The 72,089-nt window shown below is 34.8% G+C and overlaps 5 protein-coding genes and 1 long non-coding RNA gene across 12 annotated transcripts in view; 2 read left to right on the top strand and 4 right to left on the bottom strand.

Moving 5' to 3' along the window:
* LOC130962058 (uncharacterized) overlaps positions 1–3,689 on the bottom strand; it is a 5,470-nt gene extending 1,781 nt beyond the window's left edge. Inside the window, exons 1-5 of one of the 2 annotated variants that reach the window (XM_057888146.1) lie at positions 3,604–3,689; positions 1,499–1,653; positions 605–1,243; positions 422–541; positions 1–192 (exon numbers count right to left, since the gene is read on the bottom strand). The exon at positions 1–192 is cut by the window's left edge and continues 354 nt beyond it. In XM_057888146.1, coding sequence (XP_057744129.1) covers positions 1–192; positions 422–541; positions 605–1,154 — 862 coding nt within the window. In that variant the 5' untranslated portion in view covers positions 1,155–1,243; positions 1,499–1,653; positions 3,604–3,689. Of the gene's footprint in view, positions 193–421; positions 1,244–1,498; positions 1,654–3,603 lie in introns of both variants that reach the window. The other variant, XM_057888145.1, reaches the window with a different exon arrangement.
* An 8,980-nt stretch (positions 3,690–12,669) lies between these two features.
* LOC130962318 (uncharacterized) lies at positions 12,670–13,799 on the bottom strand. Its single transcript, XR_009079780.1, has 3 exons — positions 13,615–13,799; positions 13,428–13,536; positions 12,670–12,971 (listed from the first exon to the last, which is right to left on the bottom strand). It is a non-coding gene; the product is annotated as an uncharacterized LOC130962318 (long non-coding RNA).
* A 16,783-nt stretch (positions 13,800–30,582) lies between these two features.
* On the top strand, positions 30,583–33,210 carry LOC130963626 (uncharacterized). Its single transcript, XM_057889730.1, has one exon. It carries the CDS (start codon positions 30,583–30,585, stop codon positions 33,208–33,210), a length of 2,628 nt encoding a protein of 875 aa, XP_057745713.1.
* A 7,701-nt stretch (positions 33,211–40,911) lies between these two features.
* Positions 40,912–53,016, bottom strand: LOC130960825 (uncharacterized). Of its 6 annotated transcripts, none has more exons than XM_057886306.1 (5): positions 52,359–53,015; positions 52,161–52,258; positions 51,669–51,783; positions 48,707–49,699; positions 45,543–48,417 (listed from the first exon to the last, which is right to left on the bottom strand). In XM_057886306.1, exon 5 carries the CDS (start codon positions 47,961–47,963, stop codon positions 46,674–46,676), a length of 1,290 nt encoding a protein of 429 aa, XP_057742289.1. In that variant the 5' UTR covers positions 47,964–48,417; positions 48,707–49,699; positions 51,669–51,783; positions 52,161–52,258; positions 52,359–53,015; the 3' UTR covers positions 45,543–46,673. The 6 variants fall into 6 exon arrangements, 4 of the variants coding, with proteins under 4 accessions (XP_057742289.1, XP_057742291.1, XP_057742288.1 ...); XM_057886308.1 differs by having other exon boundaries at positions 52,359–53,011; XR_009079263.1 differs by lacking the exons at positions 45,543–48,417; positions 48,707–49,699 and adding an exon at positions 40,912–43,210 and having other exon boundaries at positions 52,359–52,983.
* A 15,195-nt stretch (positions 53,017–68,211) lies between these two features.
* Positions 68,212–70,239, bottom strand: LOC130963627 (aspartic proteinase nepenthesin-1-like). The gene is made up of 3 exons (XM_057889731.1): positions 70,038–70,239; positions 68,754–69,042; positions 68,212–68,680 (listed from the first exon to the last, which is right to left on the bottom strand). The coding sequence occupies exons 1-3, from the start codon at positions 70,237–70,239 to the stop codon at positions 68,212–68,214; spliced, it is 960 nt and encodes a 319-aa protein (XP_057745714.1).
* A 7-nt stretch (positions 70,240–70,246) lies between these two features.
* On the top strand, positions 70,247–70,849 carry LOC130963628 (aspartic proteinase nepenthesin-1-like). Its single transcript, XM_057889732.1, has one exon. It carries the CDS (start codon positions 70,247–70,249, stop codon positions 70,847–70,849), a length of 603 nt encoding a protein of 200 aa, XP_057745715.1.
* Positions 70,850–72,089: the final 1,240 nt, after the last annotated feature.

The following is a 72,089-nucleotide window of genomic DNA, read 5'->3' on the forward strand; positions in this document are numbered from 1 at the left end:
CAGGCGTTTTCTCACAATTGCAGGATATCATGCTATCTAACTCACGATAGAAGGATGGCATTCTATCTAAACAGCCGTCAAGCCTTTGAAAGATAAGGACACCCAATTCATCCACCTGGAAAGCACATATCACTTTTTTTCCTCCAATCCGTTCGCACGAAAGTGCCAGGTATTTGCCAGGATCAACCAGATCTGTAACAATACCAATAATAGAATGGATAATGCTATGTGAAGAGCGATGCTGAGTGAAGAGTGAAGATTGCACATTTTACAATAAGAAAAAAAAAATCATATGCAATGCATACTTTAATAAAAATTAACTACAGTCTTTCTTCTTCATCAAAGAAATTCCCCAGGAGTAGTTGAAACGAAAATATATTATGGAGAGAGTAATTATCAATTAGTGCACCCGAACAAATACCTGGAATATGCACAGTAGGATGAAAGAAGTGACGCTGGCCATCGGAACCCACTGGAACACAAAAAGAACCCGTAAAACTGTTGTCACCCTCACTCTTTGTCCAGCCCTTGTGTGGGTTATCTGTGTCATAATAGTGGATAAAAACTCTTCCATCATTCAAACAGAGTCGGAGGTATAGCTTACCATAGAAGTCGAACCATGAATTGTTAACTACCCAGGAACCCGACCACATGTCAGGATGACCAGGAGCATCAGGCAAGCATTCCCAAACCTTGGTTCCGGAGCGTAGAACCGAAAATAAATGAGGAGGATGCTCCACGGGTGCGAAACCACCCGTCGCTATGAAATAATAATCACTTCTAACTTTGTAACAAGTTATGAACTGGGTATCAAAATTCCTTGGAGCATCATCGATTGATTTCGACTCCTCCACCTCCTTCTTGTCAAGGTCTAGTTCGAAGACTTTTTTGGAAGATTGAAAAGCACCACGATGACATGGATGATATTTGAAGTAATATTGGCAACCTCCAACGAGATGAATCTTGGAATCCAACTCCAAAGCGTACTTGCAGATCCGTGGAAGATCCACGCTGAAATCAAAGGGAAACGGAGGTAGATTTTCCCAATTCACAGTCTCCTCCTCCTCGGGTGTTATCAATTTCATGGTGTCGATGCCGCAGATCCTTTCAGGCGTTAGCACCAAAAGGTATCGTTGATTCTTATCCGCCATCATCCCTTCCTTCTCACGGCACAAGTCAAGCAATGCAATTAACTGCGCCAGGAAAGGGGACAAACCCTAGCTGTAACTCAATTAACACGGTCCTACAATAAAACAATTAAAATTGAGAAACGAGAACTCATAACTATGTGCAAATTCTTCTTCGTAGTATATATATACTCGTAAACTTAAAAACTAGTTTTTAACGTAATGAGTAAAAGAGGGCATTATAAATTGTAACCCTAATTTAGCAGTTACAAGTAGATCATTATGCTCTGAAATTACAATCTCTTTCTCAAAATAGATTAGATAAAAACTGGCAGAAAATTCCAGTACAAAAACATCAGATATGTACCCACCAAAGAACAGAATGGCGGAGCAGATTCACAGACGCGAGCGACGATGATGCCGGAGAATAAACGAAGCAACCGTGGCACAGAGAAGACGACGACGCGAAGAAACGCAGGCAGAGCAGAGCGAGGTGATCACGGCAGGTGAGGTTTTGGGTTTTAGGCTTCAGAAGAAGAGAGAGTAACGTGGATAATTATTCACATAGCAGGTTAAAAAATGAATTCCGTTACAGAGTTAATAGAGAATCCGTACAATATGAAAAAAAAAAAAATCTTTTTATATAATCATAAAAACTTTTAAGTGTCATTCATTTTTTTATACCTTTTTTAACACTACTACTGATCTAAAAAGAAATGAATGAAAAAAAACAGTATGTGGTATCAAATAGCAAATTCTAAAAAGATCTCATTTTTATTGGATTGGATTGTTTTTTTTTCTTTTAAATTCGTACAAAAAAATAATAGATTCAATTAGATTTAAATGAGAGGAGTGCTAGAAGCCAGTAAATTTTATGAGTTGTAACCATCAATTAGTTATCAATAGTGTATTTAATAGTGTTAGATTTTATCTAATGATGGAGAATCACTCATTTTTATTTTGCTTTGCTGACAAAGTGCTGGTTTTAACAAATTTGAAGACGTCCTAGACTTTTCTTTTAAATAACGAAAGAGGTAGAACTTGACAACTCTAACTATAGAAAAATAGAAATCAACGAACTTTTAATTTTTTTAATCAAATAATTATCTCACCTAATTGGATGTTAAAAATATATTAGTGTTTGATGCAAGAAAAGCTTTTTCGTAAATAGATTATTTATTTTTGTTATAAGTCCTAATTATTAACTATTTTCCATTATGGAATGAGGATCAATGTGTAGAGAAGAGAGTATATTAATAAAGATATTTTTTTTTAAATAAAAAAAGTAATTAGGCTGATAAAATAAAAGATTTTTAATTAATTTGTTATCCTAAAACAATTTGGTAAAAAAAGCAAGTGAAGAGAATAGGGAAGGTATAGTAAATTAGTAATACTATGAATAATTCAGTATCAAATACTGGTAATAATATCAACAAAAGAATTCATATGTTATTGTATAGTCAAAGGGGATCGATTCCATAAAAGATAAGAGCCGTAGGTAGAAATTTACTGAAATTCATCCTTGTTAGATCGTCAATATAATATTCAAGGTGTCTTTTGAATATACCAAATCAGTATAGTTATCTTTCTTCGAACACAGCAACAAAATTAAAAACAAAATTAAAAGATTCATACTGAAATCAAGTACTAAATTCTGTCTAACTTGTTTGTTGTATCAATATAATGCACTCAATTCAAAATTCCGCCAAGTTTAAATGTCTAAGGAATCTTTATAGAATAAAATAAAAGTTCTCTACATATTAAATAAATTAAATAGAAGTATTTGAATATAATTTGTAAAACAAGTATTTTATTAAAAAGTAATTATTCATATCAACATAGTTAATGTGATATTGAGAAAATCTTTAGAATTAGTTTCTCAAAAGAAAATCTTCCTTTTAAACAAATTATCATTTTTTAATTGAGTGATCTTTTCTATTTATATAATAAAATAAAACACATTAATGGCTTCTTAAAATTAATTAAAGATAGCCTTTTAATCCATTTACATCCCAAAAACCATGATCCATAATTCGATATAGCTAAAACAATAAAAAACCCAAGGTAGAAACACAATTCAGAAACAGACTAATTGGATAGAGTTCAGAATTAAAATCATAGAAAATCCAAAACATAAAAGAAATCATCATCAAAAAAGTAGTGCTCTTCCCATTGGATTGGAACAAGAAAGGCAGAAGTTTACTATATTGACATCATAATCTATACATAAGATAAATTAGAGATTTTAAGAAAACCAGCATAGTTGTCCTTGACATGAATCTATACAATATTCGAAACTAACAATCAAATCACCAGGAAGAACCTTCATCTATTCATGAATTGAAACAAGAATGTCATGCATGGACAAACTTACTCACATCAATATGGGACAACAACAAAATGAACAAATAACAAAGCTACTTTACTTCAAGGTAGATAAGACAATGATGACAAAAAACAGAGAGGCAAACATTACCTTTGAAGCAAGCAAGCATCTTTGGAACTCAAATTTGGTTGCATTTTCTTTTTCCTCTCCTTGGGACCTCGTATGCAATGGCTTTGTTGCAGGGGAGGCCCGGAAAAGAGAGACACTAAACCAATCATCGAAGCCACGTTTTATGCTGTATATGTTCATGATAAGGACCTTCCAATCTAAGAAATCACACTCCATTGGGGACCTCACAGATCTATGCGGGATCCGGGAGGGATGGGATACAACCTTCTTTAAAATTGAGAATTCATAAGCATGTGCAAATTCTAGGAGAGGATTCGGAATTGGCAAATCTTCTTCACAGGATATATACTTGTAAGACTTAAGAGTATTTGAAAACTTTAATAACGAGATGGTGAAAGAGGGCATAATGTCTACTATATTTCTTTTAAAAAAAAAAATCAAATCTAACCTTTTTATTAATTTTTTTTATAATATATTGTCTAATAATTATATTCTACTATCAATTACATAGTTCTGAATATTTTATACATTTAAAAAAGCAAAAACAATTTTAAAATTATTAGTAAGAACATTACAATAAAAGGAAAAAAAAAAAAAGCACACTAGAGACCAAATCTATCATAACTGGTCCATATCTATCACACAAATTGTTACCTGCTGCTAACTTACAATTGAATTTGTATTTATAAATCAAAAAGAATAATCAAAAGCATGGCTTAAGTATTTGGCGGAGCTTCTAGCGAAAGTTCTATTTTGATGGAGCTGTCTAAATATTTACATATTTGTTCTAATTTATCTTTAAGTACTTATCCATTAGACAAAATTTTATATGTTCTTTAAAGTTAAACAACCCACATATAAAAAATAAAAATGAGCAACACTCCAAGCTAAGAACAATAAGAACAGAGACAAACCATCAACTCCATCCAAAGATGACCAGTTAGCCCTCAACGGCAAGACCATGCCGGTGGATGGAACCCGAAAATCCCTTTGGAATGACTTCATGTGATATCCACTCTTCCCTCATCCCCTCTATTGATCTCTGTGAGCTGAACAAAGTTTCTGTTTTTAAGCTATTTCTAGCTTTGTTTTTTTATCATTTGTAGCACTTTAGATTACATGATTCGATTAATTAATTTTTTAATTTGAGAGAAGGTAAAATTCAAGAAATGAAATTTGGAACCAAAAAGTGAAGAATTAACATTACAAGTAAATATTAATTCGAGAACTCTACCACATGAGGATACAGGAGTGGTTTGGGAAACTTCTGTTGGTTATCCAAAAAAAATGTAGAACCAGAACCCGGAGAGCTATATCTAAATCTCTTGGAGGAACGAACAACATATATGCAAAAAAATAAATACACACACTCCTATTTTTATCTTTAAACAAACTATTAGCAAATAAAACAATCATACAATAACAAATATAAAAGAATAGATGGACGACTTTTGATGAGGACAAAGCATATCATCTAATGATAATTCACTAATGATAATTCACTAATTCTAGTGTGGTTTAATCAGTCAATAATGAGTGGCATTTATAATATAACACCAAAAATTGTTGTGTGTAAGTAAATAAAATATAATGAGAGAAATTTTCCGTAAATATTTAGAACATTTTCATTAAATGGAATTCTAGTAAAACGTTCTAACAAATATTTTATCAAATATGAAATGTTTTGATATAACTGTAAGAGTAAAAACGTAAAATTGCAAACAAATAGAATCAAATCATCCCCTATGACCTACAATTATAGTAAATTGTTAAGATATTTAACAACTTCGACTAGAATCTACGTCGATCTTTCTTGAAAAAAAATAAATTTATTTAAAAAAATAAGAATAACAATGAAATTACAATAACAATTTTCCAAAATTAATAAGACATGCAAAGGATAGAAAGGAACAGTATGACGAAACAATAGTTTATGAAACTTTTGAAAAAATTTTAGCATACATATTTTTCAATTCTTTAACTAGTGTCTCGCTAATATCTAAGACAGTACTCTTTCTGTTCAGTGGTTACTGTTTACAAGAATAAAATAATTATAATTACAGACAAATTACAAACATAAATCAAAATCCAATAAAAAAATAACTCACTAATAACATTTACTTTATTAGTATCAGCGATATGATTCAACCAACTCTTTCCAAATAGTAAAAACTTACAAGATAGAGAATTTTTATGCTAGAGTGTAGTTAGATCACAGTCTGGGTCTTTAAAAATTCAACACGCTGTTTAAAAAAAAGATTTACCATCGATTTTGCATGCCAACGTACACAAAGATTTACAATATCGCTATATATTGTCTACTCTTTTAGAATTAAATTTTCATTAACTGCTATGAATGTGATATATTGTCAAACTTTTATTTTATATTCTTCATTACCAATGTTCTTATATTTTATATTTTTATATATAGATTGCTTACTGAAATTGTTATTTTGCATAAAAAGATGAGTTTCATGTAGAACTTTTGTAATATAGTTTAACATTAGACATCTGTCTTAAATTCCAAATTATTACGAAAAAAGCTAATTTACAAAAGTGACCCAAATTATCAAAACATGATAAAATCATATCAACAAGTTTTATTTTGAAAAACAAAAATATAATGAAAACAAAGACAAGATAAGAGATAAATGTTTTGGCTGAATTTGTTTATGATAATTTCATTTTTTTTTACGGATGTAGTAAAGAAACAAATCATATAAATCTCTGTTTATTGATTTGTTTTTACTTCGCCCGTAAAAAGATAAACTCATGATAAACAAATCTACCCAAAACTTTTGTCTCCTAACGTCCTTTTCCTTTCATTATATTTTCGATTTAAAAAGTATAAGTTGTTGATATGATTCTATCATATTTTGATAGTTTGGGTCAACTTTGTAAATCAGTTTCTCCTTCATGATAATTTGACATTTAAGATATATGTCTAATGTTAAATTATATAATAAAAGCCTCACACGAAACTCAATTCTCTTTCTTATGAAAAACAACAATTTATACAAATAATTTATATATAAAAATATAAAAACATTAGTAATAAAAAAATATAAAATAAAAATTTGACAATATACTACTTTCATAGCGGCTAATAAAATATCAATCTTAAAAAAATAGACAATATAAACAATGGTAAAAATCTTGATGTATGTTAGCATACAAAAGCCATAGTAATTTTTTTTTAAACTGCGTGTTAATTTTCTAAAAAACTATGCTCTAATCCAGCTACATCCAAGTATAAGAATACTTTATCTTTAAAGCTTTTACTGTTTAAAAGAAATTGTTGAAAGTCTCTTTATATTCAGATCCATATTTTGACCTATCACTTAAAAAAGATGAAGATAAATATGAATACCTATGATATTTAACTAAAAATTATTTTTTTGTAAATAACTAACATATATCTTAATTTATATATACTCTTCTTGAATAAGGATAATGTTATTATCATTATTTTTTAAACTATATTTTTTCTAATAATATATATACCTCTCTATTGTGAATTTTTATAATTTAACATTTTAAAATTTTTATGGGACAACAACAAATAACAAAGCTACTTTAATTTAAGGTATATAAGACAATGATGACAAAAAACAGAGAGGCAAGCATTACCTTTGAAGCAAGCAAGCATGTTTGGAACTCAATTTTGGCTGCATTTTCTTTTTCCTCTACTTGGAACCTCGTATGCAATGGCTTCGTTGCAGGGGATGCCAAGGAAAAGAGAGGACCGACATGCAGAGGACTGGGTCCCGTCCTCGTTGCTTTGCAAAGCCAGGTAACAACAAGAAACGTGCCTTTGCCATCAAGACCAACAAGCATAGACCTTTCTTCATGAATGAAGGATGGCATTCTATCTAAGCAGCCTTTGGAAGATAAGCACACCCAATTCATCCACCTGGAAAGCACACATCAAGTATTTTTCTCCAATGCATTCGCATGAAAGTGCAGGTATTTGCCAGGATCAAACAAATATGTAGCAATAACAATACCAATACGAATAACAATACTCAGGAGTAAACAACATGAAAATGCAGGAAATTAGCTGATACCTGGAATATGATTGTCACCCTCACTGGTTGTCCATTGTGAGTTACGGGTGTTTTAAGCATGTGCAAATTCCTGTTAAAAGAGGGCATATGTCTATTATATTTCTTTTTTTTTGTAAAAAAATCAAATCTAACCTTTTTATTAATTTTTTTTATAATATATTGTATAATAATTATATTCCTGTTATCAATTACATGGTTCTGAATATTTTAGACATTTAAAATAGCAAAAACAATTTTAAAATTATTAGTACGAACATTACAATAAAAGAAAAAAAGAGCACACCAGGGACCAAAATATAAAGACTAAATAATCTTTATATCATGACTGGTCCATATCTATGACCCACATTGTTACCTGTGGCTAACTTACAATTGAATGTGTATTTATAAATAAAAAAGAAAAAGCAAATGCATGGCTTAAGTATTTGACGGAGAAAGTTCTATTTTGATGGAACTGTCTAAATATTTACATATTTGTTCTAATTTATCTTTTAGTATATATCCATTAGACAAAACTTTATATATTCTTTAAAGTTAAACAACCTCACATAAAAAAAAAATAAAAATGAGCAACACTCCAAGCTAAGAACAATAAGAACAGAGACAACAGGTGGATGGAACCGAAAATCCCTTCGATCCCTGTGGGCCGAACAAAATTTCCGTTTTTAAGCTATTTCTAGCTTTGTTTTTTTATCATTTGTAGCACTTTAGATTACATGATTCGATTAATTAATTTTTTAATTTGACAGAAGGTAAAATTCAAGAAATGAAATTTGGAACCAAAAAGTGAAGAATTAACATTACAAGGAAATATTAATTCGAGAACTCTACCACATGAGGATACAGGAGTGGTTTGGGAGACTTCTGTTGGTTATCCAAAAATAGTGTAGAACCAAATCCCGGAGAGCTATATCTAAATCCCTTGGAGGAACGAACAACATATGCCAAAAATAAATACACACTCTCCTATTTTAGTAAATAAAACAATGATACAATAACAAATATAAAAGAATAGATGGCCGACCTTTGATGAGAACAAAGAATATCATAATGAGAATTCACTAATTCTACTGTGGTTATAGTGAGTGAAATTTAAAATAAAATACCAAAAATTGTTGCGTGTAATAAAATATAGTGAATAAGAAATTTTCTGTAAATATTTAGAACATTTTCATTAAATGAAATTCTAGTAAAAAGTTCTAACAAACACTTCATCAAATATTAAATCTTTTAATATTGCAAACAATTAGGATCAAGTCATCCCCTATGACATACAATTATAATAAATTGTTGAAATATTCAAATAACAACTCAAACAAAAATCTACCTCAATCTTTTTTGAAAAAATAAATTTACCAAATAAAATAACAATAATAATGAAATTACAATAACAATTCTTCAATATTAATAAGACATACAAAGGATAAAAAGAATAGATCGACTAACAATAGTAAACTATTAGATTTTTCAATTTTTCAACCAGTGTCTCGCTAATATCTAAACAATACTCTTTTTGATTATTTGTTACTGTTACAGAAATAAAATAATTATATTTACAGACAAATATAAAAAATAAATCAAAAACCAATAAAAGAATAATTCACTAATCACATTTACTTTATTAATATCAATGATATGACTCCAACAATTTGTTCCAAACAGTAAAAACTTAGAAAATAGAAAATTTTTATACTAGAGTATAGTTAGACTACAGCCTAATTCTTTAAAAAAAATCAACACGTAGATTAAAAAAAATATTTACCATAGTTCTTAGCATGCCAACGTATACCAAAATTTACAAATTGTTGTATATTGTCTATTCTTTCAGAATTGATTTTTCATTAGCTGCTATGCTGCTATGAAAGTGATATATTGTTATACTTTATTTTATATTTTTTCATTAACAATATTCTTATATTTTTATATATAAATTGCTTACCGAAAATGTTATTTTGCAAAAAAAAAAAGTTAAGTTTAGTGTAGAACTATTGTTATATAATTTAATATTAAACATGGGCTTTAAATTCCAAATTATCATAAAAGAAAAACTGATTTATAAGACCATAAATATCAAGATATAATAGAACCATATTAACAAGTTTTACTTTTTAAATAGAAAATATAATGAAAGAAAAAAAAACAAGATGGGAGACAAATATTTTGGATAAATTTGCTTATCACAATTTCACTTTTTTTTTACTGATGTAGTTAAGAAACAAATCATATAAATCTCTATTTATTGATTTGTTTTACTTAATCGATAAAAAAAATCATAAACAAATCTACCCAAAACTTTTGCATTCCAACGTCCCTTTCCTTTCATTATATTTTCATTTTTAAAAGTAAAAGTTGTTGAAATAATTCTTTCAAATCTTAATATTTAGAATTAACTTTGTAAATCAATTTTTTCTTGAAAATAATTTGAAATTCGAAACTCATGTCTAATATTAAATTATAGAATAAAAGCTCCACACGAAACTCAACTCTATTATTTATGCAAAACAACAATTCATACAAATAATCTATATATAAAAATATAAGAACATTGGTAATGAAAAAACATAAAATAAAAGTTTGACAACATATTACTTTCACAACGATCAATAAAAAATCAATCCTAAAAAAAAAAACAATATACAGCAATAATAAAAATCTTAATGTTTGTTGGCATGCAAAAACCTTAACAAATCTTTCTTAAACTGCGTATTAAATTTTTCTAAAAAACTAGGCTTTGATCCAACCAAAACCAAATATAAGAATGCTTTATTTTTCATGTTTTTACGATTTGGAAAAAATTGTTGGAGTCATGTCGCTAATACTAAAAAAATAAATTTGATTAGTTAGTCTTTCTATTATTGAATTTTGATTTATTTTTATAATTCATCTGTGTTTACAAGTATTTTATTTTTGTAAACAATAACAACTAAGAAAAAGAGTGCTGTATTAGACATCAGCGAAACACGAGTTTAAGAATTAAAAAAATCTCTGACAAGATTTCTTTGAAAAACCTCATGAACTATTGTTTCGTCATTTTATCCCTCTTTATTACTCTCTATCATTTATATATCTTATTAATATTTAAAATTTGTTATTGAAATTTTATTATTATTATTTTATTTAGTAAAAGATTGACGCAGATTCTATTAGAAATTACTATCTGGTAGGGGTGTGCATGGCCCGGCCCGGTCCGAAGACCCGGCCCGGTTCTGAACACTTTAGGGGCTAATTTGGTGTGATTTCATCGGGTCTAGGGCCGGGTTAGGATCTCAAAAATAGACCCGGTCATTATTTCGGGTCGGGTCCGGGCCATAGCTCGGGTCGCCCGAAATCGGCCCGGTGGCCCGGTCACCATACACAATAAATATTTTGTATTATTAGTGATGGATGATGACTATTATTATGTGGAATTTAAGTATTGTAAACCTTAATATTTTGTGTTATTAGTCATTATATATAAGACTATAAGTTAATGTTTTATATTTAAAATGCATAAGACTTTAGACTAATGCATAATATTGTGTTATTTATATTGATTTAAATATTTGGTGTTATTAGGCAATATTAGTATTGATTATGGTTATGCTTTAATTTTAGAGAAGAGTTGGTTCTTGTTATATTTTTCTAAGTGAATTTTACCATGTCAAATAATGGTTGGAGTCTTGGAAATTTGGATATTTTTACATGCTAACTTACAAGAAGGTATCAAGGTAATATAATGTTAACGGCCCGGTTTTCACCCGGTATAGTTGTGGCCCGAAATGGTATAGGTTTCATCGGGTCTAGGGTCGGGTTCGGGTCTCATAAATGGACCCGGTACATATTTCGGGCCGGATCTGAGTCACATCAAACCCGGTTTCACCCGACCCATGCACACCCCTACTATCTGATATCTCAACAATTCACCATATTTATTTAACATAAGGACTATCTTGAACCTATTTATTTCTAATTCCATGTTTTTACTCTTATAACTAAACCAGGACATTACATATTTGTTAAGATATTTGAGAGTTTCATTAAATATAACTGTTCTATATATTTACTGAAATCTTCTAACTCCGCTATATTTTATTCAACCGAAACAAAATTTCTAATATTCTATTTAAACCCGACACACTCTTAATTGCTTAACCACACTGAAATTAGTGAAAGAGAATGTTAAGTAAACAATGACTATCTTGAACAACATAAACCACCAATCAAATAAAAATACACTACACTCTAATTTAATGCTATTGATTAAATTTACTCTTTTAACCTTATTAATTCACATTATACACACATTGTTCAAAAAAATTGTTAGTTATCTATTCTTTTCCGTTAGTCATTATATTATTTTATTTGCTAATATCTTATTTAAACATGAAAAAGAAAATAGTGTATTTATTTTTCATATATGTTAGTCATTCTTCTAACAGGTTGCAGTATCTTCTTTCTTTCTTCTGTTGAAATGTCAGCTTCTAGAGACTTTACAACACCACCCAACAACAAACAGCTGCGATTATCACATATATAACAAAATTGCCACATTTAAATTTTTTAACATATATATTTGTATTACGAATGTCTTCAACAGCAATCATATAACCTAATACATAACATCCCAATTTATTTTCATCTAAATTTTTAACATTAAATTCTAATTTTAAATAATTATAATCTTCATGAAGAAAAATGGCAATGCTTTGACTAATGAAGATAAAAAACATAATAATTTAACCTGTAAAAACATAATAATCTTCATCTATGATTTATATATTTAATAAAAACTCGTCCAATTTCCCACGCACTAAGTTGTAGATTAAAAAATTTGAAATAAGATGTAACTACCATAAAATTGTGAACAAAATACACTAAAAATTCAGCACAATACAACGAAAAATAGAAAGATAAGGAAAAAAGAAACGTCGAGGGTGAGCTACTATTTGTTAAATGAGAGAGAGAATAAAATGTTCATGATACATGTAAAATCAACATAGATCTCAAATTCTTACAAATTTTATACAAATGAAATCTGGTTACTAACAACAAATAATTTTAATATGAAAAAATAAAAATAAAAAAAGGCACAAAGCTAAATTTGACTCTCAAATCTTTTCTATCCAAAGATCCAGAGCAACCGAAAATAAAAAAAAAAAATATATTTATGATACCTATAAAAACAACATGGACATCATGTAGAAACCACAACACCATTATTTACCCTAACAGACACAGAAAAGAAAAAAAATAAAAGAATCAAGAGATAAAGAATTAAACAAAAGAGAGTAAGGCTCACAATATGATCCCTTTTCTTAGGCCTACCTTCTACCACTCCTGCCTCTGTGACAAGTTACATTGCAAGTAAAACGTTATTAAATTGAATATATATTCCAAAACAACATGTTTAAGACCCGATACCGTAAAGACCAATAAAAACATAACTCTAAAGGGAAAGACTTTGCCTCTTTGATAATATAAACACAATAAATTTTTATTTTGTAAAATTACAAAAATATCAATATTGAAATACAAATATCATGCTTTTCTAAAATTTTTATTTTGTAAAATTCTTAATATAAACCTACGATTTTTCTCATCTTTTGTTTTCTTCACAGCAGGAATGGAAAATCAGAATGGACATATATAACCATGCTGAAATATCAACAGAATTCAAACAATTTATTCAAAGTATTATTTACATGTAACCAACTAATCAAGACACCAAAAACATTATGAAGACACAAATGAATCAGAATACAACAGAATATATTATAAAAATAGCTATAAGGGCTTCACCATTGCTCTGAGAATCCCCAGCTTGATCTGGTTTCGGCCCTTGCGATCCGGTTCCGTTTGCGAGTACCTCCATTTTTGTGCTTCCATGAACGAAAAAACTGGCCAAGATCTACGAGAAATACGAATCAGAAGCTGGGAAACAGGGTTGAAGAGATAGGGTTTGGGAGTATGAGAGAGAGAGACTTACCTGAGGGATTGAAGTTCTCTGAATATATTTTGCGAGTGAGAGAGTGAGAGGGATGCTCTGCCGCTGGAGTGAGCTTCAAAGGTCAGAGAGAGTGAGGGGCGATGGGATTGGCCTTTGAGCCACCATTAGGGTTTTTTTTTAGTTACTTGAGAATAATGAAGCAGATATTTATGGACAAAAGGGAACATGCGTGAAGATGGGAAGCAATTAAATGCACTGGCGCTGGTTCCCAGTTCTTTCACCCTCTCATGACATGTCTATTTCACACCGTACAAAGTTTTTTTGTAATGTAACCACTTTTGAGTTTTGTCCGTTTGTTATATATTTTTCTGTACATAGCATTTTTTAAGTTTAAATAACTAATTTGTAATTTCTAATTCTTCATTTAAAAAAAATTAAATATATAAATCTTATTAAATAATTATGTAAAACTTCTATATAATGTAAATGTATAAAAATGAAACTCTTTTTCAAAATATTTGTGATTAAATAAGATTTACATCTATAATCACATGTTAATAATAGTTTATGGTCATTAATCTTATAGTGTTTAGGTAACATTATTTATATTCTTTTTTAGTTTAGTTTTTGTGTATTAAAAATTTTATATATATATATATGATAAATATTTTTTATTAATATGACAATATATTATTATTAAATCTTTATGTAAAATTCTTAATAAAGATTCTTATATTAATTCTTATACTTACTATTGAATTAGTTCATTAGTTGATAACATCCATTATTTATATACATAAAAATTGAACTTCATATTCATGAAATTGAATTTGGATGAAAGAGGAAAAATAATTAAAATATATTAATAGATAGATGTGCCTTCATTTCCCAATTGAAAAGATATATGTAGAAAAAGAGAGAGAGTTGAGATAAGATCTGTCCAATTAGAGAAGACACATAAACGTTTCTGGGCAATCGTGTTTCAATCCCCTCCTCACACTTTGCATCCCTCACACACCCATCCTTTCTATTTTATTTCAACAATATAAATAAATAAAAATTATATTAAGTTTTAATTATTCCATTTCATTTATCTTGATTTTTATTTTATTTTAGATTTCTGTTTTAGTTAAATTGTGTCTTTTCCATGACCTAAAGACAAAGCTCACCTCTATTTCCAGGTAGAGTCAGACACCCTTTTCTGCTCTCCAAAAGGTTAAATTGTATTTTGTTCTAGTTTTGGTACTTTAGCTTGCTGGAGTGAGCTGGAGTCACTACCATAATTAATTAATTATAGTGCACTTTGTTTGGCGTTTTCTTATCCTATTTCTCTATTCTTCTCTTAGTACCAACAACTCTCCTCATACGTTAATATGTTATTTCACTCCAGGTATATACTTTAATAATATTCACTCTTAAAATATATTTAATATATTAATTATAAATATTAACAACCAATTATTTTTATTTTAATATTATAAATTAAACAAAACAATTTAATGTGAATACTAATTTTTAATAAAATACATGTCAAATATATGTTTTTAAAAAATCTACTAGAGAACTAATTTTTTAATTAATATCATTCAATTTTTAAATTAATTTTTATCTTAAATAACAAATTTTATATTTTAATTCTGAATTTTAAATCTTAAATCTTTTAAACATGAAAGTTAAAAAAACTTTAAAATAAAAAATAATTAATATTTACTAATTAAAAATTAATTTTCTATATTTATTTTTTAAAAAATATTTTTCCTTTCAATACGGTGAGCAGCGTAGAAATGAGTAATAGAATTGAAATGCATATACATTTTCTCTCACCATCCATCACCATAATTTAGAGACTAATATGTACGCATGCAACTTAATGCTTACGATGCATTTCAATGAGAGGAGGTTGAGAATTTAATTCGAAGTTTCATAAATATAGTATTACAATTTATGGTTTCAATCTGCTTGGTCTATGTACAAAATATGGGCCAATTTTATGGTATCTATGTAATCAACTTTTGTCCAAATCCTGCAAAATAACAAAGTGAATATTATGGTGTTTAAAAGATCGTATTTATTTACTAAAAATAATTAAAAATTATTGTTTAATTTAAAGATATAAAAATAAATAATTTTAAAAAAATTAAAATTTACTATAAAAATAAATTAAACAACAATTTATAAATACTGTAAAATTGACCAAATAATAAACACTGTGCACAAAGACCTGACATATTATTTCAGAATCTTTGTACTTTTGTAAGTACATCATTATTATCTTTTACCAGTCACACACAATCCTCTCTCCCCTTCTCTTGCATGTACATATTTGAGACAAAGACAAACAAAACTCTTGAAAAAATTATTTTATTTTATACATGTTTAGGATAAAATGATTTATTTAACATTTAATTATGCATTGTATGTCAATTTTCCATTATATATCTAAATTATTTTTATTTGCATAAATAATAACACTTAATTACATATCATCGGTGCAAAAGACTCTTGTACTAAATAATACATATAATAAAATGAAACCTTAAAAAAACATAATGAACAAGCAAGGGTTAATTATAAAGTGGGCCAAATAATTAGTTATTAGAGTAGATCTCCCTTAGAAACTAATTAATTATTAATCATTATTGGTAAATATAGTATTAAAAAATTTTCACATGTACTAGCTACTCTAATGATACAGCAGTCTATCATGTACGGATCGGTGGCAAATAAAATTGTTGTCGTTTTGCATGGTGCGTAAAGACAAAAAAGCCCATAAAAAGATAGGAAAAAGACGCAAAGGAGTTTATAGTAGAATGGAATATCAGAATATGTGGCTCATGAATCATGATAACTTGTGTTCATACCCCGGCCCAATGTTAAGGGCCCAGATCCAATCGAAAGGCCTGATCCAATAGATTAAGCCTAGCAAAGCACCCACCTCCATTCTAGAGGTCGGTGTCAACCCCGACTAGGTACGAAGAAGTCGGTTGTGAGATTAGCTGGCAGATAAATACTCATTCAAATGGGTAACCGCCCCTGAAATCTCTCTAACCACTTCATAAAGCCATATCTTAACCTCCCTAAGATAATGGGACGGTTATTATCCTAAAGATACGGCACTACTCCAACGGTGGTTATTGGCTCACCACTATAAGTACACTGACACACCTCAGGTATTCCTAAGTCCAATACTCTCTAAGACCTGCTTACACCCTTGCTAACTTAGGCATCGGAGTGTCTTTGCAGGTACCACCCCCCATTCACACGCGAGCAGAAGTCGGACGGAGCCTCCCGAGTTGCGGACCTACCTGGAGTCCTCCTCCATCACTCACTTGGGCCGCCGAACGCCATCCATTGGACTAATCTCCGGTTACCCACCGTAACATTGGCGCCGTTGCCGGGGACCCGAGAGATCATCCCTCGATGGCAGAAAGATCCCATGAAGAAGGCCATGTCGAAACAGATTCTGAGCAAGAGAATCTAGGCATGGGCAATGACAATGAAGACACAGCCCAACATCAAGATAACGACCAACACAGAGAGGGTACCTCTGGAATGAAGAATCCAAAGGTAAACTCCTCAGATGGTCGTGAATCAGAAAAGGGTGGACCATCCCACGTAACTGAATTGATGGGACTAGTCCATAGCCGCCTGGAGCAATTGGAACAAGAGTGGGAGAGGCAAAAGGAAACCGAAAGGTACCTTAAGGAAGAGATGGAACGGCGAAAAGAGTTAGAAAGAAAACTCTTGCAGCTAGAATCCTCTCTCAAGAACTCCCGCGACGAAGGAGAAGATCAACTCCCAGGCGGAGAAGATCCTTTCAGCGAGGACATAATGAGGGCAAAAGTTCCAACGAACTTCAAAAGCCCTGATATGGACCTCTATGATGGAACTACGGATCCAAAGCATCATCTTAGCAACTTCAAAAGCCGGATGTATCTAGCTGATGCCTCCGACGCTACGAGATGCAAGGCTTTCCCGACCACTTTATCGAAAGCAGCGATGAAGTGGTTCGATAGCCTCCCCCCGAGATCCATTACTAGTTTTGAAGACCTCTCCAGGAAATTCTTGATGAGGTTCTCAATTCAGAAGGATAAAGTAAAACATGCACCGAGCCTCCTGGGAGTAAAACAGGAGGTCGGAGAGTCTCTACGAGCCTACATGGAAAGGTTCAATAAGGCATGTTTAGAGATCCAAGACCTGCCCACAGAGACAGTAATAATGGGGTTAGTCAACGGACTTAAAGAAGGCCCCTTCTCACAGTCCATATCTAAAAGGCACCCCGTTTCTCTAAGTGATGTACAAGAAAGGGCCGAAAAGTACATCAACATGGAAGAGAATGCCAAATTAAGAGACCTGAGTTCACGACCTACTTCCTCCTCTAGGGAAAGGGAAAGGGAAGTCAGGAAGAAGGAAGAACCCGGTCTCGAAAGGCCCAGAAAGTATCACTCTTATACTCCTCTAAGGACTTCTATAGTGGACGTATACAGAGAAATTTGCAACACTGAAAGACTGCCGCCCCCAAGACCCATTAAAAATAAAAAAGGGGGAAGTCGCAGCGAGTATTACGAGTACCATAAAATATATGGTCACTCCACCAACGACTGTTACGACCTCAAAAATGTGATAGAAAAGCTGGCTAGAGAAGGTCGGCTTAACAGATATCTCATGGAGAGGTCGGACACCCATGGAAAGAGGAAGCGAGATGATATGGACAGGAAAGACCCTCCACCACAGACCCCTGAGAGACACATTCACATGATCTCAGGAGGCTTTGCGGGAGGTGGAATCACCAAATCTTCTCGCAAAAGACATCTCAAAAGAGTCTATCAGGTCGGGGATGAGACGCCCGACCTCCCCATTATCTCATTCACCAAAGAAGATGGGCAAGGAATAATCCCCGGGCATGATGATCCCGTGGTAATAACCATGATTCTAGCTAACGCCCATCTCCACAGAACCCTAGTAGACCAGGGAAGCTCGGCGGACATCCTTTTCAAGCCCGCCTTCGACAACTAGGGTTAGATGAAAAAGAGTTGAGAGCTTACCCCGACTCTATATGGGTTAGGGGATACGCCAATAAAGCCACTGGGATTTTTACCCCTTCATACCACCTTCGGAAAAGGGGAAAAATCAAGGACTCTGAGTATAGACTTTATAGTCATCGATGAAGGGTCAGCCTACAATGCCTTAATTGGCAGAACTACCCTTAATCGACTTGGAGCAGTAGTGTCAACCCCTCACCTCTGCATGAAATTCCCGACTCCAGGAGGAATAGCAACGGTGAGGGGAGACCAAAAATTGGCAAGGAAGTCCTACAACGAAAGCCTGAATCTGAGAGGAAAGGGCAAAGAAGTCCACACCATAGAGTTGGGTGGAGCAAGAACCAGAGAAGAGCTACGACCCCATCCGGGTGGAAAAACCGAGGAGATACAAGTCGGCGAGGAGGAAGGAAAAAACACTTACATAGGAGCCAACCTAGGGGAAGCCCTGAAACAAAGGTTGGGTGAACTCCTAAGAGATAATTCCGACCTCTTCGCCTGGAAGGCTTCCGACATGCCCGGGATTGATCCCGAGCTCATGTCTCACAGGCTCTCGGTTTACACAGGGTCCCGACCTGTACAGCAAAGAAGACGCAAGCTCGGCCCAGAGAGGACCTCCATAGTAGAAGAGCAAGTACAGGCGCTCCTGGAAGCCGGCTTTATCAGAGAGGTCAGATATCCAATATGGCTAGCCAATGTAGTGCTAGTCAAAAAACAAAATGGTAAATGGAGGATGTGCGTCGACTATACCGACCTAAATAAGGCCTGTCCTAAGGACCCTTATCCCTTACCAAGTATTGATACCCTGGTGGACTCCAGCTCAAGGTACCAATACCTATCATTCATGGACGCCTACTCGGGATATAACCAAATCCCGATGCATGAACCCGACCAAGAGAAAACATCGTTCATCACACCAAAAGCCAACTATTGCTACGTGGTCATGCCTTCGGACTGAAGAATGCAGGAGCCACGTACCAAAGGCTGATGAACAAAGTGTTTTCTCCCCATTTAGGGAGCTTAATGGAGGTATACGTCGACGACATGTTAGTAAAAACCAAGCAAGAAGTCGACTTCTTAACCGACCTCTCACAAGTCTTCAACACTATAAGGTTGCATGGGATGAGATTAAATCCCGCAAAATGCGCCTTCGCGGTAGAAGCAGGGAAATTTCTAGGCTTCATGCTAACACAAAGAGGGATCGAGGCCAATCCCGACAAGTGCAGAGCCATCCTAGAAATGAAGAGCCCGACTTGTTTAAGAGAGGTTCAACAGCTCAATGGCCGACTTGCAGCCCTCTCTAGATTTATGGCAGGATCGGCACTAAAATCCCTTCCATTATTCTCTCTGTTAAGAAAGGGATGCCAGTTTGAATGGACTCTGGAATGTGAGGAGGCGTTCCAAGAGTTCAAAAAATTCTTAAGCCAACCTCCTATCTTAACCCGACCAGTACCGGGAAAAAACCTCGTCCTATACCTATCCGTCGCAAACAGGGCTGTCTCATCAGCCCTGATCAGAGAAGACGAGGTCGGGCAACACCCGGTCTATTTTACCAGCAAGGTTCTACAAGGTCCTGAACTAAGGTACCACAAACTAGAGAAGTTTGCTTACTCCTTAGTAATAGCCTCAAGAAGGCTAAGACCTTACTTCCAGGCTCACACGATAAGAGTCCGTACGAACCAGCCCATGAAGCAAATCCTTCAAAAGACGGATGTTGCAGGGAGAATGGTTCAATGGGCGATAGAGCTCTCCGAGTTCGATTTGAGATACGAAGCTCGGACTGCAATTAAAGCCCAGTGCCTCGCCGACTTCATCGCAGAATACGCAGGTGAACAAGAGAAAAAACCAACTACATGGGAACTCTATGTAGACGGGTCCTCCAACAAAACAGGGAGCGGCGCAGGCATAATATTGGTAGATGGAAAAGGAACCCAGTTAGAGATCTCCTTAAAATTTGAATTTCCAGCTTCAAACAATCAGGCAGAATATGAAGCCTTGATTGCAGGTTTAAAGCTAGCAGAAGAGGTTGGCGCCACAAAGGTGACAATCTATAGCGACTCACAAGTGGTGACTTCCCAAATAAGTGGGGAATATCAGGCAAAGGACCCCAATATGAAGAAATACTTGGAAAAAACCTTGGAACACCTTGGGCACTTTGCGGAAATCGAGATCAAACACATAACTCGGGATCTAAATAGCAGAGCTGACGCCCTGTCCAAGTTAGCAAGTACCAAACCCGGAGGGAACAACAGAAGCCTGATTCAAGAGACCCTCCAAGAGCCCTCGGTATCAAAAACAGAGGATCAACAAAAGGTACTTGAGGTAGTCGGCCTAAACCTCGGATGGATGAACCCCCTCGTCGAATACCTGAAGTTCGACATCCTCCCCAAAGAGGAGAAAGAGGCTAAAAAGATCCGAAGGGAAGCACAACATTATACTTTGGTGAGAAATGTCCTTTACAGAAGAGGGATATCAACGCCATTACTAAAGTGCGTACCGACCTCAAGAACCACCGAGGTGTTGGAGGAAGTACATAGTGGGATCTGCAGAAACCATCTCGGAGCGAGGTCATTGACCAGAAAAGTGATCCGAGCAGGATTCTATTGGCCGACCTTGCAGAAAGATGCAACAGACTTTGTGAAAAAATGCCAGCCATGTCAGATGCATGCAAATTTCCACGTGGCTCCACCAGAAGAGCTCATCAGTATAACTTCCCCCTGGCCTTTTGCAAAATGGGGAATGGATCTGTTAGGTCCTTTTCCCCAAGCACCAGGGCAAGTCAAATACCTGATCGTGGGAATAGATTACTTCACAAAGTGGATAGAAGCAGAACCACTAGCTACTATCACCGCTCAAAGAAGTCGCAGGTTCCTCTACAAAAACATTATCACAAGGTATGGAATACCTTATTCCATCACCACAGATAATGGGACTCAGTTCACCGACGCCTCCTTCAGAAGTTTGGTAGCCAGTATGAAAATCAAACACCAGTTCACCTCGGTAGAACACCCACAAGCTAATGGGCAAGCCGAGGCAGCTAACAAAGTCATACTGGCAGGACTGAAGAAGAGATTACAGGAAGCAAAGGGAGCTTGGGCTGACGAGCTCCCCCAAGTGCTATGGGCTTATAGGACGACCCCCCAATCCGCCACAGGAGAAACACCCTTCCGACTAGTCTACGGCGTAGAAGCCATGATTCCTATAGAAATCAGTGAGCAAAGCCCAAGGGTAATTCTCCATGATGAGGTCGGAAATGTACAGGGGCACAAAGAGGAGCTCGACTTGCTTCCCGAAGTCCGAGAGAACGCCCAGATAAGAGAAGCGGCATTAAAGCAAAGGATGACTACCAGATACAACAAGAAAGTCATTCGAAGAACATTCGCCGTAGATGACCTGGTCCTAATTAGAAACGACATTGGGGTCAACAAATCAGGAGAAGGAAAGCTCGCCGCCAATTGGAAAGGGCCATACAAAATCAAAGAAGTGTTAGGGAAAGGTTATTATAAAGTAACCGACCTGGATGGCACTGAGTTACCAAGGTCGTGGCATGCTTGTAATATGAAAAGGTACTACAGCTAGAAGCGAACTCTACTCCCTGATGTACTCTTTTCCCAGCTTCATGATTTTTTCCCAAAAAAGGGTTTTTTTCTGGAGAGGGGTTTTTAACGAGGCATCATAGTAGAGGCTAAGGGAAAATATATTGTCAAGACCCTTAGTAGCAAAAAGGTACCTTCACGATTAATAAAGATCTTTTTTCATTCATAATATCTCTCAATATCCTCCTTTATTTTTCTAAGTCTTTCTACGAAACGCGCCGACTTAAGCTCGACAAAGCGTGAAAATCCCATGAACCGACCTAGATGGTCGTCAGGATAAAACGACGAGGTACAAGTCGGCGTAAAGAGGTTATACAAGTCGGTCGTAAAAACCCGGGAACCAACCCGACTCATAAGTCGGAAAGAGATCCCGAGTAGGAAAACTTGGAAAACTTTGATCCACAGATCGGAGTATAACACCGAGTAGAAGAAAAACGCATCGCAAAAATAACCTAAGTCATAAAAACTCACTAAAGCAAAGTCGAGTATAAAGGATAACAAAAGAGATATGACAACCTGAAAAGTTTAAAGCTTGCATACAAGCCTTTCCACGAAAAAGGCTCGAGAAAATAATGCAGGCTAGCAGAAGGTTTTTCGAAAAAGATCAAACATATTTCAAAAAGCATGTGCACGCGCAAAGTAACTTAAACCCTTATCCAAAAAAGGGCACCTACTTCGATTAGAAAACCCTTATCCAAAAAAGGCATTTATTTTGTTTAAAACCCTTATCCAAAAAAGGGCAACAAACAGAATATTTTGTTTACGGCCTTGAAAGGCCAGAAGCAAATTGTTCACAACCACCAGCAAATAAATAGAAGTTTAAAAAATGGGGGACCCACAGGCCGGGCCCCCATATAGCCACAAAAATAAAAAAGTCATTTCTTGGACGGAGTAGAGGAATCACCAGGAGGAACACTACCAGGACCGGGAGGAGGAGCTAAAGAGGAAGTCGGAGTGAGGATTGAAGAACTCGGAGCATCTTGGGGACGAGGAGGAGACTCTATAATCCTCTGCCCCCGAGTCTTTAGGTCTGACTCTGAAAGGACCTCGGGAACAGGAGGATCAACAATGGCGCCATCAATCACCACTTTGTCAGGATGTAATGGAGAAAGATCCAAGTCGGGGGCTATAACCCTGACCTGCTCTAGGAAAATTCTCCAAGACTCCTCGGCGCCATCGGCGATAGAGTCCTCCAAGTCAGCATAAGCAGTCCGAGAGTTCAGCAAATCCTTCTTCACCTCCACCATATCTTTAAATAGGCTTTGGTAACTCTCCTGGGCTGCCTTCCTTAAATTTACCTCCATAGTACATTGGGCTCGCAGCTCGCTCTCCTTTTTCCGGAGGTCGTCTCTCTCCTTCCTTAACTTATCCCTCTCCTCCTTTAACTCCTTCTGATGTTTTTCAAACATAAGAAGCCTCTCCTCCAGCTCCTCGACCTTTGGGGAAGTACCCAAGGAGCTGAGGGGAGTCTTCTCAAACATGTCCAGAAGTTTGCCACAAACTCCCGCCGCCCTAAAACTTTCTTCGGCCAGAGTGGCAAGGTGCTTCCGAACAGAAACATCATCCATATTAATAAGTGGATAGATGTTCTTTCGGACGAAGGCAAGAGCCTCCGCCCTAACACCACCTTCCCAAGAAGGGCCAGACTCTGAAGTCTTGCGCTTCTTACTCTCTGGCTCGGAGAACGGTTGGGCAGAAGGGAGTGGTCGAGCCAAATTTGAGGAGGAGGAAATAACAATAGGCTGAGAGGGAGTACCCACATTTCTAGGAGGAGGAGGAAGAGGAGGAGGAGAGACGACCGCCTTGGAACCCCCGGACCTGGCCCGAGACTTTGCCTTGGCTTCCTGCACCCTCTGGTAGGACTCTTGAGCATTTTTCTTTGCCATATCTACAAAAGAAACAACCAAGTTACAAGTCGGCAAAATACAAGTCGGTAAAATACAAGTCGGTGAAATACAACTCGGAAATAGGAAATGCATGCGCTACCTATGCAAGATTGAACAAATACCGACGTCCCCTGGAGGATTTTTCTCGTATCCAAGTATGGGGCCTTCCCCCATGCTTCTCGGAAAAACCCTACAATGGCCGCCTCCACCTCGTCTAGGTCATCTAGACCAATTTTTTCACAAGGGGTGGCCGGCAGCCAATAAAGGGGAAAGCGGGGGGAGGAATGCTCGTCCAGAAAAAAGGGGTGGTGACCCTCTACAGCTTGAACCTTGAAGAAGAAGTTTTTGAAGTCGTGGAAGGATTCATCAAAAAGGGTGAAAATCCTCCGACCTTGAATGGCTCGGAAGGATACCCATTGTTGCTTATTATTTAGCCCACTAAAGGGCTTAGTCATATGGAAAAGATAAAAGAAGATTCTCAAGGAAGTCGGGAAGTCCAGAGCGTGGCTTATAAACTGGTAGATCTTCAAGAAACCCCAGGAATTGGGATGGAATTGAGTAGGGGCAACCTTACAGTGGTGCAGAACGGATATCTCAAAATCCGAGAAAGGAAGAAAAACACCCAAACGGGTGATCATGCATTCATACATAAAGAAAAAGTGAGGGGTCGCCTCATCAACTCTCCCAAAGCAGACCCGGTCTTCAGGACCCGGGATTATCAATTCATATTTGGGCTCGTCCTCGTCCGAAGTACAGAGCCTATGGTGAGTACGAAGGTGGGTGACGAACTCAGAGTCGACCAACGGTTCCTCCCCAAGGACCGTATCGTCAACCCACTGAGAAAGAATGTCTACAGAAGCCATTTTTTATGTAAAGAAAAGTGGCAGAAAACCTACAAAAGGGAAAAAGGAAAAAAGAAAATCAAAAACAAGGCCACTAAAGAAGAAAGATTCGAAACTAGAATCTACGGGTCAACCTATCTACTCGCCAAACAAAACATACGAACAAAAATGACATGGGAAAAACAGAACTAACCTTTAGCCGAAAATGAAGGTTGGGGAGAACTGAAGTCTTCAAACACAAGAATGCAACACAACAGGATAAGGAGAAGTTTGAAAGATTGCAGAAACGGAAAATGGAAAGAGAGGGAAAGTATTTATAAATAGGCTAAGGGGCATAATGGTAAAAACGAGGCAGTCATTAATGCGACTGCACCGTTACCAAAGCCCTCAATTCCTAAATGATCCCTCAACGGACACGACGCTTGAATTGACGTAACTGTCAGAAACCAAAAGTCGCGAAAATCACGTCGGTTCTCACCATCCGTATTCTTTCAAACAAGTCGACTACGAACCCGAGTTGAATACTTGAACCCAAACTTTAAAGAAAATTTGGGCTCAAGTAGGGGCACTGTTCATACCCCGGCCCAATGTTAAGGGCCCAGGTCCAATCGAAAGGCCTGATCCAATAGATTAAGCCTAGCAAAGCACCCACCTCCATTCTAGAGGTCGGTGTCAACCCCGACTAGGTACGAAGAAGTCGGTTGTGAGATTAGCTGGCAGATAAATACTCATTCAAATGGGTAACCGCCCCTGAAATCTCTCTAACCACTTCATAAAGCCATATCTTAACCTCCCTAAGATAATGGGATGGTTATTATCCTAAAGATACGGCACTACTCCAACGGTGGTTATTGGCTCACCACTATAAGTACACTGACACACCTCAGGTATTCCTAAGTCCAATACTCTCGAAGACCTGCTTACACCCTTGCTAACTTAGGCATCGGAGTGTCTTTGCAGGTACCACCCCCCATTCACACGCGAGCACAAGTCGGACGGAGCCTCCCGAGTTGCGGACCTACCTGGAGTCCTCCTCCATCACTCACTTGGGCCGCCGAACGCCATCCATTGGACTAATCTCCGGTTACCCACCGTAACAACTTGTATTGGTGAGCTTGTCACGAATTGGAAAACTTTGATGAACTATTAATGATGAACTATTGTTTCAATAGTATATATTAACAATTTTTTATTTGTTTTGAATTGATATTTTTTTTTAAATTATACATGAATATTTGATTATTTATTAAAATTACAAAATAAATATTATCACTTCTATTTCGATATTGTCACTTTTTAATGAATTTATGGACACATACAATATAAATCATAAATAGTTTGACATTATTAAAAAATAAAAATATTAATATTATTTCCTTTAAAATTATGGTTAATGGCTGACTTAATTCAACATTACATGCTTAACTTGCTGAAGGGGTTCAAATGAAAATTTTTATTAAAATATCAATTTTAAATTTAAATAAAAGATTTTAATAATTTTTTATAATAGAGATATTGTAGTTATTTTTTATAAAAAAATATTAACTCATACAAATTTAAAATTTAGTTCATGGATTTTTTAACCAAACCAATTTGTTCGATCTAATTTTGACAAAAAAAAAATACGATTTTTAGTTGATTGTATATATTAAATTTTAATTAATGAAAAATATTTTAAAAAATGATATTTGAAATGTTTTTATATGAATAATTCCGTTAGCTAAACCCTGAACATAATCGGAATAGGAAATGGTGGGTGGTGCATGGTTAATTAATGTAGTTGGATGAGAAGGACAAGTGAGTGAGCGAGGGAATCATATATGAATGATCATTTTCAAGCTATGTTTGTTTTGGTGGGTAAGAGGGGAATGCTACTGTGAGGAAAATTATTTTTTTCTACACATGAGGAACTTAGTTGGCATTTTCTATTAAGTGCCATTTGTCCAACTGAAGGAGAGTAGCTTTTAGTCGTTTACAGACCACAATGCAAGCATTTAATGTGGTGTCAGTAAATTCTAAATTGCAGTTAATTAAAAAATGTAATTAAGCCTTTTTTAACTCTTTAATATTTGATAATTTGTCTTTTTTTACATATATTCACCTTTTTTTTGTTCTTTTTTTTATCTAAATGATTTGTAATTTTTACTTGTTTTTTATTTTGAATATTAAAGTAAATAATTTTGTATTGGCTTATTAATATTAAATGTGATTATATTCAATGTGAAATGATTTAAGGTCTAAAGATCTTTTTTAAGAGTTAAAATTTGATCTGATGCTAAAAATAAGTTTGGTATAAAAATTGTTAAAATATTTTATTATTGGTAACACTTAGTGTGTTTTGCATAATAAATACAGAGTTGATAAAAGACAAATTTTTTTTACTAACAAATCTCAATATATTTATTGTCATCTATTGTATTCCAAGAAAAAAAGATAAATTTTATATATTAAAAATGACATATAATAATAACAATAATGAGTATTAATAATGTAAGTAAAAACAAATAATCAATGTAAAATTAGTTAAATTATCAAATATTTAGATTTTTTATTAAAGATTATAAATTTAAGCTAAAAAGGTTTTAAAAATATATATTTAACGAGAAGAAATTAATCTTCTATAAAATTTTTAAATTATATATAAATATGTTTATTATGTACAAATTCAATTTTATCGCTGTTACGGTGGGTAACCGGAGATTGATGGGTTGGATGGAGTTGGTTGGCCCAAATGTGTGAAGGAGGAGGATTCCGAATAGATCTGCAACTCGGGAGGCTCCGTCCGACTTGTTTGTGCGAGGAGGTGAGGGTGGTACCTGCAAAGACACTTCGATGCCTGAGTTAGCAAGAGTGTGAGCAGGTCTAGAGAGTATTGGACTTAGAGATACCAGAGGGGTGTCAGTATATTTATAGTGGTGAACCAATAACCACCGTTGGAATAGTGCCATATTTTTAGGGTGTTAACCTTCCCATTATCTTAGGGAGGTTAAGATATGGCCCGTGGAAGTGGTTAGAGAGATTCTAGGGGTAGTTACTCATTTAAATGAGTGTTTATCCGCCAGCTAATCTCGTGCCCGACTTCTTTAGAACAGGTCGTGGTGAGTACCGACTTCATAGGATGAAGTTTGGTACTGGTGAGGCCCAACCCTTTGGATTAGGTCCTTTGCTTGATCCTAGGCCTTTATTATTGGGACAGGGTACGAACAATCGCTATTGTCAAATGATCAGCTGGACTATATATCTTTTGGGAAGTAAACTAACTTGTGTCAAAAGATATAAGATATATAGTCCAATTGATCATTTGACAATAGCAATAAAATTGAATTTGTACATAACAAGTATATTTATATATCATTTGAAAATTTTATAGAAGATTAATTTCTTCTCATTAAATATATATTTTTAAAATTTTTTGAGCGTAAATTTATAATCTTTAATAAAAAATTATAAATATTTGATAATTTGACTAATTTTATATTAATTATTTATTTTTGCTTATATTATTAACACTCTCTATTGTTATTATTATATGTCATTTTTAATATATAAAATTTATCTTTTTTCTTAGAATACAATAGATGACAATAAATATATTGAGATTATTTGTTAATAAGAAAAATTATCTTTTATTAATTATGTATTTATTATGCAGAACACACTAAGTTTTACTAACAATAAAATATTTTAACATTTTTTATACCAAACTTATGAGCATCAGATCAAATTTTAATTCTTCAAATAAAATCTTTAGACCTTAAATCATTTCACATTGAATATAACACCATTTTTGAATTTTAATTCCTTAAATAAAAATTTTTTTGTTTAAAGCAAGTTTGTCGCAACCTCGACAAACTCTATAAAAATAATAGAGTTCGCTTTATTCTCGACAAATTTCCTTCAACTTTTTTGAATTTTACGTTTTTAATTCATTTTAATCCATTATCATCATCTTTAAATAGTATATAGATCTACAAATAGTATATAGGAGTACACAAAAATACACAGACAACAAACATAACTTTTTTAAAGATTTTTTTAATTATAAATAAAGTTTAAAAATGGTGTTTGAAAAAATATAAATTTTTTTATTTTATTTCTGAAAAAAATTCTAATTAATAGGGCTTTATGTTTGTGCCTAGTATCAATCTTATATCATAAAAAAAAATGAGTGCAATTAATTATTCTTCCAAAGTCTAAACATAAACCAGTTAAAAAAAGGCCCACAACTTAAATAATAATTTAAAGTATTAAAGAGTTAAAAAAGACTTAATTACATTTTCTAATTAATGTGTAATGTACTGACGCTACATTAAATGCTCAGATTTTGCATTGTAGTCTGTGAACGGCTAAAAACTGCTCTTCTTCAGTTGGACAGATGGCACTTAATAGAAAATGCCAACTAAGTTCCTCATGTGTAAAAAAAAATAATGTTCCTCACCGTGGCATTCTCCTAAGATTGTCTACCTTTCGTTTTAGGAACAAGAAGACATTTGCGTGTGACTCTATGGGACCCACCTTTCCCTATGACGAAGCCACGCCTGCCGCCTGTATCCTGCTGACGGCTGATTACCGGCGGATATGGTGCCGGCAGAATCCCCCCCTTCTCTCTCTTGTGCATATATGCGGCTCAATTTTTTTGTTATGGAACTAAGCAGCGTGATGTATTTCGATATGGAACTAGAGCGTGTTAGACCAAAGGATGGAACAGCTTTATGTCACTGGCAGGGGTAGAAATCGCATGGTCCGAGTTATTTGCTTTGGAAAAATATGTAAAGAATTCGGAGGGTCCGATTTTGCAATTGCTGGAATTTGAATTTCTCAACTTGCAAATCGGACCATGAGTATTGTATATATATGAATTTTTATATAAGGAATAAAATGAAGTCGGACCATGGGTATTATAAATATATAAATTTTATATAAAAAATAAAATGAAGTTGGACCATGGGTATTGTAAGTATATGAATTTTTATATAAAGAATAAAATGAATTCGCATGGTCCGATTTGTGTACTCCAAATTTTTTTTAATTTTTTCAACATAAATCGGAAGGTCCGATTTCTATAATTCTTAGAAATCGGACGGTCCGATTTGTACTCCGTACATTAAATCATTTCACATAAAAAAAATAACACAATAGATCACAATTTAAAAAAACACCATTGTTAATCCAATATTAAAAATAAAAGAGTGTAATAATATTCTAAGTTCTCACAACAATAATAAAAATAAGGGTAAAAAACTGAAATGAGCCAAGTGGAGCTCAAATTTACCTAAATCAGCCAAATGAAAAATCAATACATGAATCAACCAGGACGTATTATTATATAATTCGAATCAATATGATTCGAATTTGATTTGAACGTAATTCGAATCGATTTGATTCGAATTAGTATGAACGGCCAAAATCAATGAAGTTCGAAACAAGTTGTTTCGAATTACAACTATAGAATTCGAATTAAGTTAATTCGAATTACTAGGAGGGCAGATTGTTTAGTAATTCGAATCAAGTTGATTCGAATTACTAGGTTAGGTTGTGACATTAGATAATTCGAAACATATAGATTCGAATTATATATATATAGTGCGAGCCAGGGCTATATATATAAGGTGTGAACTCATGTTGCTCTCAACAAAGAGGGGAGATGGCTAGTGAGGAGAGTTTCCTAGTTCTGGTACATTACAGAGGGTCCATTAAGAGAAAAACTCGGTCCGGCGTTAAGTTCACTGATAAGGATCCCCTATGTATTATCGTGACGCCGACAACCACCTACGATGCACTTGTTAGCTCTGTGCTGGAGAAGCTGGGTCTTGCAGGCGTTAAAAGGGTGAAGAAGTTTTTCTACCGCATTCCTACAGCGGTGCTCCATGACACCGTGAAGTTTGATTGTTTCACAATCGGTAGTGACGAGGACTTGCAGGTTATGTTTCTTTCTCGTAGGCAGTTTCCCGAGGTAAGGACACCGGAGTTGTTGGCTAAGTTGGTTGATGTGGTATCTAGCTCGGGTGGTTCGAACCGGAATGCCACTACTATAGCCGCGGTTGCCGGCTCGAGCTCGAGACCTGCTGTTGCTTCATCCTCTGCTCCTGTGTATGAGCCACCGATGCAGCCTGTTGCGTCCCCTTCGTTTGCCGTTGATCTGAGCGGCAATGTTGGAGACGAGGTTCGGCACGGGGAACATATTCCCACCGAGGTACATTGTCCCACACCGGCTGGTGTTGGTGATGGTTTGTTTGATGATCCAGATGACGATGACGCGGAGCCGGATTTCATCGCTGATGAAAGCGGCGATGATGTTGGGACTACTGTTCCGACAAGGGCTATAGGTGGATCTAGTTCTGGCACACAGCAGTATCCACCCCATTTTTCCTCATTGGACCTTGATGCCATGCGGCAAGACGATGATGTTCTGCAGGCCTCAGGATTTGGTGCTAGAGATACCGAGGGGTCTGCCGGTATGAACGAGTTCCAGGTTGGCCAACAATTTCAAGATAAAGATGAGGCGCTGTTGAGTGTGAAGACGTACAGTATCCGTCGAGGGGTCCAGTACAAGGTCGTTGAGTCTGATTATCGCAGGTACGTGGGAAAGTGTTCTGAGTTTGGGAATGGGTGCACATGGCTAATTCGGTTGAGTCTCCGACAGCGGAAAGGTATCTGGGAAGTGAAGCGATACAACGGACCGCATACATGTCTTGCCAGCTCCATCTCCAGCGACCATAGGAGTCTGGACTACCATGTCATATCCATCTTCGTTATGCCGATGGTTAGGGCTGATGCAGGTGTGAACATCAAGGTGCTCCAAAATGCCACGGCCGCACACTTTGGGTTCAGGCCTACGTACCGGAGGGTATGGATGGCGAAGCAGAAGGCCGTTGCCGTGATATATGGGGACTGGGAGGAGTCGTACAATGAGCTCCCTAGGTGGGTTTTAGGAGTGCAGCTGACGATGCCTGGCACTGTAGCCGTCCTCAGGACTTGCCCTGTTCGAGTTGGGGGACAGGTTGACGATTCTCAGGTTTATTTTCATAGGCTGTTCTGGACTTTCCCCCCTTGTATCCAGGCATTCCGTCATTGCAAGCCTTTGGTGAGTATTGACGGCACCCATTTATATGGAAAGTATGGGGGAACACTGCTAATCGCCATTGCACAAGACGGAAACTCGAACATCCTACCCGTGGCATTTGCACTAGTTGAGGGTGAGAATGCTGAGTCATGGTCTTTCTTTCTTTCCCACCTCCGTGAGCACGTGACACCTCAGCCCGGTCTGTTAGTTATTTCAGATAGGCACAACGGTATAAAGGCAGCCCTGGAGGCTCCGGATGGGGGATGGCTACCGCCTGCTGCGTACCGGGCTTTCTGCATTCGACACGTTGCAGCGAATTTTGCGTTGACGTTCAAGGGAAAAGATGCACGGAGGCTTCTTGTTAACGCCGCATATGCCAAGACCGAGGTGGAGTTCGACTACTGGTTTGACATTCTGCGCTCTGAGAATCCGGCAATGTGTGACTGGGCGAACCGAATCGAGTATTCGTTGTGGACACAGCACTGTGATGAGGGTCGGAGATTCGGGCACATGACGACCAATATTTCGGAGTGTGTCAACTCAATCCTGAAGGGGGTTAGAAACCTCCCAGTATGCTCCCTGGTGAAGGCCACATACGGAAGGCTTGCTGAGCTATTTGTCCGTAAGGGGAGGGAGGCCGAGGCTCAGATGGGTACTGGACAACAATTCAGTCAATACATAGTAAAGTGTATCGAGGCCAACCTAAGAACAGCCCGGCATTTCACGGTTACTCTTTACGACAGGGACAACTCGGAGTACACCGTTGCTGAGACGACTCCGACAGGCTCATTCTCTCTTGGTACGTACAGGGTCTCATTAGGGTCTAAGACTTGTGATTGTGGATACTTCCAAGCACTTCATTTTCCCTGTTCGCATGCACTTGCATGCTGTGCTTATTCACGGCTTACATGGCAGCCTTACGTGCACGAGGTATACCGGCTTAGCTCCGTTTTCGGCGTCTATCAGATGGTATTTGCCCCTCCCATACCGGAGGGTTTCTGGCCACCTTATGCCGGGCCTACAGTTATACCGGATCCGAGTATGAGGCGTGCGAGGGAGGGTCGTCCTAGATCCACAAGAATTCGAACCAACATGGATGAAGCAGATCCGAACCGGCCAAAGAGATGTGGCCTCTGCAGGCAGCCAGGACACACCAGGCGTAGTTGTCCACAAGCCGCAGGCCCAAGCGGTACTGCTAGAAATGAGTAGGCGATTTGCTATGTATGTGTTTCTTTGTTATTGTATTAGCACTTGTCCTGTATTTCTCTATAACTTTTAATGTATTACAACTTGTATGGAACAACGTTGCTTCGTTTGTGTAATGAAAGTTGATAATGGTACCAAATATTTCTGTTTAAAGTCTTTTACATCATTGAAATTTATAACTAGAACAAACAACATTATATAAGGGTAAAAGGATAACGAATAACATAACATGAAACTATAAATCATAACATAAAAGTACAATACATCGACGTAAATGACACTACATAACATCAATTCAAATAACATAATAAGAAAGTACATATGATAACAACTATAACAAACCAACGATGTACAAAATATAAAAAAGACAACAAGATGTGAACCAATATCCATGAATCATCTAAACAGGTGCGATCCAGTGCCGCAACGGCGTGGCACCCGTGTCCGGTAGCCCCTACGAATAAGTGGCTCCTCATCCTCAATCGACTCGTCGCTGTCATCAGGTACTGGCTGTCTCGGGGTCGTAGGCGGTACATGGACGGGTCTGGATGAGGACGGGCCGGCAACCGAGTGTGATCCAATAGTCTGTGCCGATGCTGGGGTCCCACCCATGGCAAAAGGATGCGCAGGAACTACCGTGGCAGGCTCATTCAGATCAACGTCTAGTGGTGCCTGTGTCCCTATCGTATGAACCCGTCCGGAAGCAGCCTCATCCTCCTGCATGATGGTCCGGATATCCTCAAGGAAATGTGGTCCACCAAACTCGTGCACAATGCCATCACTAGCAAGTAAGTCTCCAAACATCGAGCCAGGACTCACCCATGGAGTACTATCCTGAAGGGTATGATCATCACCGGGAACACCTACGAAGTAATCTCCAAGACCTCCACCACCAAGCCCAGCATCAATGTGACTCGTGGGATCTCCCATACCTGCTCCAGGGAACCCACCATCATGCCCGCCCTGATGTGCCCTAGGAACTCCCGCAACATCACCTCCCCCAGGCATCTGCGCACCATGTCTAGCAGCACCCACCCTCCTCCTGCCTCCTCGACCACGACCTCTACCCACACCCCTAACTGGGTCGTCTCCGGCATCCATAGCCTGATCTACCCAGTTCCACTCACGCATGTCGATCTGCATGCGAGCCATCTGTACCCGAGGTCCCTTGTTGCTAATTCCAGGGTTGTAACCAGACCATCTGCGTAGAAGAAAACAGAAGAATATAGGGCATAGTTACAAAATAATAACTACAAGAGTATCTACTACAAAACAATAACGGTACCTCGATGCAAGGGGCCAGCTGATCTCATCATACCCAGATGGTCTAAGTGTAGGAAACCGCCAGAAAATCCACGACTGTAATAACTGTAACGGGCCAGCTAACTTAACCACATGTCTGTTCGCGACTCGGCACATGCACCTGTACAGCCATGCTAGTGCCGCCGACGCCCAACTATAGCGACCCATCTCCTCAAGCCGAGCAACATATGGTAGCCATCTGATGTGTATACGATTGCCGGACTTGTCGGCAAACAGCTGCGTACCCAGTAACATCATGATGTACGCCCGGGCAAATCGCCTTACCGTCTCCTCATCTGCCCCATCTGGACACTCCCCGAATGTCTCCTGAAACCAGGTGCAGTTGACTGCGAACTTCTGCACCTGGTTCTCCGGCGGTAAAACACCGAGCAACTCCTGGAACCACTGCCAAGGAGGTCTCCCACCCTCAATGTAAATGTGGAAGTCTGTAAGGCAACCACTAACATAATCTCCGTCGACTGGCAGCCCCAGCTGGTATGCGACGTCCTGAAGCGTGATAGTGCACTCTCCGAACGGCATGTGGAAGGTGTGCGTCTCAGGCCGCCACCTCTCGACGAATGCGCTGACTAGGGGCTCGTCTAGTCGGAACCATCTGTCGTTGAGTCTCGCAAGATGGTAAAGTCCCGCCATCTGCAAGTACGGGACATACCTCTCATCAAGACGCATCCCCTGTTGCCGCCTAACACTGGATATGCAACGACGGGGCTGGCCATTACATAAAACGCATAATTAGAACAGATGCACAAACCACTAACATAAGAAAAACCATTAACAAAAACCGTTAACAATAAACCGCTAAAACAAAACCATTAACACAAAACAATAAACAAAAAACATCAACAATAAACTGTTAAGAAAAACCATTAACAAAAACCATTAACAACAAACCGCTAAACCAAAACCATTCACAAAAACCATTAGCAGAAACCATCAACAATAAACCATTAACAAAAACTATTAACAAAACCATTAACAAAAACCATCAACTAAAACCATTAACAATAAACCGCTAAAACAAAACCATTCACAAAAACCATTAACAAAAACCATCAACAATAAACCATTACCAAATACCATTAACAAAAACCATCAACAATAACCCGCTAAAACAAAGTCATTAACAAAAACCATCAACAAATACCACTACCCTACACTAATTTGCTAAACCACTATCCAAAAACCATTTACAATAAACCGCTAAAACAAAACCATTAACAAAAACCATCAACACAAACCACTACCCTACACTACTTTCCTAAACCACTATCCTAAACCACTAACAGTAACATAAACCATTCTAAAAAACCATTAACAAATACCATTATCATAAACCGCTGTGATAAACCACTAACCTCGTCGTTGATAACACCGGCGATATGAGCTACTCCATCCAGACGATAAAGCCTTCCCGGATCGTCCCCCATCGACAGAAACAGCCGCTCTGGTCAAGCTCGTACTGAACGTTGGTCTTTTTCTCTGGGATTTAGTGGGGTTGGAGAATGAGAAAGTGATTCGAATGAACTTGGCACGAACTCCTTTTATAGCCGATTCCCTTGTAATTCGAATCAACTTGATTCGAATTACTATGCAAGCCCCTTTTCACCTAATTCGAATCCAATTGATTCGAACTCCCCTAACTTGCGCTTCTCCTAGTAATTCGAATTAACTTAATTCGAATTCTATAGTTGTAATTCGAAACAACTTGTTTCGAACTTCATTGATTTTGGCCGTTCATACTAATTCGAATCAAATCGATTCGAATTACGTTCAAATCAATTTCGAATTATATTGATTCGAATTATATAATAATACGTCCTGGTTGATTCATGTATTGAATTTTCATTTGGCTGATTTAGGTAAATTTGAGCTCCACTTGGCTCATTTCAGTTTTTTACCCTAAAAATAATTAACTTCCTAATAATAATAATAATAATAATTTTAATTATAAAATATTATAATAATTTTTAAAAAAATTACATATTGAGATAATGTATAATATGAAATTCAGGACGATCTACATCTCTACATTTTTTTTTCTTTGGCATTTTGAAGTTATTTTCACCATGCAAAGTAAGATCCGAAGGAGTAACGAAGAAGAAGAAGCAGCCGTGGCCCTTCTTTAGGGGAATGGAGTGAATGTGAAAACGGATATTGAATATGGGTTAACATTGAAAAAAAAGTGCACCGTTGGAGGAGTCACCTGCGGGCGACACGTGGACAGAGAGGCACTAATCGCACGGTCCGTTTTCCATACACAATTCGGACCGTTCGAGAAAGCACACCAAATACGCAGGGTCCGATTTCTACCTCTCCTGACACCACACACAGGTAAAACTCTTCCCTCTTCCATAACCGAGTCTAACTTAAATGTGTCCTCCATATAGAAATTAAAAAACGCATATATGCATTAATTCATTTACATATATGCATGCCTATGATAGACCCTATTCGCTCACCCTTCATTTTCTATTTTGTTTTATTCCCTATTTTTTCTAAGGGTAAAGTAAACCATGAGATGTTGCTTTTTGAAGATTTTTAGTTCCAAATTCTAAATGGAAGCGGGATAGATAGTTATGATTTTTAAAAATTATAAAGCTTTGACAATTTGTATGGTAACATTTATTATTTTTTGGACTTTTCAGAAAACTAATTTTGATTAGATTTGTTGATTTTTAGATTTTTTTGGAAGTAGCATTACTTTTATTACGTGAGTTTGCAAGTATAGCATCTAATATAAGTGTTTTGGTGAAAGATTTTGAAGTGATTACTTAATTCATGTTAGAAGAATATAATGCATGATTGGAACAAATAATCTTCAACATAAATGAATGATTAACTGAATATAATATCAGTGATGGTAATAGTTATTAGAGGTTGAATTTTGAAAAAAAAAAGATTTAATAACTTTATACAATAATATGACAGACTGATAATTCAATACACTTCTCTAAAGGAGTTTATATACATCATAATTAAAAAAATATAATTAATAGTAAATATTGTAATTCTATTATTTGGGTATAATGTTAGTGAATTAATAATAATGTAATAAGTGTATGTGCCTAAAATAATGACAATGTTAAAGGAGAGTGACGGATTTAAATGTATTCTAATATTTAAATGTAATAATAATATTGATTAAATTATATAATATAATTAGTCTGAATTTATCTTTTACTATTTTAATAGTCGAGAGTACTAATAATAATCGAAATATATATATATATATATATATATATATATATATATCCTATTAGAACATATTATTGTGAAAGCAAAGGTCGACCCGGCATTCTTTTTTAATTTATTAGTTAGGCATATGGAGCGTAAAAAAAACACACAGGATATGATCAATTGCAGATGAAGTCATCTTTGATTTTGACTTTAATAATTTTAGTATCCATTACTGAATTTTTTTTTCTAAAATAAAATAAAAAATAATTAATGCTCTAAATAAGATTTTTGAACTTTAATTTTTAGAATACAATCATTTTTTTTTTTGCATTAAGGAAAACTCGTCACACTCCCATTTGTGTCATGACCTTATAAAACGTATGTTCTCATGGTTATGTAACCGATACCTAATTTAAAACAACAGAAATATTTCTTACAACTATAGTCTAATAAACATACTATAAATAGAGCCAAATTATATACCTTTTATAAAACAATCTGTCATCTATTTCAGTTCGATATCTGTAGTAAATTTTTTCATTCTTTTTGTCTGTTATTGTAATACTGTCCAACAGAATGCAATATCAAATTCTTCAACACAGTTAGACTGTTGACCTTCAGTATCATATAGGTAATTATTGGTTGTCCAAATCTAAAACAATAAAACCTTCTTCATCATACTATTTCACCATCATAATAAATGCATGACAATAGATTCATTGACATTGTAGAGAACAAATGTCAAGCATGAGAACGAAGGTAGAGAATGAAATTGTGATTTTGAATTCTATTCTCCGTCAAGAATGATTTTATTTTGGAAACTCAACATAAAATTCATCGGATGCAACGAACTTGCCCTTAATGAAAAAAAAAATCATATTCTTGAAATTAAAGTTTAAAAATTTTGTTTGGAGAAATTTTTTTATTTTATTTTAGAAAAAAATCCAAACTTTGATGAACTATTAATGAATAATGAAGAACTATTGTTTCAATAATATGTTAACAATTGTTTATTTGTTTCGAATTGATATATTTTTTAAATAATATATGAATATTTTATAAACCAAATTGAGTTAGTCTAGTGTTTGCTCACTAGTCCGCTTAAGTAATTGTTGCAGGTTCGAATCCCGCCTTGTACATGCAATAACTCATTGGCCAGCAACAAACTTTTAAATGAAGCTCAATACCACCTTTAACCTATCGAATTGGAAAAACCGTGAAATACAAAAAAAATATGAATATTTGTTATTATTAAAATTAAAAAATTAATATTATCACTATTATTTTGATGTTGCCACTTTTTCTTTATGAATTTATGCACACATACAGTATAAACCATATATAGTTTGACATTATTAAAATATAAAAATTAATATTATTTCTTTTAAAATTATATTAATGACTGAATTACTTCAACATTACATGCATAACATGCTGAATGAGTTCAAATAAAAATCTTTACTAAAATAATAATTTTAAATTTAAATAATGTTATTTTAATTCATAACTATGTTATTAGAATTAATATTTTTAAGTTTTAATAAATTAATAAAATAGAACAACATATATTATATATGTGTTTTATATTTTTTTTTCTTACATTTCAGAAGTTTTAATTCATATAATTGAAAAAATCAAAATTAAAAAATTATAAATTTTTAATTCATCTATGCATAACATGAATTATTAAACTTATAAAGATTTAAAACCTAATGTTACAAACATGACAATATTACATTATTATAATTTACTTTTCCAACTTAAATAAAATTATTTAATTTGATTTATTATTTATTATTTTTTCTTTCCTAAAAATTAACATGACATGATTATTTATAATTTTGATTGTATCAACAAATACTATTTCACTTATTTCTTTAGATTTTTTTTCGGAATTCTGTAATGTGTCATGAGTTCATTTAAAAAAATAAAATGACTAAATGTTATAAAGTATGAATTTTTTATTTAACAATAACTTTTATAAAAAAATCATATGAATGAAAAATTATTGTTCGCAGTTATAGTAGCAGTGTCACTTGATGATCATGTCGATTCAAATCTTAAGAATCAAAAAAATCTTTTTATATTACTTTTAAATAAGGTCAATACATTTTTATTGGATCGGACTTTTTTTTATTATTGAAGATAAAGATTCAGTTAGATTTAAATAATTAAGGGAAAGAAGTAGACAACTCTAATTACAGAAAAACAAAAACAACAATTTTTTATTGGTGTAACAAATTTTTATTGTTTTAATTGAATAACTATCTCATCTAATTAGATGTTAAAAATATATTAATATAATAATGTTTGAAGCGAGAAAAGCTTTTCCGTAAATAGATTATTTATTCTTGTTATGAGGCTTAATTATTAGCTATTTTTTTATTACGGAGTGACGATCATAGAAAAGAAGTATATTAATAAAGAATTTTTTCCATAATCAAAGGAGCAATTAGGCTAATAAAATAAAAGATTTTTAACTAATTCGTTATCCTAAAACAATTTGATGGGAAAAGCAAGTGAACAGAATAGGGAATAGGGAGAGTATAATAATGCTATCAATAATTCAATATCAAATACTGGTAATAATATCAACAAAACAATGTTTTTCATTGCTTCTAAACATGTTGAGCGTTATATATTATTGTATAGTCAAAGGGGCATCATTTCATAAAAGATAAGAGACGTCAATAGGAATTTACTGAAGATCATCTTATTAGATCGTTAATATTATACTAAGGTGTCTTCCGAGTATAATAAAATTAGGACAAAATTCTTTTTAACTTCCTTGTTTGTTGTATTAATATTAACGTACTCGATACGAAATTTCGCTGAATTTTAAAAAAAAAAGTTCCCCACAGATTATTAATAGAAATAAATTTAATTGCGACTCCGGTTTTTAATAATTTGACATAAATTGTCCTATTTTATTTTTCCAATTCAATTAAATGCCAAACCAATTGCCATCAGGATTCAGGAGCATTAGTTTCATACTTTCATTTCATGTGTCCAGCCATCCACTTGTTCTTTTGATAAACCTTTTTTTTTCTTTTATTAAAAAATACTTTTATATAATTAATTAATTATAGATGTATTTGAATATAATTTGTAAAACAAAAATTTTATTAAAAAGTAATTATTCATAACAACATAATTAATGTGATGCCGAGAAAATCTTTAGAATTAGTTTCTCAGGAAAATCTTACTTTTAAACAAATTATCATTTTTTAATTAAGGGATCTTTTCTATTTATATAATAAAATAGAACATATTAATGGCTTCTAACAACCATGATCGATAATTCGATATAGCTAAAACAATAAAAAAGCTAAGGTAGATTAGAGATTTTAAGATAACTAGCATAGTTGTCCTTGACATGAATCTATACATTATTCGAAACTAGCAAACAATCATCAGGAAGAACCTTCGTCTATTCATGAATTGAAACAAGAATGTCATGCATGGACAAACTTTCTCGCATCAATATGGGACAACAACAAAATGAACAAATAACAAAGCTACTTTACTTCAAGGTAAATAAGACAATGATGACAAAAAACAGAGGCGCAAACATTACCTTTGAAACAAGCAAGTGTTTAAAGCAAGCAAGCAAGTTTATAAACAACAGGAGTGGCTTGGGGAGACTTCTGTTGGTTATCCAAAAGTAGCGTCGAGTGTAGAACCAGAAACCCGAGAGCTATATCTAAATTTCTTGTACGAACGAACAACGTATGCCAAAAATAAATACACCATCTCCTATTTTACTTTTAAAAAGCTATTAGCAAATAAAACAATTATACAATGACAAACATATAATAATAATTGATGGACAACTTTTAATGACGACAAAGGATGTAATCTGATTTACTGATTATAATTCACTAACTCTAGCGTGGTTAATCAATTAATAGGGAGTGGAGTTTAAAATATAATACCAAAAATTTTATTGCATGTAAATGAATAGAATATAGTGAGTAATTTCTGTAAGTATTTAAAACATTTCCAATTAAATGGAATCTTCATACAAGGTTCTAACTAATATTCCATTGAATAGGTATCATATTGATATAACTATAAAGGTAAAAACATAAAATTACAAAAAAAAATTGAATCAGGTCAAGCCCTCCTATGCTATACAATTATGGTAAATAGTTGAAATATTCAAATAGCAACTTCAACTAAAATTTACGTCGATCTTTCTTGAGAAAAATAAATTTGCTAAAGATAAAAATAATAATGAAATTACAATAACAATTTTTTAATATTAATAAAGCATGCAGAGGATAGGGATGAAGAAAGTGACGAAACAATAATTTATGAAACCTTTCGAGAAAATTTAGCCAAAGATCTTCCAATTATACAATTAGTATCTCATTAATGTCTAAGACAGTACTCATCTTCCTTAATTCTAATTGTTCACAAAAAAAAATAAAATAGTTATAATTAACTTACTAATCAATAATCATACTAAATTTATTAGTATGTGAGCAGCATGATTCCAACAATTTCTTTCAAATAGTAACAAATTAAAAGATAGAAAAATTTTATACTTGAGTATACTTATAACAGAGACTAACTCTTTAGAATACAAGCAGTTTAAAAAATGATATGCCATAACTTTTGCATGCAACGTACACCAAAATTTATAAATCGCTATATATTGTGTACTATTTTAGGATTAATTTTTCATTAAGTACTATGAAAATGATATATTATCAAAAAAATTTGATATTTTTTCATTACCAAAACTCTTATATTTTAATGTATAAATTGTTTGCAGAAATTGGTGTATTCAATAAAATTTAAAAAGAAAGTTGAATATTGTGTGGTGCTATTATTATATAAATTAATATTAAACATAGGTTCGAAATTCCAAATTACCATGAAGAAACAAATAAACAAAGTTGACGTTAAATATCAAGATATGATAGAATCATATCAACAAGTTTTTCTTTTAATAGCCAAAACATAAAGAAATGAGAGGGACGTTGAGAGACAAAAGTTTTGGATACATTTATTTATGATAATTTCAAATTTTTGGCTGATGACATATAAAATTTACAGAAATTATTTTTCATATGGAGAATTAGTTGGTGTTTTCGGAGATTATGGGCAAGTGGGGTGATTTACCGTGGGGTGGGGGTAGCAGGCACCACGCAGGGGGCGTGCTGCCCAAGCAGCGAAGATGCGTGTCACCACCGGAGCACCACGCAGGGGGCGTGCTGAGGCCGCGTGTCGTTCTCCCAAGCACCACGCAGGGGGCGTGGTGAGGCCGCGTGTCATCGCCCAAGCACCACGCAGGAGGCGTGGTGACTTGGCAGCCATGCAGAAGGCTGACACCACGGGGGGGGCGTGGTGGAGGTGGCAGCGCAGATTTCCAAAGCGGTCTTCCATGCAGGAGGCAATGTCACTCGGGAAGCAGCAAACAGCAGCTGGGGCTCTATATATAAGGAGGCTCCTCAGCATGCAGATTGAACATATTGTTTGAGAGTTGAAGAGAGGGTCTCTGGAAAAATAGAAGAGAGATTCGAGATCAAGAAGGAGGAGAAGGAAGGGTGCAGAGGAAAAAATAAGAACGAAAAATAGGAGGAAAAAAATTTTTGTCTTTATTTTAAAAGATGGTTCGTAATTACTGTGCTCCGGAAGAACATATTATAAATTATTTAGATCATCCAATTTATGTAAGTTGGTACATTATATTTTTATTGTATTTTAATTTTCTTATTTTTTTTATTTAATATAGTAACGTATATATATATATTTTTTTATTTTAAGATTAATTATATATTATAAAAAAACTATAATATAATAAACTGTATATTATGTAATGTAATAAAAAATTTATAATAAAATATATATTTTTTACAATAAAATATTAAAATGCTATAGTAAAATAAGTACATGTTCTGTAAATAAACAAAGAAATCTGTGTTGCAAAAAAAGTAGAAAAATTTTCATGCACGAGTAAAAAAAAAATCGCTCGTTTATTTTATATCAATTTAAAATAATAATAATAATAATAATAATAATAATAATAATAATAATAATAATAATAATAATAATATACAAATAGTAACAGTATAATATGATATAATATATACATATATATTTACGGTTTGCATACTAGTAAATGTATGCATAAATTTTTTAGGTAGTAAAAATTTTGAATTTTTTAACATAAATATGTGTATGTTAAGTAATAAATAATATTATGAAAAATTAAAACATAAATATTATAATAAATAAGGAATTAAAATTTTTAAAAAATAAATAAATAAATAGATAAACTATGTTAAATATTTTAATAAATAAGATATTAAAATAAATATGTTAATGTTTATTAATATATTTATAATGATTATTATTTAAATAATGTAACAGATATCTTTGTTGATGCAGCCTAATCGGAATTTGTTGGTGCGTAAACTGGATCCGCCACAGACGTGGAATCCGATAGTGGAGAACTACTTACGCGTCACGGGATTCTACCATGTGTCTAGAATTGGAGTCATAAGAGGATTTCACCCCATGTTAGCGGCTCTGGTTGAAAGGTGGAGGCCTGAAACTCACACCTTCGTATTGCCGATCGGTGAGGTTACAGTGACAGAGGATGTGGCTCATATATTCGGACTACCCATTGATGGAGAGGCTGTCAGTGGATGGACAGATAGTAGTGGCGAGTTCGTTCAAAGTCATGGCATAGAGATATTCGGTCGTGAGCCATCAGTCAGTGGTAATGCGAAGTCTTATATAAAGCTTGGATGGGTTCGACGTATTAGAGACGCAGAGCAGTTGGACACTGACGAGTCTATCAGGAGATACGTCAGATGTCATATCTTCTGTTTGTTAGGGTCGACCTTATTCACAGACAAGTCGACTGCATATGCTCATGCAAAATATCTACCGTTGCTTCGTGATTTCGAGCGGATCCATACTTATAGTTGGGGGTCAGCTTGTCTCGCACATCTTTATAGAGCACTATGCCGTGCATCACGATATGATACAAAGGAGATGGATGGCCCTCTAAATCTCTTGTTTGTTTGGGCATGGGAGCGAATGCCGTGTCTTGCTCCCGTACCGAGACAAACGCTTCCACCGGCCGAGATACCAGTTGCCATGAGGTAATTAGATTTATTTTAGTTATGTGTTATTTTCATGATGCATATATGACATATGATGAGTTAGTTAATTTTTTTCAGTTAACAATGTTTCAGGTGGAGTCATTCGGAACGGACCACAGCGTGGTCATCGAAGACCGTAGAGACATTCAGGCATGATATAGATTACATGCAGGAGGTAAGTAGTTATGGCTCTTCTAATCCGTTTTTTGAACCATTATTATTATTGTTCTAATATACCAATAATACTGTGGCAGTTTGAGTGGCGGCCGTATCACGGGTTGATCGTCCCCGACGACTTGCATCCCCATCTTGAGGTGTGTGACAGCGTTGCTCCGTTGTTGTCGTTCGAGTGTGTTGAGTGGCACCCTGCGGACAGAGTGATGCGTCAGTTTGGATATGTACAACCTCCTCCGGGTTTACCAAGGGATATTCCAGTTGACCATCATTGCATCGTTCTACGCGGAGTGCAGCTTCATGACTGGACAGTTTTGCGTGGGCCATGGATAGTGAAGTGGGCAAACAGGCGATACAGCCGACTGCGAGACCTGCACCCCATACCGACCTGGGATTTTTTTCCGACGGTTGAGTACCGGGATTGGTACATGCGTTCCTACGGGCATCTGTTGAGATTGACAGGGTACGTTCCTCATCATCCACAGCCACCTGCCCCACAGCCACCTGCCCCACAGCCACCTCCCCCTCAGCCACCTCAGCATGCAGTGTTTGAGCCGTTTCCTTATTATATACCACAGCCACCGGCCTACAGTCATGGTAGCCACCACTCTCAGCAGTCCCAGCACAGCCCCCACTCTCAGCAGTCCCAGCACAGCCACCACTCTCAGCAGTCCCAGCACAGCCACCACTCTCAGCATCATGATCCCGTACTTACCATTCTTTCCGGTCATGATTGGTTTGACTTCTCCAGCGACGGACCCGGAGATCAGCTACAACAGGATTGGATTGACGCTGGTTTAGGAGGCTGGTCAGATTTTAGTAGTATCCCTTCACCGTCGGTGCCGGCTGATCCACGTAGGGCATCAGTAGATATGGGACATGCTTTGCGGGGTCGTACTTCTCACCACACGTCAGAGAGTGCGTCATGTGATAGTGGTTTTAGTCAGCGTCAGCGGGGATACGCAGTTGTTGACACCTTCATCCCTGGTCCATCTACTCCAGCTGAGGCAGGCGGGTCAGCCGCTCCGACAGAGGCAGGCGGGTCGGCCGCTCCGACCGATGCAGGAGGGTCAGTTCGAGGTCACCCATATGACCTTCGGACGGAGCGAAATCCACCTGATAGGTATACTCCATCGTCGGGCATTATGCGTAAGGGACTACACTGGTTCGTTGGAAAGAAGTGAGCTTTGGTCGTTAAGTTAATGTAATCAGTTGATGTTTGTTTGTTTAACATATGTAATCAGTTAATGTTTGTTTTGTTAACATATGTAGATCGTGTTTAACGTATGTTTAATTAACTTATGTAATCAGTTGATGTTTGTTTCTTTAACATATGTAATCAGTTGATGTTTGTTTCTTTAACATATGATGAGTCAGTTAATGTTTGTTTTGTTAACATATGTAGATCGTGTTTAATGTTTGTTTAATTAACTTATGTAATCAGATGATGTTTGTTTGTTAAACATATGTAAATCGGGTTTAATGTGTGTTTAATTAAATTGCGTAATTAGTTGATGTTTGTTTTGTTAACTTATGTAATCAGTTAATGACATTGTTAAGCGACGATTTCTATATCAATGGATAGACTTCAATTGAAAAAATACAAACACATCTAATTTCAAAATCATCAACTAACAAAATACAAATAAAAAATACAACCATGACAATATTAAACTATGAAGCAGCACCACTCGGTCCAGCACGCTGAGGACACCTACTCCGACTATGACCCTGAGCACCACAGAGACGGCATATCCGAGGTCCACGCATGTCGCGTGAGTCCATTTCATTCAAGTATCGGGTCAGTTTGGGCCTGCCTTTAGACGTTCGTCTCTGCGCGGGATTAGCGACCAATGTGGGTCCCTCATAAGGGGGCCATGTATCGGGATCACCTAATGGTGTGAACTCAAACTTATATACTTTACGAACCTCTGTCATCTTGTACACGTCATGCACATACAACTGCCAATCGAGACGCTGATTAGCACAGCAAGCAATAACATGGCGACATGGTATTCGTTCAACCTGAAAGTGCCCACAATCACACGTCCGTCGTGCAAGATCAACAACTAGCACCTTTCCAGTAGTCATTTCGCGCACTAAAAACACCTCATTTCGTCTATCAAAGCGGTGCACAACTATATTCCCGGCCTGTTGCATACTTGCTTCTATCCGCTGTTGCGCAAATGCAGAGTACGTATATCCAGCACGCTTGCGTTCGTGAGTCTCGGCACTCTTCCGCGTAAAAAGTTCATTTAACCTATAATATGTTGCTCGGACCAGCGCCAACACAGGTAGATTACGGGCACCCTTCAAGACTGAGTTAATGCACTCGACAAGATTCGTTGTCATATGGCCCCATCGATGTCTGAGTCCAATGGAATCGCACCACCTGGCATATGCCTCGCCTCGCTCTTCCAACCTCTTATAGTTGATATTGTACTCCTCCACCGTTCTTGAATAACCTATGTTGACAACAAGCTTTTGCAAGTGAGGGACTTTGAATGCCCTTAAGAAGTTACTGCCGATGTGTCTTATACAAAACATCCACCATGCTCTTAGAGGTTGCCAGTCGCCACCGAAACGATTTACTGCTGCCCGTATTGACTCGTGTCGGTCTGAGATCATACCCACCCCATCTTTTCTAACAACATACATTCGCAGATTTCTTAGAAAGAAGTGCCACGCATCAGCTGTCTCCCCTTCCACCAAGGCAAAGGCGATAGGCACAATATTATGGTTCCCATCTTGTGCAACAGCTACTAGAAGTGTACCTTTGTATTTTCCGTATAGGTGTGTGCCATCAACCTGAACCAGCGGCTTGCAATGTCTGAATGCCCTAATGCATGGATTGAAACTCCAAAATACACGATGAAGTATTTTTACACCTTGCGCCTCCTCATTCCCGTTGTACAGTGGTCGTGTTTCTATTTGGACAACTGAACCAGGCATCTTCTGCACCATGACCGATAGCCACCATGGCAAGGCTTGGTAAGATTCCTCCCAACCACCGAAAACGTTGGCTATGGACTTCTGCTTTGCCAACCAAGCCTTTCGGTAACTAATGGTATAGTTGAACCTTGACTGGACTTCCGCAATTATAGATTTCACCTTGATGGACGGGTCCGTCTCGACCAATGGCCTTATAGCATCAGCAACTGTATCTGAGTCCAACTTCGAATGATCTTGTGAAATTGTTCCGATCGTGCACGTGTGGCTACCGTTGTATCTTCGGATCTCCCAACAACCTTTTTTCCGTATCAAGCAACCTTTGTTCCGAACGTCTGTGGCTCAGACTCATACACCTCATAGTCAACTCCTTTACCAATAGTGAAACTTCTAATTGCTGCGACGACCGACTTTCTAGAACTGTATTCCATTCCAATCCGGAACTCCCCGTCCTCACCATCGGCAACGCCTATGTCAACAAAATTAAAAAATAGTAAAAACAATTCAAGTTAAAATGTAAATTACATATCTTTACTAACATCTTAAGAATATTCAAGTTAAAATATAAATTACATATCTTTACTGGTTCGTTTTCTTATTCGGTTTAATTAACGGACCGGACCGGTTTAATATTTGCTTCACCAATTTTCTGGTCGAACCGACCGGTTCAGTCCAGTCCGGTCCGGTCCATCCAACACTGTTTTTTACTCAATCGAACGTATAAACTAACGAAAAATTATTATTTAGTGACCACGTACCTATGTTTGTATATTCCGGAAACTCGTGTGCATGCATGGCCTCGAGATCCAACTCACGCATAAAAGGTGGAACGTCCATCGGTTGACTGCTCGACGGAGCCATCACTACATTCTCTGCTGCTGCCTCAACTCCCACATTACCATCTTCATCTTCGTCGCCGGCCTCATAAGTGGCTTCGAAATCATCTTCGCTGTCACTATTCATTCCTTGGTACACTGCATCTCTATCATCATGTATATCTACATCATTCTCAACCGCCACTGCCTCTATAATTTCAAAATCAACGTACACCTCAATCTGTGGGTGTCGCATCTGAGTCTGCTGGTGAATTTGAAACATCTTCTGCATACTCGCTTCATCAGTGATCGGCATGGCATCAAACTGTATTAGACCACCAAAAACCACAACCGGATTTCGGTACAGAATTCTGCTCACTCTCATTAACGTACCATTCTCCATGCTTTGACAGAGGCCGTTCTGCAGCTCCATTAATGTCATCGTGCAGGGAACCACAAACGAAAACGGATTCTGGCACACAAACCTCACTCCCTCATGAGTATTACGTATTATCTCCCCGTTGCGATACACCACCAAATTTGCAGTACCCTCCATTACACCACCTCAAAGAATCCTCACAACACACTCAAATCTCACTCACTATGGAAAACACTCTCAAGCTCTTCTTTATATAGAGAAGTGCTGCCTGTCTCAACCAATCACGCTTTGACACGTGTCAGAACGCCCCCCACGTGCTGCACTTCCAGGCCAATCACGCTTTGACACGTCATCACGCCCCCCACGTGCTGATTCACCACGCCCCTTGCGTGCTGCCACGTGTTGCAGGAACATTCAGCCACGTCAACACGCCCCCTGCGTGCTGACTCAGCACGCCCCCTGCGTGCTACTTGCGTGGCTCAATCAGAGCGTGCCACGTAGCCTCCACGCCCCCTGCGTGTTGAATGTACCACGCCCCCTTCGTGTTACCCCTTCATCTGACACGTCCACATATTTGTAATACACACTATAAGTCCATTTTCTCATAATACACCAAAATATTTTCCATATTCTAATTAATGAGCCTAAAATTTATCATATAAACATATTTTTTTTTCACCCAAAAGATTGCTTTCTCAAAGTTACTTTCGGGTTTCATTATGTTTTCGCTTTTAAAAATAAAACACTGTTCCTTTAGGATAGTTTTAAATTCGAAATCGATATCTAATATTAAATTATATAACAAAAATTTTACACAAAATTCAACTCTCCTTTTTATACAAAATAACAATTTATACAAACAATCAATATATAAAAATGTAAAAACATTGATAATTAAAAAATATAAAATAAAAATTCAATATATACTACTTTCATAGCAACCAAAGAAAAATCAATCCTAAAAAAATAGAAAATATACAGCGATAGTAAAAGTCTTGAAATACATTGACATAAAAAAATTATGATAAATCTTTTTTTTTAACTACATGCTAAATTTTTAGAAAAAGACATTATAATTCAACTACACCCAAATATTAAAATTTTTATCTTCCAAATTTTTACAATTTGAATGAAATTAACAAGGTTACGGCACTAATGCTAATAAAGTAAATATAATTTTTAAATCATTGTATTATTACATTTTAATTTATTTTTATAATTTATCAATATTTACAATTCTTTTATTTTAGTAAATAACAGACAAGCAAAAAAGTACTGTCTTAGTCTTAGATATCAACAAGACACTAGTACAAAAAAATTGGAAAATCTCTTAGGCTTAGATATGTACAAAAAAATTGGAAAATCTCTGACCAAATTTTCTTAAAAAACTTCTTTAACTCTTGTTTCGTCATTCTATTTCACTATTCCTCTATATCCTCAATATATCATATTAATATTGAAAAAATATAACTGTAACTTTAATGTTATTTCTCTTTTATTGAGCAAAATTATTTTTTCCTAAAAAAAAACGCAAATTCTAATAAAAGTTGCTATTTGAATAACTGAACAATTCACCAAAATTGTATGGCATAGGGGCTGATTTGATTCTATTTGTTTGCAATTCTATATTTTTACTTTTATAACTACACTAGGACATTACATATTTGTTAGGGCATTCGATTGACCTTTCTATTAGAGTTCCATTAAATAAAACGGTTCAAAATATTAACTAAAATTTGCTAACTCATTATATTTTATTCACCTAAAAAAAATTTCTAATACTCTACTTACCATCGAAAATATCCTTTGTTTTCATTAAATATCGTTCATCTATCATTTTATGTTTGTCATTGTACTATTATTTTTTTTCATAAAAGCTTACTTAAACATGAAGTAAAAAAATAATGTATTTATTTTTCACATATGTTAGTCATTCTTATAACAGGCTACATTATCTTTCTTTCTTCTGTTGTAATTTGACTTTACAACACCACCCAACAAACAGCTGCATTATCACATATAACAATTGTCACATTTAAAAATTTTAACATACATATTTGTATTATGAATGCCTTCCACTATGAAAATTTAGAATATTTACCTGCGGGACTGAAGTTCTCTGAATATATTTAAAAAAAAAAAGAAAAAAAAATGTAAAACATACATTGACTTAATAGTTGTTGAAAACCAAACTGGTAATCAAACTAATCAGACTATTACATCATTAGGTAGTTGATTCAATCAATTGACTTGGTCCCGCATAAAAAAAAATATATAAAATAATTAAAAACTTAAAATTTTAAAAATACATATTTTCATTTTAAAAACAATAATCTCGATTTCTAAAATAAAACACAAGAACAAAACGACAACCATTGGACAATGTGGAACAACAACAATATAGAACTGTCACAATATAGAACATTGGATAAAAATGGATCACATATAGAACACATATCAATAAATTAATTCATTGGGATAGAAATTTGAATAAAGAAATGAAGGAAATAGGTAAGGAAGGGTTACTTCGCGACTTTTCGAAGGCGGGTGTAGGCTTCGACCACATTGGATTGACGGTAGCTCTGGGGGTAGCAGAAAAGTTGAGGATTATAGAGTGCGTGACTCACAGGATTCTGGGTCTCTGTGAAACACATAAAAAAAGGGAAGGAATATCACTGCCACTTGCAATAATCCGGGCGCAAATCAAGACACACAATTTTTTGCATTTCCACGAAGGAAGCAAAAATAGATCGAAAAAACACGAAAGATTCACATCAAATAGACAAGATAAAATATTCACACAACTGCAAACACGGCATAATATATATATAGTAACATATTTTGTGATATATAAATTCAAACAGAATCAACAGATCCAAACACTAAAACATCCAAGCAATTTATTCCCAGTATTATTTACATATAACCAACTAATCAAGACACCAAAAAATTATGAAAACACAAATGAATCAGAGAATACAACAGAATATATTATAAAAATAGCTATAAGGGCTTCACCACTGCTATGAGAATCCTCAACTTGATCTGGTTTCAGCCCTTTCGATCAGGTTCCGGTGGCGAATACCTCCGTTTTTGTGCTTCCATGAGCGAAGAAACTGGCCAAGACCGAAGAGAAATACGAATCAGAAGCTGGAAAACAGGGTTGAAGAGATGGGGTTTCGGAGTATGAGAGAGAGAGAGAGAGCGCCTCTTCACCAGTTAGGGTTTCAAGTAGAGAGAGGGATTGCTACAGAGAGTTACAGCTGAACACTTCTTGGGTAGAGACGCCGCTGCCGCCATGGCGATTTGCTGTGAGGGGTCCTCGGTGTCGTCACCTCACAAATGGAAAGGGTTCGCCGTCGCCATTTCTAGAAAGCCGGCGCAACATGAAGTTCGACGAAGCAAACCAGAGAGAAGTGTCGATAAAAGATTTCACCGGTGAAATAACCAGCGTCGTCGCCGTCGCTATGCTCTCAGATGGCGATTTCGAATAGCTGTTAGGATTTCGAATGGGGTCTTAGCGATTGGTTATCTCAGAATAATGAAGACAGAAATTGGCGAAGATTGAAGAGACGTATGAACTGGAAGGAGGAAAACCGGATCGAAGAGGTAGGGTTTGGATTAGGGGAGAAAGAGAGACGAACGGAGGCAGTGCGTGTCTAAGGTATAAGGCAGAGAGAGAGAACCTCTTCCTCTTCTTCATTCATTTTCCCTTTCCCTTTCCCTTTCCGTTTCGAATAAGGAAAAAAATTAAAAACGAGGGCAAGCACTGTTGGCGATCCCCTCCTTTGAGAATCAACCAATCAGAAGTGTTTACATGGATTCTCAAGGAGCCACTTCGCCAGTCTCCCACTCCCTAACCACTGAAGCAGTGAAGCTACATCTTGTTTCTTTTTTTTTTTTTTGTTAAAGCTACATCTTGTTTCTTGGAAACATTCTTTTAAATATTGGGCCCGGAGCGGTATACTCCCAAAAATCGAGCTTTACACTATAATAGAGAAGCATCTTTATATTCAATTTGGTTGTTTTCTTGGGCTTTCGGCTTCTTTGTACTCCAAAAATATTATTTAATTTGGTTCTAGAAATTAAAGTCAACAATCAAAGAATTTAAAGTCAGATTTAAATTGATCTTTAAAATTATAACTGACTCAATTTAACTCCTAAATTTATAATAGTAACTCATATTAATCTTTTAGCTAATTTTTGTAAACGGCGTATTAATTTTGTACATTAACTTGCTAAAATTTTGATTCTTTGTCTAGATTTTATTTGATTAAAATTGACTTGACCTCCTTAAGATTTGATGGGCTCTCTAACGTCTTCACAAAAATGACAATAACAAGTTTAAAAATTATGCGACTCTCAGACAACAATCAACTCTACTAAATTTTGATCATATGAAAATTAGGCAAGGAATTCATATCGCAATATGTTAATGTACCAAATTAACACGTCGTTAACAAAGATTAGTTTAAGAGTTAATATGAATTACTATTATAAATTTTGAAATTTAATTTAAGTCTATATCTGCCCAAAAATCTGTCCTGCTAAAAATACACCTCAATGCGGAACGGATAATTACCCGCCCCGAACGAGTAGATATGGATGGATAATCACGAGTTCAGGTGGTGCTGCCATCTCTAAATATGAGGAAAAAGAGGTTGGGGGATGACAATCAAATCAAATTACCAAGAAAGAACCTTCATCTATTCATGAATTGAAATAGAATAGCATGCATTGACAAACTTACTCGCGTCAATCCAACAACAAATAACAAACCTACTTTAAGTAAGGTACATGAGAAAATGATGGTAAAAAATATAAAGATTATGAATATATATAGTATTTGATTGATGCGAATTGAAAATTTTAAAAATATGTATTCGTTAATTGAATTAATTATATAATTCAAGAATATAATGATTATTTGTTTTGGAATTTCGACGCACAATAAATTATTGATGAATTTCTTATTCAAAACAATAAATTATTGAATATTTGTAATTTATAATAAAATTTGTTTGACATGAATAAGATAAATTAAGAAAATAAATATACATAAAATCACAATATATATTAAATAATATATTATGTGAAAATAAGAGAGTTAAAAATAAAAAATATATATATTAAAAATTAATAACTACAGAAAAGAAAAATTATGAATGTCATACCTACCAAATTAATTTATATTTTTTTTATTTAAATCAACGTATATTTAATTTTATTTGTTCATTTTGAACTTGGATTTGTAAAACCTCCATCAACTTGACAATAAAGTGATAAATAACTAGTTACTTAATGATATAATAAGTGTTGTTTAGCCGTTACAATTTATGGTACAATGAGGCATATTTTTTGTGCAATAAAAATAAATTTATATATTTGCACTTATTTTTTTATTTCATTTTCTACCTTAAATAGATTCTTAGTAACATAAAATTTAATGAAATAATTGCTGCAACAAATATATAGTCTCTCCTTTTTTTAGAGATTTTAAATTCGAATTTCATTCTTAGTTCATATAATCAATTAAATGATATATAACTATTATTCACGGGTCAGAATTTTTTAGCTCGGATCATTTATGCTCAGTCCGATGGGTTAAACGGCCACCCTGTTTATCATTTAAAATTTTTTTTGAAAATATTTTGACAAAAAATATTACTTTTGTGTTAAAAACCTTTAAAATATATATATTTTTTTTTTAGTTGATGGGTCGGATTTTTTGGTTGGATCATAAGAAATGTCAACTAAAAGTACTACTTTTTTGAAAAAAAATATAAAAAAAAAACGCGCCACCCGTTTAATCCGTGGGCTAGCCTGTTTAACCTGTTATTTTTTTTTTTGCTTAATGGAACTCAGCCCATTTAACCCAAAATTTAAACGGACTTAATTTTAGAGGCAAAATCCGCCCATTTATATGGGTAGACGGACTGGCCCGATGAATTTAACCCATTTTAAGTGTCCTACTAGAAAGAACCTTCATCTATTCATGAATTGAAAAAGAATAGCATGCATCGACAAACTTACTAACAAAGCTACTTTAAGGTACATGAGAAAATGATGACAAAAAACATAAAGAATATGGATACATATAGTATTTGATTGATGCGAACTGAAAAATTCTAAAATATGTATTCGTTAATTGAATTAATTATATGATTTAAGAATATAATGATTAATTGTTTTAGAATTTTTTGACGCACGATAATTTATTGATAAATTTTTTGTTCAAAACAATAAATTAAATTTATAATAAAATTTGTTTGACATAAATAAAATAAATTAGGAAAATAAATATGCATAAAGTCACAACATATATTAAATAATATATCATGTGAAAATAAGAGAGTTAAAAATAAAAAAATATATATTAAAAATTAATAACTGCAGAAAAAAAATTATGAATGTCATACCTACCAAATTAATTTATATTTTGTTTTGGTGACTTAAATCAATGTATATTTAATTTTATTTGTTCATTTTAAACTTTGATTTGTAAAACCTCCATCAACTTGATAATAAAGTGATAAATAATTAGTTACTTAATGATATAATAACTAATAAGTGTTTTTTAGCCGTTACAATTTATGATACAATGAGGCATATTTTTTGTGCAATAATAATAAATTTGTATATTTGCACTTATTTTTTATTTTATTTTTTACATTAAATAGATCCTTAGTAACATAAAATTTAATGAAATGATTGGTGCAAGAAATATATAATCTCTCCTTTTTTTCTAGAGATTTTAGATTCGGATTTTACTTTTAACTTAAAAAAAAGAAAAAACAAAACAAAACAAATATATATTACTAGAGAATAAAAAATGTACAATTAATATAATCAATTAAATGATATATAACTATTATGAATTTTTGAACAATTCAAATTTAAACTCAAGTTCATATAAAAATACATTTAAATTTATTAAATATTTTAGAAAAAAAGAACGGAATATTAATGATGAAATAAATAATAGAGCTTGAATTAATATAGTATTATTGAGTAATTTTATTATGAGTTTTGAAGGAATTATTAGCTTTCAATAATTGATAATAACAAATGTAAGGGTCGATTAAAAATGAAAGTTACAGATTGCAAAAACATAAAAATAAAATAGATAATAGCAAAGGTTGTTTTTTTTTATATATATCATGTTTATTTTTACACTAATTAAGTTATTTGTAAAGACATTATAATTGGTTTAAATTTAATAAAGATAAATTTATCAAATATTGTGATGTTATACTAAGTAAGACATGAACATGAACAAATAAAGTTGAGTAACAAATTATTTTTTATGGGGCATATATACATACATGCATATATATACTACTTATATATTACCGATGCATTTTTTTAAAATTTCAATCGAGGCATAACGCCCTCGAAAGCTAATATATGGATAATGGATCAGAACTATTTTCTCAAACTAGTAAGAGGTTTGAATTCTGATCATGGTCTTTGTGCCGTTTTGAGGGTTATTTTATCGTTTATTTATCATTTGGAGTTTAGATTGTTAAAACACTTGAAAACGTTTTTTAATAGAGATAAATTTTTATTTAGTTAAATTGTTAGTTCCATTAAGTGTGTTTTAAACTTTTGATTATATTTATATAATTAGAAATATGATTTTATGATTAAGGGAATGTCATTTTTTTAAGGTAAGGTAGATTAAGATTGGTGCAATAGCCATGAGAATGAGATTAATTGTTACTTCATTTTTATTTTTTTTTATTTTTTTAAAAAACTAGAATACAATAAGTATTTTTTTATGAATCACGGAGACTTTGCTGAGTTGTCGTGTCTGCCTATCGGACACATTTCGGACACGACACTCACTGATACTCATCCGACACGCGTGTCTGTTGTGTCCAAAACGTGTCTTAATAAAAAAATAAAAATTCTTCTCCGGACACACTTGGACAAACCTAAATACCATCACGTGTCAGCGTGTCCGATCTTATTCTTAAGATATATTAAAACAAAAAAATATTTTAAATACTTGATATAATTAAAATAAGACATTAAAAATAATAAAAAATATTAATTTATAATTTAATATTAATTAAAATATTAAAATATCATTACGATTTATCTAAAAAATACTTTATATTTTATATGTATACGTGTCCACGTATCTTGTAAGATTTTAAAATGCTTGTGTTGGCGTGTCCCATATCGTGTCGTGTTTCGTGTCTATGTCAGTGTCCGTGAGCAACTATACACTATAGAGTATAAAGAGTATAGCCTATACAGTAATATCTTTTTTTTTTTTTTTGGGACATTGTATACTAAAATACCTGAAATATCCCCCTTTTTTCTTGACGAAAATTCTCTCCAAGGGTGAAATTGGGCTTTGATGGGATTGAACCATTGGGGCCCAACGGCATCCTAAACCTCCATTTTCCAGTTCAATTTTTATATATTTTCTTTCTCTTTTTGTTTTTTGTATTTTGTTTTGGATGAAATTTAGATTCTCTAAATTTAAAATATTATTTTAGAAGATAAAGTATAATTTTTTTATCATTTTTGGGAAACAAATAGTTGTAGAAGATTTTTATATGATATGATAGATATCTCATCTTAGGTTATCTTTCAGTTTTAGAGTGCATCCACGAAACAGATATGTATGTTAAGAAAAAATTTAAATATTTAAATCTTATTGTTCGCAATAAGCGAAGTTGCTTGTTTGTGGATTAAACATGACAGCAAATAACTAGTAAGAACAATTAGTTAAATAAAAAATGTTTGCTTCTCAAATTGGCAAACCAGCTTCTCAAGGTGTGCAGGTTCCAGGTACCAGTTGACATGGCTCTCCCTCTGGGGCCAAATAGGGTTCCAACAGACAACATTCTTCGTGCACTCAACAAAAGCATTCCACTAGTCCAAAGCCACATATTCTCCTCAGGGAATAAATCATTCTTGCAATAGGAAACATATAAGAAGAGATAAATAAATTTTACGTTCAATGATGTTATTGTTTGCAGTTCAAATAATTAACCATGAGCACTGAAGTTCCCTCTCAGACATGATGAGCCGGTTGGAAAGCAGCAGTTCATTCAAGCTTGTATTTTTTGTATTTCTTTAGTTCTGGGAGGAAATATTTTCCTCCACTCCTTTATATAGTTCTCTCAATACCTTAATTAAACTCTTTCCTTTGTTATTAATTAAAAAAAAAAACAATAAAACAAAATAAAATATTTATGAGCACTGAAGTGAGAAGTGTTACACGGAAGATGTAAAGAAAAGAAACACTTTGAATGGAATGAACATACCAAAAGATAGAGCAAACTACATGTTTCCTTTGGACCAAGAGTCAACACTGAACTAGCTTGGACGCTCGTGACAGACATCTCCATAACCAATAGCATAATCAGGATATGGAGATGATAAGTCTGCCGCACAAGCAGCTAGCTTGGGGCTGCAACCAGAAGAATTTGATCAACTTAAAGATAGCATGACCCTACAACAGATGCCAATAGAAAGGAAGCTGACAATTCCTGATTTCTCTTTGTAATCGTAAAAGAGCATTCATTAGTTTTGTATTTCGGTGCTGCTCCTTTGCTTCCTATAAAATTGCAAACAAAATCCATCAAGAATACTGACTAATAACTAACAATACACAAGGCACTACTACTCCATCAGACAAAACAATGACGCAACAATGTTTTATCAAAGTATCATAGTTAAGAGGGTAAAACACAATGTCATAAAAAATAATCAAAGAATAAAACAAATGTTATACAAAGAGAAGCACCACATATAAGACAACATTCTAATTTTGATATATATTGCATCAGCATTGTAATAAACATCAAAGTTTGGCCTCATCCATTTGAATATCAAAATTCAAAAGGTTGTAAATGATACATATAATTCCAGAAGCATAATGGAAGGTAATATTCAATATCCAGCAATAACTGCAGGAAACATTGTCCACAACCTATTCTTATCCTTTGATAATCTCAGACAAGGCAAAGAAAATTACACATAAAGGCAAGTAATAAAACAAAAACTCACTCAAACAATTCAATACCTTCCCACAAATTGAGCATAGTACTTAGTACATATTCCTAGCAAGAAACTCAGAGACCCCACTAAGCTAAAGCTGCATTTATGCTCAAGATGCAATCCCCAATCAACAGTTCAACACGCAATAACCAATGTAAAAGCTTGAAAATAATTAAAGTTCTTAAGGCAATTTCTTGGTCAGTAACAGTTGTATACATAACATGCTCACATTTTAAACAGAAATAACTCCAAGTTTCTGACAAAATAGTTACAACATAAAAACTAGTATAGAGAGAAGAGATGGGGACATCTAAAAGTCACACCTGTAATATCTGTAGGAGTTCTATCAGTACCATCAGAGAAAGAACAAAAAGATCAACTATGCTAAGCTCACGATAACATTCCAATAGTAAATCAGATGTAGCATTGCATTCTGTACCCTCATCTACAAGGTAATCTGTTCAGAAGAAAAGAAAATTACATGGAGTAACTTTGGAAAGAGTAGAACGAAAAGATACAGATATAATTTTTTTATGAATGCAAGAACTAAGAGGAAGAGGTAGATACTAAACGAAACAAGAAACAAAAATAACTGAAAAAAACAATATCATAGCAATAGGAAGCATTTATTTCACTCAATTTATATCATAACAAAAATTGCAAGAATTTAGCAAATTGTTGTCATTAACCAGATAATTATATCAGTCAAATCCAAAAGGGAAAAGAAGGAATAAGGATGATATAAGTTGCTATCAAATCATGTTGACTTATGTGATTATTCTTTGTGCATTATATTATTCCTCCGAAGGATATTTGAAGAGATTGAGTGAAATATATAATTAGGAATTAACAATAAATCACATTAATTACACACCACTTGAGCTAAACACTCCATGGAATGATTAGCTTTCCAAATCTTCAATATATTTAAGCCACTAAATTTTTAAAGTAAAAAAAAATCCACCATAAAAATAATGAGTTAATATATTAATGATCTTCAAAAATAATATACTAATGAAGATTAGCATAGAAAACTTGTAGCTCAATTAACAATGGCCAATCTAACTAAAATTAGCACTTGACTCAGAATATAATTTAATAAAAGGAGAAGCAAATAACTATACACATTGTAACACAATGTTATCAAGAACTAATAATGCTACTGTACCATAGAAGTACAACAGCACCATGATTGCGCCAGAAATCAACATAAGCACCATTGAGGAATTGACTCAGAAATTAAAAGCACATTCAATTGCCGAGGCACAAACATCAGCACAAGCTCATTAGTAATCAACAATGAAAAACATTTACAAAGAATAGTGCAAGAAATCATGCTTCTTTAGTTCTACTTTGCCATCATGATGCTACTGCTGGGCCAGTCTTTCTTGCAGAAGGAAAGAAACCAATTGGAATGCTGATAAATAATTTTGGTTTAATTGCATTCTGCCCCATCATTACAAGCCATGTGCAACTCAACCCCCGCTCCCCAAACCTTTAAATAAACGCAACTTGCAAACACATACTTAAGGTTTAAGAATGTTATAGCACTAATATGGTAATACCCAATAAAGTACTAAATCTTGTTACCTGTAGCATCTGCATTAAGTTCAGATGCTGCTCCAAAAGTTGGCAAAGTTTGTCACGGTCACTAAAAAAAAGACTGCCATGTCAAAAGAGTGAGATGGTAAGAATAAAAAGACAACTCAAGTTTGCATATCAGCATCATCAATAGGAAGTAGGGTGTGACATGTGCACGAAAATGAAAAATAGTAAGAAAGAACACCATGCATAGCAAGTACCTGAATTGCTTCGGGCGATTTGAAATACTCGTGTAGTGGACATTCCAGGATCTGACTGCTGCTGTGCTTGAGCATCACATTGTTGAGAAAATTCGGCTGGCTGATGCTGCTGCGTTGCATGTGGAAACTCTTGCTAGTTTTGACGATAAGTCCGGATGACTGCTGCAACATGCATTTGAGTGTGTATTTTTTTACACTCACTTGGATGTTTGAAATTCTAATCTAATTGTTTAGACATTGAATTAACTATAATTTATTTGACTGATTTATGTGCTTGTTTGGGCGCCATTATTTTGTTAAAAAAAAGATCTTTTTTTCATTGAAAAAAGATCTTTTTTTATTTTTTAGCGTATTTGGCAAATTTCTAGTAGTAAAAGTAAAAGTACTAGAAAAATAAAAAAAAGATCTTTTTTGAGGAGCTGTAATTTACATCTTTTTTTAAAAGATATTTTTTCCTTAAAAAAAAGATGTTTTTCATGTAATAAATAAACAAAAAAGTACTTTTATATTATTATACCCAAATATAATTGATAGATAAAAAGATATTTTTGTATGAGATATCCAAACATAAAATTACTTTTACTTTTTCATAAGATCTTTTAAAAAAAAATAACTCAAAAAAAGATCTTTTCTTAAAGGAAAAGTATGAGGAGACAATAGACTTATTGTACAATGCGTACAATAGGGTTTAATTGTAATTAAAATTAAATTATAGGTAGTTATTTAATTTTAAATTCTTTCTAATTTGAAATTTGAATTAAATTAGGATTACCCTCATTATAGAATCAAAACAACAAACCCCTCTCTGAATCCGCCATTACCTCCTTTCTCTCCATCACTTCTTCTCTAACCAACCCTTATGTCTCTTCTTCGTTTTCTTATCCCAGATCACTCTAAGCATCACCTCCCAGCCAATCAACCACCGTCACCCACCCTTTCTCTCTTCTCTTTCTTTCCTCTTTCCCCATTTCTCCCTGCCGTGTTTGCTGCCCCCACGCCACCGTTCGCGCCTGCCAGCTCCGGCGAGCAACATCCAGGTGCAACCTAGCAGCGGCTAAGTTCTGTGCCGCTGCGACACCATCACTGCCCCCGTTCTTCTTTCTCTCTTTCATCAACGCAGGTTCCATCCCTTTTCTTGTACCGGGTTCTTTCTATTTTATTTATTTCATTGCTTTTAATTTTGGTTTCTGTATATAGATTAGGCTTTGGACTAGTTAATATCTGTTGCTAGATTGAACGTGTTTGTTGGCTGAATTTTATGGGTTGATTTCTGCTTCCATTGAATTGAATGCTCTGTTTACATATGATGCACACCATATGTTCGATGAAATGCCTAAATGAAATCTGTATGTTTAATTCTTATGTATGGCCAGCATTTGACTTAAATTCTATTCTCATGAGGTATTATAATTTATAATTGTGCAGTTTTATGTGATTTCTAATGATGTTTGAGCTTGAATTTTGTTATGCACTTGTTTGTGCTTTTTTATCAAAATACCAATTTGGTTAAAAATTCAGATGTTATCAATTGTTTGGTATATTTTTAAGAAGTGCATACCATGTTTTATTGAATGATTTGAATGAAATGGTTTATTCATGTTGGTTTTGAACATAAATGATCACATGCGTCATCACTCGTTCTTTGAAGTTTTTGAGCAATTAAAATTGGTTTTTATCAAAATTATTGCTTCTTGAACAAAGGGCCGTATTTATGTGATTATTTTATACTCTTTGACATGAATAAGTGGCTTCTTTATTATTGCCTTGATTATTTTCTTTGTGCTAATTTTGATTAACCCTTGCAAATTCAATACACAATTGCAATAACTAAGTTTTTCAGCCTCAATTCACTCTAAATTGCTTTAGTCTAAGTTGTTTGCGCGTTAATTGCATTTATTCCTTTATTAGTTACTTAGGCTCCTTAATTGTGAAAAATCTCACTTTCTTTTGAGCATATTACATATTTTCAACCTGTTTTCCTCAACATTTTACATATTAAGTTTGTCTTCATATTATCACTCCACAGAAGTTCTTTAATGGAGTCCAATTTGGTTGAACCGCTGTGCCGTGTTCCATCTTCCAAGTGGCATATTTATTTTTATGTTTAATGCTTATCCAAATGCATCATAAACATTCATGAACTAGTCTTTTTGGACTAACTTTTATTGGTTATATGAATTTATATGCTTAATGTAAATTGCATGTATAAGCATGAGATTGTGAATATGAAAAACAGTGAATGTTATTATCATCATTAAGATTTAATTTGATAATAAAAATTAAATAGCCAAGAGTTAGTTATCAACGGATGGGCGACTTAATATGCTTCCTGTATGTTCAGTTTGGAATATACATATGATCACACATGATAAACACTAAATGAATAAAAAAAACAACTCTAGTCACCATTGGCTCTGAAACCGATGTCTGGACTATGTGCTTGGTAGTTGTATCTACTGCATGTTCATGTATGTGATGTATAGTGACATTGTTTGTGCTGGTTAGTGAGGTTTTTTTTTTGTCTATGTACTTAGTAGAATGATTGACTTGATTTCTTTTTTATAGTTACATTATTTGTGTTAGTTAGTGAGGTTTCAAGCAAATGATATATACTAAGGATTTATCTTATTTTTTTATTTTTTTGGAATTGTAGGCCATGCAACTATCGGATGTTATTGAGGTTGGAAGTGAAGAGACGGATCTTAGTTACGAGGTTTGGACTCTAGAGGTCGGTGCTCATGTTCGCCGCAATGAGCCCCACTAATTTGATGGGTTCATGTCTTTGTTAAGCTCATTAGACAATAGTTAGTTTCTATTGGACATGACTTTCAGTACATAATTCATGTATTAGATACTATAAACGAAAACAGTTATCTGGTCTGGAAAGAATGGGTTTATTTTTAAAAAAATTTGGATGTTCGTCTCTAAATATTAATGATGTTCACCATTATTGTATCCATCTGGATGGTTAATTTATTAGACAAGATGGATGTTCATTCTGATTATATGATCTCACTTATTGATTACACGATTATCGCTACTCACAAATGTTGGATGTTCATATTTACATATAACTGGATGTTCAGACTGTGGTCACTATAGCGTCTATTCAGGACGCTTCATGAAATCTTGGCTCAATGTCGAAATTCAAGAACTCAATTCTTAACAAATTCAAGTCATTTGACTTTGGAAAAGTAAACATAAATCTCTGGATAAAGACTGGATGTTCGTTATAGTAAGATTCTAGATGGTTACTTTCACAGAAAAAATTGATGTTCATTTTCGCTGTAACATCTGTTCAGAATGCTTCATGAAAACTCAACTCAAGTTCAAATTTCAAGAACTCAATGCTTAACAATTTCAAGTCGTTCCATTTTGGAAAACTAAAGATAAATCCATGAATAAAGACAAGGTAGACAGATGTTCGTTTAGCTAGAATATGGATGGTTCCTTTCACAAAGAAAATGGATGTTCACTTTCATGAATTTTTTAGACTGTCATGCCTGAGTAAATGAAGACCAACATATTCACAAAATTACAAAAGATAAAAGAGGGTCCATAGTTAAGTCCTCATAGTTTCACATAAATAAATTCCCAAGACTAGAACCAGTGTATAAGCAAAACAAACATATCAAAAGTTTTAGTCTAGTATGAGTATGCTAATTTTTTCTGCCCTTGACCTTTTCCATAGGTGGTAATCCTTCAGCCCGTCGCGTCAACGTCCTTGTGCTAGGTGCTGTGAGTATGCTAACACCTGATCATGCAATTGGTCCTCTGCAATGCAATGCAAGGTTATTTTCACTTTATAACAAGGAAAAAAAAAACATAACATAACAAATTAACAATTACATAATTCAACGACTAAAACCATATTCCCTACAAAAATAAGTAGAAACAATTCACAAACCCCTCCAGTGCGCACATTAAACACAGACCGACTCATACAAATGCTGCATTCAGCTTGAATTTAAGCGGACTCACAGATCAACTCATACAATTAAAAGCACAACAATTAGCAAGCCTTATTAAATTCACACAATTAAATTCGCGCTAACTTAATCAATTGCTAAACAACCACCAAAAAAAATGATAATATCAACGAAGATTCAACAATGGTCAAGCAAGTTAACGTCAAATTAGATGCACATGGTCCACACAGATACAGTAAAAAAAAGAAAAAAATTAATTTAAACTGAGATGAAATCAAAACCAACAAACTTTTTCGTCCTTTTCCCGCGCTAAAGTTAAATCATCATGAATTGCAACAACATAAATGAACTACCTACTCCACAATCTCCGGAATGCTACCATCGCACCCAAAGCTTTCTCACCATGGTTAATCACTTATATCATCAACAAAATCTATCTATAATACAACACGCAACAGTGATAACCTTTCAAAAAATGAATAACGCCACATACTTACCTTAGATTGTTATGATCTTCCGCTGATGATGTTAGATGTTTGCCCTGTGACGAGCACGCGGCTGATTTTCTCGAATCGGATGTTCAGCTGCTCGGCGATGGCATTGCCCACGCGAGTAGAACTGTTCGAATGCTCGTTTCGGGGGTGAGCGCTCCTCTGCCTTCAGCTCTGATCGGAGGCGGAGGCGGACGGACTCTGGGTCGGTGACGGCGGGATGTTCAGCAGCCACTCTCCCTTTGGTTCTGATCGGAGGCGGAGCATGGACGGCCTCGGCGGCGGTCACGGCGGGGTGTTCTTGACGGCCACGGTGGGTGCGCTTCCGTTCCCTGTTCGCCTTCCGTGGTTGACGTTTGCGGCACTGACGGGTCTTCCTGGTCAAGGTTCTGCAACAATTGCAAGGGTTTTGGATAGGGAGTGAAACAGCCTCAACCTACTGTATTAGGATTTTGGGGAAAAACGTAATTACTTAAAATTTTGTGGTATGGTTAACTAAATAGCTATAATAGATTAGGGTTATTAATGGGTTAATTTACTCTATTAAACTAAATTGGGCTTTCTAAACGATCCATTGTAGCCATTGTAAACATATTTCATTGTCTCCCTAGCGTTACCCTTTCTTAAAAGCTTACCCAAACAAGCTCTATATAAGTCATAAGATATGAAGCAGAGAAACCGTAGCCTACAACACCACGCAACTTCTCTTGGTTTGGTAACAATGGAGAGTCCATGGGACACTGTGATACGAGACATGGATCTCTTAACGGAGATCCTTCTCCGATTGCCAGTGAAACAAGCGATTCAATGCAAATGCTTGTGCAAGAAATGGTTGTCAATCATCTCCAACCCCAAATTCCGTTATTCACACACTTGTAGTTTATATTCCAAGTACAATAACAAACCTCCACCCACTGCTCTCAGAATTTCGGAGACACGAAGGCCAAAAGAGCTTCTATTGTTCCCTTCCACACCAATAATAACAACGCCAACAAAATCTTCTTCCACTTTGATCTTGATCGACGCAAACTCATATCTTCTACTATTATACACTCTTGTAATGGTCTGTTACTTACACCCACACCCCAACCGGATTCAACAACTTTAGACTTACGAGTAGGATCCCACTTTCGCATATACAACCCAGCCATCAGCAATGACCACTGCGTTTATCTAGATTACCCCGTTGGCGATGTAGATTCCTCATATGATGATGATTTCTACATATTTGACCCTTTAGACTTGAAGGCTTATCTTGTTTTTAAACCTCTAAAACAACCTCTTTCTTACAAAGTTATTTTATTTGGTGAAATGGAAGCTCCGTTTGGACATTATTATAGTCGTCTCAATCAACTCAAACCCCGAATTGGGATTCGTTTGTATTCCTCAGAGACGTCTTGTTGGAGTAGTGTTGTTTGCAATCTTCCTAATGATTTACGTGTCCCAGAGGGAGTTTATTGCAATGGTGCTGTTCATTGGTTACGTTTAGATGATGACAATTCCGTTTATTTCGATGTCAATCGGCTTTGCTTTGATAAATTGCCTGCAGTCCCTGCATGTGTTGACTCAAATTTCAGAGCTCTTGGGTGTTAAGTATTTAGGAGAATGTAAAGGGAGGCTGCACTTGATTCTATCTGATAGTTTGGAGTTTGATATTTGGGAATTAGAGGAAGATTACTCTTCATGGGTTGCCAGATACCGTGTCAATCTTAATCGCATGCATGATGGGGAATCGGCCTTGTGCTGGAATCTTTCAAATAATCCATTTTATGTGTTAAATTTTGTTCTTCGCCAAGAAGAAGAGGAGGAGGATTCCATGCTTGTGTTGTTCCAAGATGGTAAAATAATGTCTTATAGCCTAAAAAATTATGGTTTGAAGGTTCTTTGTAAATTAGATAGAGTGCCTAGATCTGTTCATCACTACTTTGAGACTCTGTTATCTATTGGAAATTAATAGAGTTCGATGTAGAGCAAGTGCATTATTAGTTCATCCAACATTGGAGCAGTGATAAATGTAAAACTTCTTCTGTATGTTCTTCAAATAATAAAAAAAATAATTTTAAGGTGGTTTTTGTTCTATTCTTTAAATGTAGAAATAACACTACACTAAATACATATGCTTGTTTAATGAATAATGGCTAGATTTAATTCATGCGTTGCTAGGAATTGGAAAAGTATCATTTTACACGAAGAACCAATTTTTGGTTTATGAAAAACACTATACACTGTTATTTCAAATAGCATAGTTGAAATTCAATTTTTCTTATATTTGAAAGAAAAAAAAGGCTGCGTCTAGTGAAAATTCAACGATGAAACAAGACACAAACGGAGGATGTATAGTCGTTAATATAAGTTGAGACATGAGTGAGCGATTGAAGAGGGATGATGATATATCAAGTAACACTTAAGTTGCTAACTAAAAATAATGCTGTCACACATACATATATATATATAAGATTGGATTTATTTATTAATTAGTGGTAAAGCTGGAGTATATACATAAAGTTAGCTTATTTGATTTAATTAACTGTTTTGAGCACAATTCTCTACACCAAACTGCAGCTTATTTTTTTTGGTATAAAAAATGAACTTAAAGTCAACTTGTTGGTAGGCACCCAAGAAATTCACTTGCTGGTCTGGGACAATGTTGAAACAGAACCATTCTGTGTCCCGTTTTAGTTTCTGTTCAAAAACACTTTGAGGAGGTAAATCGAGATGAGCACCTCCTTTGAAGTAGTAATTGACACTTGGTATGTTGGCAGTAAATCCTTGTGGCTTCCTCATCCTCTTATAACAAATTTTGTCTTTAAAGGTTACAACATCCTTTTCAAAGTCCCCAGTTGCGGGTAATTAGAATGCTATCTAATTTATTCACAAGTTTTTCATGGGCACCATTCAGCATAAATGAATCAGTGGAGCCAAAGTCAACAACTAACTGCTGATCTCTAAGCTTCCTCCGATCAATCCGAAGCCTCTTGCCGTTTACTCCAAGGTCTTCCAGCTGCAGAACAAAGTGATTTTTAGTTGCCCTTGTCATAAGAAGATCCACCGTCTGGAACCTTGTTAACGGCTTCACTTCTGAGCCAAACCTCAGGTAGGTTGATGGAGGGTTTTTCATATATCGCGGAACCATGCAGAATGAAAATTTCTTTGCTTTATATTGGCTTAGAAAAGAGCGGGGACCAGGGCTCATGCCAAAAGTACCTGCTATCTGATAAGCATCACCAGCATTACCATCATCATCATAGTTCTTATAACCGCATCCGAAGACAATCCCTTTCACCGCCTCCGTACCACTTCGAAGTAGAGAGGAATCTGAAGGTCTCACTGGAAAGCACGCCTGTGCTGTTGATGGATCTAGTTTTGTACTTCACCGTGTATATGCAGTGGCCTTTTTCGTTGGAGCGACTGTATTTGCAAAGGAGGTGACTTGAAGGCAGAGGTTGGTAGGTTCTTGACTTGCTATCCGTAAACGGTTGTTCTTTCTGAGGATAGCACCTATGGTTTTCATCTTGAATCTTGCATTCCTCACACTGAATCCATATTAAGTCGGATCCAGTGTCCAATGCTAACGGATAAGATTTGTAAGCGACATCACCCTCGATGTCGATGGTACCAATACCAATCTTTACTACCACATCTTGTTTATATGGGGAAACTAAGGGATTTACAAGGTTATAATGATAAAATAGAGATTTTGGCGAATGGGGTGGAATGAGCTCGAGGGACAAGTCACCACTTAGTGACGGTAGTGGTGGAAGAAGGGGTGATGACATTGATGATAAAACCATGAGGATGAGGAAGAGGAAGAAAGCTAAAATCATCATTTTCTTTAACAGTGGCGATGCCATATATAAATTATGTATTGTTCTGCACGTATATAATAACCACACTACACACATATATATAGGCAAGCAACATCATGGTATCATATCAATTACAACTTTACAAGTGCTTTAATTAATGGTAAGGACTAGGACACAAATTCAGAAACTGGTGTGACATTTATGATTTAACAATTCTTTAGCTAATTATAGAAAAAATGTGGTAACCAGCTAATTTGGTAGCTGAAGTCATCTAATATGTTCATGGATTATTTTCAGAGTTAACATCTATTGGCCATCTAACATAACTCTAAAAATAATCCATGAACATATTAGATGACTTCAGCTACCAAATTAGCTGGTTACCACATTTTTTCTATAATTAGCTAAAGAATTGTTAAATCATAAATGTCACACCAGTTTCTGAATTTGTGTCCTAGTCCTTACCATTAATTAAAGCACTTGTAAAGTTGTAATTGATATGATACCATGATGTTGCTTGCCTATATATATGTGTGTAGTGTGGTTATTATATACGTGCAGAACAATACCTAATTTATATATGGCATCGCCACTGTTAATGAAAATGATAATTTTAGCTTTCTTCCTCTTCCTCATCCTCATGGTTTTATCATCAATGTCATCACCCCTTCCTCCACCACCACCGTCACTAAATGATGGCTTGTCCCTCGAGCTCATCCCACCCCATTCCCCAAAACCCCCATTTTATCATTCTATCCTTGTAAATCCCTTGGTTTCCCCATATAAATAAGACGTGGTAGTAAAGATTGGTATTGGTACCATCGACATCGAGGGTGATGTCGCTTACAAATCTTATCTGTTAGTATTGGACACTGGATCCAACTTAATATGGATTCAGTGTGAGAAATGCAAGATTCAAGATGAAAACCATAGGTACTATCCTCAGAAAGAAGAACCGTTTCCGGATAGCAAGTCAAGAACCTACCAACCTCAGCCTTCAAGTCACCCCTCTGCAAACACAGTCGCTCCGACGAAAAAGGCCACTGCATATACACAATGAAGTACAAAACTGGATCCATTAACAGCACAGGCGTGCTTTCCAGTGAGACCTTCAGATTCCTCTCTACTTCGTCACCAAGTGATACGGAGGCGGTGAAAGGGATTGTCTTCGGGTGCGGTTATAAAAACTATGACGATGATGGTAATGCTGGTGATGCTTATCAGATAGCAGGGACTTTTGGCATGAGCCCTGGTCCCCGCTCTTTTCTAAGCCAATATAAAGCAAAAAAAATTTCATTCTGCATGGTTCCGCGCTATGTGAAAAACCCTCCATCAACCTACCTGAGGTTTGGCTCAGAAGTGAAGCCGTTAACAAGGTTTCAGACGGTGGATCTTCTTATGACAAGGGCAACTAAAAATCACTTTGTTCTACAGCTGGAAGACCTTGGAGTAAACGGCAAGAGGCTTCGGATTGATCGGAGAAAGCTTGGAGATCAGCAGTTAGTTGTTGACTCTGGCTCCACTGATTCATTTATACTGAACGGTGCCCATGAAAAACTTGTGAGTAAATTAGATAGCATTCTAATTACCGCAACTGGGGACTTTGAAAAGGATGTTGTAACCTTTAAAGACAAAATTTGTCATAATAGGATGAAGTAGCCACAAGGATTTACTGTCAACATACAAGTGTCAATTACTACTTCAAAGGAGGTGCTCATCTCGATTTACCTCCTCAAAATATTTTTGAACAGAAACTAAAACAGGACACAAAATGGTTCTGTTTTAACATTGTCCCAGACCAGCAAGTGAATTTCTTCGGTGCCTACCAACAAGCTGACTTTAAGTTCATTTTTGATACCAAGAAAAATAAGCTGCAATTTGGTCCAGAGAATTATGCTCAAAACAGTTAATTAAATCAAATAAGCTGACTTTATGTATATGCTCCAACTTTACCACTAATTAATAAATAAATCCAATCTTATATATATATATGTGTGTGTGTGTAACAGCATTATTGCATTGCATTATTTCTAGCTAGCAACTTAAGTGTTACTTGATATATCATCATCCCTCTTCAATCGCTCACTCATATCTCAACTTATATTAACGACTATACATCCTCGTTTGTGTCTTGTTTCATCGTTGAATTTTCACCAAACGCAGCCTTTTTTTTCTTTCAAATATAAGAAAAATTGAATTTCAACTATACTATTTGAAATAACAGTGCATAGTGTTTTTCATAAACCAAAAATGAGTTTTTCGTGTAAAATGATACTTTTCCAATTCCTAACAACGCATGAATTAAATCTAGCCATTATTCATATGATTAAAAATATATCAATGAAAAAACTTCAATCTTTTATAACTATTTTTCATATGAAAAAACTTCAATCTTTTTTTTGTCTCTTTTTTTCTTTCTTTCTTTTCTATTTAGTCACCAAAAAAAAATTAATTTAGACAAATAAAACTAATGATACTCAATAGAATCTTAAAATATAATCGTGACGACAACATGAATAGCGATCCACGTGTAAAATATGATAACCAAATGTTATGGAATTTTTGGCATTTGCACAGAACTGTTGGCGTCACATGCATAAACTAATAAGTACTATTTTTCTACTAAATTTACCATATCTTTCCTAAATCCTAATAATTATTCTATTATTTTTAATAACACAATAACAAAAATATAACAAATATATTTGAATAGACTTTATCCAAATTTCATAAATAAAGTATATAAAACCTTATTTAAAAACTGTATTTATGTCCATCCAAGATATATTTTTTTTAGAAAATAGAAATTTTTTTATAACATCACAATATTAATTGTACCATTATCAATAATTTTAATTTATTGATTTTATTTTAAGCCAGATTGACGACGGAAATTCAT

Source organism: Arachis stenosperma, chromosome 2, assembly GCF_014773155.1.
Source record: "Arachis stenosperma cultivar V10309 chromosome 2, arast.V10309.gnm1.PFL2, whole genome shotgun sequence".
Taxonomy (NCBI): Eukaryota; Viridiplantae; Streptophyta; class Magnoliopsida; order Fabales; family Fabaceae; genus Arachis; species Arachis stenosperma.

Bases quoted from the DNA above. Each gene is read 5' to 3' on its own strand.
- LOC130963627 (XM_057889731.1), bottom strand. From the start codon at position 70,239: ATGCAGTGGCCTTTTTCGTCGGAGCGACTGTGTTTGCAGAGGGGTGAC. The intron at 69,043-70,037 runs GTAAGCGACATC...TAAATCCCTTAG, and splicing joins AATACTAACAGATAAGATTT to TTTCCCCATATAAACAAGAT. The intron at 68,681-68,753 runs GTACAAAACTAG...TCTACTTCGAAG, and splicing joins CACTGCATATACACGGTGAA to TGGTACGGAGGCGGTGAAAG.
- LOC130960825 (XM_057886305.1), bottom strand. From the start codon at position 47,963: ATGGTGCAGAAGATGCCTGGTTCAGTTGTCCAAATAGAAACACGACCA.
- LOC130963628 (XM_057889732.1), top strand. From the start codon at position 70,247: ATGAAGTACAAAACTGGATCCATTAACAGCACAGGCGTGCTTTCCAGT.
- LOC130963626 (XM_057889730.1), top strand. From the start codon at position 30,583: ATGGCTAGTGAGGAGAGTTTCCTAGTTCTGGTACATTACAGAGGGTCC.